The following is a 72,089-nucleotide window of genomic DNA, read 5'->3' on the forward strand; positions in this document are numbered from 1 at the left end:
CAAACCTACCTACCCACCCACCACACCTACATCTCACCTACCATCACCACACCTACCATCACCACACCTACCATCTCACCTACCATCACCACACCTACCATCTCACCTAACATAACCACACCTACCATCACCACACCTACCATCACCACACCTACCATCACCACACCTACCATCACCACACCTACATCTCACCTACCATCACCACACCTACCATCACCACACCTACCATCACCACACCTACCATCTCACCTACCATCACCACACCTACCATCTCACCTACCATCACCACACCTACATCACACCTACCATCACCACACCTACCATCACCACACCTACCATCACCACACCTACCATCTCACCTACCATCACCACACCTACCATCTCACCTACCATCACCACACCTACCATCACCACACCTACCATCACCACACCTACCATCTCACCTACCATCACCACACCTACCATCTCACCTACCATCACCACACCTACCATCTCACCTACCATCACCACACCTACCATCTCACCTACCATCACCACACCTACCATCTCACCTACCATCACCACACCTACCATCTCACCTACCATCACCACACCTACCATCACCACACCTACCATCACCACACCTACCATCTCACCTACCATCTCACCTACCATCACCACACCTACCATCACCACACCTACATCTCACCTACCATCACCACTTCTACCATCTCACCTACCATCTCACCTACCATCACCACACCTACCATCTCACCTACCATCACCACACCTACATCTCACCTACCATCACCACACCTACCATCACCACACCTACCATCACCACACCTACCATCTCACCTACCATCACCACACCTACCATCTCACCTACCATCACCACACCTACATCACACCTAACATCACCACACCTACCATCACCACACCTACCATCTCACCTACCATCACCACACCTACCATCACCACACCTACCATCACCACACCTACCATCTCACCTACCATCACCACACCTACCATCTCACCTACCATCACCACACCTACCATCACCACACCTACATCTCACCTACCATCACCACACCTACCATCTCACCTAACATAACCACACCTACCATCACCACACCTACCATCACCACACCTACCATCTCACCTACCATCACCACACCTACATCACACCTACCATCACCACACCTACCATCACCACACCTACCATCTCACCTAACATCACCACACCTACCATCACCACACCTACCATCTCACCTACCATCACCACACCTACCATCTCACCTAACATAACCACACCTACCATCTCACCTAACATAACCACACCTACATCTCACCTACCATCACCACACCTACATCTCACCTACCATCACCACACCTACATCTCACCTACCATCACCACACCTACCATCACCACACCTACCATCTCACCTACCATCACCACACCTACCATCTCACCTACCATCACCACACCTACCATCTCACCTACCATCACCACACCTACCATCTCACCTACCATCACCACACCTACCATCTCACCTACCATCACCACACCTACCATCTCACCTACCATCACCACACCTACCATCTCACCTACCATCACCACACCTACCATCTCACCTACCATCACCACACCTACCATCTCACCTACCATCACCACACCTACCATCACCACACCTACCATCTCACCTACCATCACCACACCTACCATCTCACCTACCATCACCACACCTACCATCACCACACCTACCATCTCACCTACCATCACCACACCTACCATCTCACCTACCATCACCACACCTACCATCTCACCTACCATCACCACACCTACCATCACCACACCTACCATCTCACCTACCATCACCACACCTACCATCTCACCTACCATCACCACACCTACATCTCACCTACCATCACCACACCTACCATCTCACCTACCATCACCACACCTACATCTCACCTAACATAACCACACCTACCATCACCACACCTACCATCACCACACCTACATCTCACCTAACATAACCACACCTACCATCACCACACCTACCATCACCACACCTACCATCTCACCTACCATCACCACACCTACATCTCACCTAACATAACCACACCTACCATCACCACACCTACCATCACCACACCTACCATCTCACCTACCATCACCACACCTACATCACACCTAACATCACCACACCTACCATCACCACACCTACCATCTCACCTAACATCACCACACCTAACATAACCACACCTACCATCACCACACCTACCATCACCACACCTACCATCACCACACCTACCATCACCACACCTACATCACACCTACGATCACCACACCTACCATCACCACACCTACCATCACCACACCTACCATCTCACCTAACATCACCACACCTACCATCACCACACCTACCATCTCACCTACCATCACCACACCTACATCTCACCTACCATCACCACACCTACATCTCACCTACCATCACCACACCTACCATCTCACCTAACATCACCACACCTACCATCACCACACCTACCATCTCACCTACGATCACCACACCTACCATCTCACCTACCATAACCACACCTACCATCTCACCTACCATCACCACACCTACCATCTCACCTACCATCACCACACCTACATCTCACCTACCATCACCACACCTACATCTCACCTACCATCACCACACCTACATCTCACCTACCATCACCACACCTACCATCTCACCTAACATAACCACACCTACCATCACCACACCTACCATCACCACACCTACCATCTCACCTACCATCACCACACCTACCATCTCACCTACCATCACCACACCTACCATCACCACACCTACCATCTCACCTACCATCACCACACCTACCATCTCACCTACCATCACCACACCTACCATCTCACCTACCATCACCACACCTACCATCTCACCTACCATCACCACACCTACCATCTCACCTACCATCACCACACCTACCATCTCACCTACCATCACCACACCTACATCTCACCTACCATCACCACACCTACCATCTCACCTACCATCACCACACCTACATCTCACCTACATCTCACCTACCATCACCACACCTACCATCACCACACCTACCATCACCACACCTACGATCACCACACCTACCATCTCACCTAACATAACCACACCTACCATCACCACACCTACCATCACCACACCTACCATCACCACACCTACCATCTCACCTACCATCACCACACCTACCATCTCACCTACCATCTCACCTACCATCACCACACCTACCATCTCACCTAACATAATCACACCTACCATCACCACACCTACCATCTCACCTACCATCACCACACCTACCATCTCACCTACCATCACCACACCTACCATCTCACCTACCATCACCACACCTACCATCACCACACCTACCATCACCACACCTACCATCTCACCTACCATCACCACACCTACCATCTCACCTACCATCACCACACCTACCATCTCACCTACCATCACCACACCTACCATCTCACCTAACATAATCACACCTACCATCACCACACCTACCATCTCACCTACCATCACCACACCTACCATCTCACCTACCATCACCACACCTACCATCTCACCTACCATCACCACACCTACCATCTCACCTACCATCACCACACCTACCATCTCACCTACCATCACCACACCTACCATCTCACCTACCATAACCACACCTACCATCACCACACCTACCATCACCACACCTACCATCTCACCTACCATCACCACACCTACCATCACCACACCTACCATCACCACACCTACCATCTCACCTAACATCACCACACCTACCATCACCACACCTACCATCACCACACCTACCATCACCACACCTACCATCACCACACCTACCATCACCACACCTACCATCACCACACCTACCATCACCACACCTACCATCACCACACCTACGATCATTACACCTACAACACATACCATTGTAAATGTAGATGGGCATGCGGCTTCATTCAATGAACGGTATTGTTAGAAGGTAGATACAGGAGTAGCCTCTAGTCTACAATAATATCGTCATTGAATGTGCTATAGTATCATTTATTTAAATCATGAATGAAATTGTAACTAGGCTACTTCATTCAGTGAATACTGGATGTCTTTCTATCTCTGGGAGTATGTTAATGAAGGCTTTTCAGCTGTTGAACTACGGCAATGGCAAACTAATTTCTAAATCTTACTTTCATTTTATTCAACAAGTGATGAGCCAGAGCAACCAATCAACGTCCCTGCAGCTGTTCTACCCCCCACAATGCTCTCCCTCCACAAGCAACCTCATCCTCTTCTCCTGTTCAACTCATTTTCCGCCACACTAGAAAGGACTGTACATACAGTTGAAGTCGGAAGTTTACATACACTTAGGTTGGAGTTATTAAAACTCGTTTTTCAACCACTCCACAAATGTCTTGTTAACAAACTAGTTTTGGTAAGTCGGTTAGGACATTTACTTTGTGTATGACAAGTCATTTCTCCAACAATTGTTTATAGACAGATTATTTCACTTATAATTGACTGTATCACAATTCCAATTTGTCAGAAGTTTACATACACTAATCTGAATGTGTCTGTAAACAGCTTGGAAAATTCCAGAAAATTATGTCATGGTTTTAGAAGCTTCTGATCGGCTAATTTACATAATTTGAGTCAATTGGAGGTGTACCTATGGATGTATTTCAAGGCCTACCTTAATCACATAAATCAGTCTCAAAAAACAATATTCACTAAAGTTTATTTCAAACCAACAGATACACATGCTCTACTCCATAAACACAGTTACCATCCCAAACATACATTTAGAGGCATTGTTAAATCACAAACTATACAGTTTCATAGGATATCCTCCTGCAAACAGGATCTGGTAAAAGCAATTCAAACACTATTTCATGCACTCAGACAGAGGTTACTCCAAACGATATGTCAGAACTATAAAAAACAGCACCTTGGGGGCCCTCTCTCCCATTCAACCTACACACTCACATAACACCAGTCTGTCCATCACTCTTTCTGACCCCAACCTTCATCTTAGAGGTTCCGGAGACATTTCCAAATCCCCCCATTCCCCTGACCCTAACCTTAACCCTTACCCTAATCCGGGTTCGTATCCTGCTCCTGCCCCTAACCCCACCACTAACCCTAACGCCAACCCTAACCCTAACCCCACCATTAACCCTAATCCTAACCCCACCCCTAACCCTAACCTCACCCCTCCTAGAACAACAGATTTGGAAATTGACCCCCCTCGGAACCACAATCGTTTTCCCTCCTCTTATTCCCCTTCCGAGCAGCAGACAATTCTCATCCCCCTAGTTACTACATTCTCACATAGGATCAGACCATTACATCAGGCGTTCAAACACAATTTTTCCATCACCCAACAGGCACACACACCCCTCCAGCCGTATAGAATAAATTTAGCATTTAGGAGGAATAAGAGTCTGAAAGACATCCTCATCCAAGCTAAATACAGTACCAAGCCCCTACAACCACCCAAACCCTACACGGCCCACTTCAGACCAAGAAAATTCATTTCAAACTCGTACAGCAAGACCTCCACTCCAGTTTTAGACTCCATTTCACTTTACACTCCAAATGTCATATATATAATCACCTGCACATTTTTCAAAAAACACTACATTGGGGAAACCCAGTATACAATAGATAGACTTAAACAACATCTATACAATATCAAACGAGCCCATCTACACAGAACTAGTTACTCATTTCCAGGATCACCCCATCACTTACCTCAATATATCAGGATTACAGTCGTGTTCTGGGTGGACCAGTGGGCGGCGAAAAGCAGTGGAACATAGGTGGATAAGAGACCTAAAAACAATTACACCCAGCGGTCTGAATGAGCGGTTTTAACCGGCCAGATAGGATCCATTGAAAGGGATAGCACTTGTTTACAGGGTTCTCAAGGAGTTGGAAGTAGGATGCACCATAAAACTAAAACACAATAAATCAAGTTTGTGTGGTTTTTATTATATTTACTAGATGCATGCGTATTCATAATAGTTGTATTCTTTTAGTTATGCATTTCAATTTGGTTTTACAACTCAGCACTTGATCTTATAGCACTTGTATAGATATGAGGTTAGAACTGTGTGTATATGTATTAATAAAGCATCTATCCCTTGACCCCTTGTATATTTTAACATCTTAGTCCCTTCATGGTCCTAGATAACCACCCAGATGATCCATTTAGAAGCAATAATAACCTACTTACATTTTTTAAAAGTTTTTTTAGGAGTCAATCTAGTTGATTATAACAGTAGAATTTATTCAGATTGGAGGGGTACACAACAATAGGCCTGCGCACCACAAGACAAATCAGTCTCTTTTTAACCCTACTCAAATTCAAAACCTAACCCCTAACCTAACCCTACCCCTTTGCCTGAACCTACATCGAGTTGACAGACCTACCTAACCATTCTAAAACCTATACCTTACCCTAACCTCAACCCTAAACCCTAACCCTAACCATACGGACAAACAGTCTTTAACCCAACCAACGGGTTAATCTACAAGTGGGCAACCATGGGGTCTACAACTTTGGCCGGTTACGCCCGGACCCCTCCGGCCTACGCGCATATGATGTGGAGTGCACCCCCTCCCTTCCCCCCTCCGGTTTCCACGTGTCAGAGATGAAAGTGGATCAACTGACTCAAAACTAGAAACCTAACCCTAACCCTAAACCCCCTAACCCTAAACCCCTAACCCTAAACCCCTAACCCTAAACCCAACAGTAAATTATTTAAAGTGGGTCATTTTGACTCATTGCTGCCCTCTAGTGTCCGGATGCAGACCATGTGTACTGACATTTCAACAACAAAAATATTTCATTTAAAATCATTGGACTGAAAGTTTTTTTATTTAATAACTTTCTTTCCAAACATGTACACATAATGCATTTTAAATGATACAGTATATATATATACACACACACATACACTTCAGTGTATAGAATGATCTAAAAAGTTGAAGGCCCACGGCAGATGGGCGCTTGGTGTCTGGACGTCGGAGTCATACATCTGCAAATGGGCAAAGTCACTGGTAGACTAACAGTGGAGCAGGTTGGAGCATCACACCAGTGCTTGGCCTTGTAGCAAAGCAGGTCGGGAGAGAAGAGGGGTTGTACAGGAGCTACCAGGAGACTGACTGGCTGAAGTGTTACCATGGTGAGCAGGTAGTGTAAAGGTGCAGGAGCTACCAGGAGACTGACTGGCTGAAGTGTTACCATGGTGAGCAGGTAGGGTAAAGGTGCAGGAGCTACCAGGAGACTGACTGGCTGAAGTGTTACCATGGAGAGCAGGTAGGGTAAAGGTGCAGGAGCTACCAGGAGACTGACTGGCTGAAGTGTTACCATGGAGAGCAGGTAGGGAAAAGGTGCAGGAGCTACCAGGAGACTGACTGGCTGAAGTGTTACCATGGAGAGCAGGTAGGGAAAAGGTGCAGGAGCTACCAGGAGACTGACTGGCTGAAGTGTTACCATGGAGAGCAGGTAGGGAAAAGGTGCAGGAGCTACCAGGAGACTGACTGGCTGAAGTGTTACCATGGAGAGCAGGTAGGGAAAAGGTGCAGGAGCTACCAGGAGACTGACTGGCTGAAGTGTTACCATGGTGAGCAGGTAGGGTAAAGGTGCAGGAGCTACCAGGAGACTGAAGTGTTACCATGGAGAGCAGGTAGGGAAAAGGTGCAGGAGCTACCAGGAGACTGAAGTGTTACCATGGAGAGCAGGTAGGGAAAAGGTGCAGGAGCTACCAGGAGACTGACTGGCTGAAGTGTTACCATGGTGAGCAGGTAGGGTAAAGGTGCAGGAGCTACCAGGAGACTGAAGTGTTACCATGGAGAGCAGGTAGGGAAAAGGTGCAGGAGCTACCAGGAGACTGAAGTGTTACCATGGAGAGCAGGTAGGGAAAAGGTGCAGGAGATACCAGGAGACTGAAGTGTTACCATGGTGAGCAGGTAGGGTAAAGGTGCAGGAGCTACCAGGAGACTGAAGTGTTACCATGGAGAGCAGGTAGGGAAAAGGTGCAGGAGCTACCAGGAGACTGACTGGCTGAAGTGTTACCATGGAGAGCAGGTAGGGAAAAGGTGCAGGAGCTACCAGGAGACTGACTGGCTGAAGTGTTACCATGGAGAGCAGGTAGGGAAAAGGTGCAGGAGCTACCAGGAGACTGACTGGCTGAAGTGTTACCATGGAGAGCAGGTAGGGAAAAGGTGCAGGAGCTACCAGGAGACTGACTGGCTGAAGTGTTACCATGGAGAGCAGGTAGGGTAAAGGTGCAGGAGCTACCAGGAGACTGACTGGCTGAAGTGTTACCATGGTGAGCAGGTAGGGTAAAGGTGCAGGAGCTACCAGGAGACTGACTGGCTGAAGTGTTACCATGGTGAGCAGGTAGGGTAAAGGTGCAGGAGCTACCAGGAGACTGACTGGCTGAAGTGTTACCATGGTGAGCAGGTAGGGTAAAGGTGCAGGAGCTACCAGGAGACTGAAGTGTTACCATGGAGAGCAGGTAGGGAAAAGGTGCAGGAGCTACCAGGAGACTGAAGTGTTACCATGGTGAGCAGGTAGGGTAAAGGTGCAGGAGCTACCAGGAGACTGACTGGCTGAAGTGTTACCATGGTGAGCAGGTAGGGAAAAGGTGCAGGAGCTACCAGGAGACTGACTGGCTGAAGTGCTACCATGGAGAGCAGGTAGGGAAAAGGTGCAGGAGCTACCAGGAGACTGACTGGCTGAAGTGTTACCATGGTGAGCAGGTAGGGAAAAGGTGCAGGAGCTACCAGGAGACTGACTGGCTGAAGTGTTACCATGGAGAGCAGGTAGAGAAAAGGTGCAGGAGCTACCAGGAGACTGACTGGCTGAAGTGTTACCATGGTGAGCAGGTAGGGAAAAGGTGCAGGAGCTACCAGGAGACTGACTGGCTGAAGTGCTACCATGGAGAGCAGGTAGGGAAAAGGTGCAGGAGCTACCAGGAGACTGAAGTGTTACCATGGAGAGCAGGTAGGGAAAAGGTGCAGGAGCTACCAGGAGACTGACTGGCTGAAGTGTTACCATGGAGAGCAGGTAGGGTAAAGGTGCAGGAGCTACCAGGAGACTGACTGGCTGAAGTGTTACCATGGAGAGCAGGTAGGGAAAAGGTGCAGGAGCTACCAGGAGACTGACTGGCTGAAGTGTTACCATGGTGAGCAGGTAGGGTAAAGGTGCAGGAGCTACCAGGAGACTGACTGGCTGAAGTGTTACCATGGTGAGCAGGTAGGGAAAAGGTGCAGGAGCTACCAGGAGACTGACTGGCTGAAGTGTTACCATGGTGAGCAGGTAGGGTAAAGGTGCAGGAGCTACCAGGAGACTGACTGGCTGAAGTGTTACCATGGTGAGCAGGTAGGGTAAAGGTGCAGGAGCTACCAGGAGACTGACTGGCTGAAGTGTTACCATGGTGAGCAGGTAGGGTAAAGGTGCAGGAGCTACCAGGAGACTGAAGTGTTACCATGGAGAGCAGGTAGGGAAAAGGTGCAGGAGCTACCAGGAGACTGAAGTGTTACCATGGTGAGCAGGTAGGGTAAAGGTGCAGGAGCTACCAGGAGACTGACTGGCTGAAGTGTTACCATGGTGAGCAGGTAGGGTAAAGGTGCAGGAGCTACCAGGAGACTGAAGTGTTACCATGGTGAGCAGGTAGGGTAAAGGTGCAGGAGCTACCAGGAGACTGACTGGCTGAAGTGTTACCATGGTGAGCAGGTAGGGAAAAGGTGCAGGAGCTACCAGGAGACTGACTGGCTGAAGTGCTACCATGGAGAGCAGGTAGGGCAAAGGTGCAGGAGCTACCAGGAGACTGAAGTGTTACCATGGAGAGCAGGTAGGGAAAAGGTGCAGGAGCTACCAGGAGACTGACTGGCTGAAGTGTTACCATGGTGAGCAGGTAGGGTAAAGGTGCAGGAGCTACCAGGAGACTGACTGGCTGAAGTGTTACCATGGTGAGCAGGTAGGGAAAAGGTGCAGGAGCTACCAGGAGACTGACTGGCTGAAGTGTTACCATGGTGAGCAGGTAGGGTAAAGGTGCAGGAGCTACCAGGAGACTGACTGGCTGAAGTGTTACCATGGTGAGCAGGTAGGGAAAAGGTGCAGGAGCTACCAGGAGACTGACTGGCTGAAGTGTTACCATGGAGAGCAGGTAGGGAAAAGGTGCAGGAGCTACCAGGAGACTGAATGGCTGAAGTGTTACCATGGAGAGCAGGTAGGGTAAAGGTGCAGGAGCTACCAGGAGACTGACTGGCTGAAGTGTTACCATGGAGAGCAGGTAGGGAAAAGGTGCAGGAGCTACCAGGAGACTGACTGGCTGAAGTGTTACCATGGAGAGCAGGTAGGGTAAAGGTGCAGGAGCTACCAGGAGACTGACTGGCTGAAGTGTTACCATGGTGAGCAGGTAGGGTAAAGGTGCAGGAGCTACCAGGAGACTGACTGGCTGAAGTGTTACCATGGTGAGCAGGTAGGGAAAAGGTGCAGGAGCTACCAGGAGACTGACTGGCTGAAGTGTTACCATGGAGAGCAGGTAGGGAAAAGGTGCAGGAGCTACCAGGAGACTGACTGGCTGAAGTGTTACCATGGTGAGCAGGTAGGGTAAAGGTGCAGGAGCTACCAGGAGACTGAAGTGTTACCATGGAGAGCAGGTAGGGAAAAGGTGCAGGAGCTACCAGGAGACTGAAGTGTTACCATGGAGAGCAGGTAGGGTAAAGGTGCAGGAGCTACCAGGAGACTGACGTGTTACCATGGAGAGCAGGTAGGGAAAAGGTGCAGGAGCTACCAGGAGACTGACTGGCTGAAGTGTTACCATGGAGAGCAGGTAGGGTAAAGGTGCAGGAGCTACCAGGAGACTGACTGGCTGAAGTGTTACCATGGTGAGCAGGTAGTGTAAAGGTGCAGGAGCTACCAGGAGACTGACTGGCTGAAGTGTTACCATGGTGAGCAGGTAGTGTAAAGGTGCAGGAGCTACCAGGAGACTGACTGGCTGAAGTGTTACCATGGAGAGCAGGTAGGGAAAAGGTGCAGGAGCTACCAGGAGACTGACTGGCTGAAGTGTTACCATGGAGAGCAGGTAGGGTAAAGGTGCAGGAGCTACCAGGAGACTGACTGGCTGAAGTGTTACCATGGAGAGCAGGTAGGGTAAAGGTGCAGGAGCTACCAGGAGACTGACTGGCTGAAGTGTTACCATGGAGAGCAGGTAGGGTAAAGGTGCAGGAGCTACCAGGAGACTGACTGGCTGAAGTGTTACCATGGAGAGCAGGTAGGGAAAAGGTGCAGGAGCTACCAGGAGACTGAAGTGTTACCATGGAGAGCAGGTAGGGAAAAGGTGCAGGAGCTACCAGGAGACTGACTGGCTGAAGTGTTACCATGGAGAGCAGGTAGGGTAAAGGTGCAGGAGCTACCAGGAGACTGACTGGCTGAAGTGTTACCATGGTGAGCAGGTAGGGAAAAGGTGCAGGAGCTACCAGGAGACTGACTGGCTGAAGTGTTACCATGGAGAGCAGGTAGGGAAAAGGTGCAGGAGCTACCAGGAGACTGACTGGCTGAAGTGTTACCATGGTGAGCAGGTAGGGTAAATGTGCAGGAGCTACCAGGAGACTGACTGGCTGAAGTGTTACCATGGTGAGCAGGTAGGGTAAAGGTGCAGGAGCTACCAGGAGACTGACTGGCTGAAGTGTTACCATGGTGAGCAGGTAGGGAAAAGGTGCAGGAGCTACCAGGAGACTGACTGGCTGAAGTGTTACCATGGAGAGCAGGTAGGGAAAAGGTGCAGGAGCTACCAGGAGACTGACTGGCTGAAGTGTTACCATGGTGAGCAGGTAGGGTAAAGGTGCAGGAGCTACCAGGAGACTGAAGTGTTACCATGGAGAGCAGGTAGGGAAAAGGTGCAGGAGCTACCAGGAGACTGACTGGCTGAAGTGTTACCATGGTGAGCAGGTAGGGTAAAGGTGCAGGAGCTACCAGGAGACTGACTGGCTGAAGTGTTACCATGGTGAGCAGGTAGGGAAAAGGTGCAGGAGCTACCAGGAGACTGACTGGCTGAAGTGTTACCATGGTGAGCAGGTAGGGTAAAGGTGCAGGAGCTACCAGGAGACTGACTGGCTGAAGTGTTACCATGGAGAGCAGGTAGGGTAAAGGTGCAGGAGCTACCAGGAGACTGACTGGCTGAAGTGTTACCATGGAGAGCAGGTAGGGAAAAGGTGCAGGAGCTACCAGGAGACTGACTGGCTGAAGTGTTACCATGGAGAGCAGGTAGGGAAAAGGTGCAGGAGCTACCAGGAGACTGACTGGCTGAAGTGTTACCATGGAGAGCAGGTAGGGAAAAGGTGCAGGAGCTACCAGGAGACTGACTGGCTGAAGTGTTACCATGGAGAGCAGGTAGGGTAAAGGTGCAGGAGCTACCAGGAGACTGACTGGCTGAAGTGTTACCATGGTGAGCAGGTAGGGTAAAGGTGCAGGAGCTACCAGGAGACTGACTGGCTGAAGTGTTACCATGGTGAGCAGGTAGGGTAAAGGTGCAGGAGCTACCAGGAGACTGAAGTGTTACCATGGAGAGCAGGTAGGGTAAAGGTGCAGGAGCTACCAGGAGACTGACTGGCTGAAGTGTTACCATGGAGAGCAGGTAGGGAAAAGGTGCAGGAGCTACCAGGAGACTGACTGGCTGAAGTGTTACCATGGTGAGCAGGTAGGGTAAAGGTGCAGGAGCTACCAGGAGACTGACTGGCTGAAGTGTTACCATGGTGAGCAGGTAGGGTAAAGGTGCAGGAGCTACCAGGAGACTGACTGGCTGAAGTGTTACCATGGAGAGCAGGTAGGGAAAAGGTGCAGGAGCTACCAGGAGACTGACTGGCTGAAGTGTTACCATGGAGAGCAGGTAGGGAAAAGGTGCAGGAGCTACCAGGAGACTGACTGGCTGAAGTGTTACCATGGAGAGCAGGTAGGGTAAAGGTGCAGGAGCTACCAGGAGACTGACTGGCTGAAGTGTTACCATGGTGAGCAGGTAGGGTAAAGGTGCAGGAGCTACCAGGAGACTGACTGGCTGAAGTGTTACCATGGTGAGCAGGTAGGGTAAAGGTGCAGGAGCTACCAGGAGACTGAAGTGTTACCATGGAGAGCAGGTAGGGTAAAGGTGCAGGAGCTACCAGGAGACTGACTGGCTGAAGTGTTACCATGGAGAGCAGGTAGGGAAAAGGTGCAGGAGCTACCAGGAGACTGACTGGCTGAAGTGTTACCATGGTGAGCAGGTAGGGTAAAGGTGCAGGAGCTACCAGGAGACTGACTGGCTGAAGTGTTACCATGGAGAGCAGGTAGGGAAAAGGTGCAGGAGCTACCAGGAGACTGAAGTGTTACCATGGAGAGCAGGTAGGGTAAAGGTGCAGGAGCTACCAGGAGACTGACTGGCTGAAGTGTTACCATGGTGAGCAGGTAGGGAAAAGGTGCAGGAGCTACCAGGAGACTGAAGTGTTACCATGGAGAGCAGGTAGGGAAAAGGTGCAGGAGTGCAAAATAACAACGAGGATCAGATTTGTTGAGAAGAACAACATACAGCATGTGTCTAAACCATCCGACTAGCAGGAATAAACCGCACCGTGACACTGGAGACAAATAACCAGGTTCATCTCCTGAAGATGGAATCATAGCGACATGGTCTACTGTAAAAGACTTTAACAAAACGGTGTACCAATACTGTAGGACAACCTGCTCTCACTCCCCGACCGGAGACACTATAACCCCAACAGTAGGTTCTACAGTAGCAGAACAGTTCTACTGCTGTGACAGAGCGGATCATTCCAGATCTTTGGTACAAACCAGCTCCATACAGTATCACAACTGTACCACGGAGGCTGCTGAGGGGCGAACGGCTCATAATATCCAACACGTGTTTGGTACCATTCCATTGACTCCATTCCAGCCATTCTGATACAGTAGGATTCGGGTCAGAGCCAGTACTGAGCAATCCTCCCCACATACAGTATGGTTAAGGTTAGGTACAGTATGGTTAAGGTTAGGTACAGTATGGTTAAGGTTAGGTACAGTATGGTTAAGGTTAGGTACAGTATGGTTAAGGTTAGGTACAGTATGGTTAAGGTTAGGTACAGTATGGTTAAGGTTAGGTACAGTATGGTTAAGGTTAGGTACAGTATGGTTAAGGTTAGGTACAGTATGGTTAAGGTTAGGTACAGTATGATTAACCAGTCTAATCACTACAAACCCAGCAACTCCAAAATGGATGCTTCAACAGCAAACTGGCAGGGGTGGCTGGTTATCAATAACCAGGAGTGGCTATTGGCCATTACCCTTAAATACCATTACCCTACCATGTAGTCTCTTCCTGCCTTAAATACCATGTAGTCTCTTCCTGCCTTAAATACCATGTAGTCTCCTCCTGTCTTAAATACCATTACCCTACCATGTAGTCTCTTCCTGCCTTAAATACCATGTAGTCTCTTCCTGCCTTAATTACCCTACCATGTAGTCTCTTCCTGCCTTAAATACCATGTAGTCTCTTCCTGCCTTAATTACCCTACCATGTAGTCTCTTCCTGCCTTAATTACCCTACCATGTAGTCTCTTCCTGCCTTAAATACCCTACCATGTAGTCTCTTCCTGCCTTAAATACCCTACCATGTAGTCTCTTCCTGTCTTAAATACCATGTAGTCTCTTCCTGCCTTAAATACCCTACCATGTTGTCTCTTCCTGCCTTAAATACCCTACCATGTAGTCTCTTCCTGTCTTAAATACCATTACCCTACCATGTAGTCTCCTCCTGTCTTAAATACCATTACCCTACCATGTAGTCTCCTCCTGTCTTAAATACCATTACCCTACCATGTAGTCTCCTCGTGTCTTAAATACCATTACCCTACCATGTAGTCTCCTCCTGTCTTAAATACCATTACCCTACCATGTAGTCTCCTCCTGTCTTAAATACCATTACCCTACCATGTAGTCTCCTCCTGTCTTAAATACCATTACCCTACCATGTAGTCTCCTCCTGTCTTAAATACCATTACCCTACCATGTAGTCTCCTCCTGTCTTAAATACCATTACCCTACCATGTAGTCTCCTCCTGTCTTAAATACCATTACCCTACCATGTAGTCTCCTCCTGTCTTAAATACCATTACCCTACCATGTAGTCTCCTCCTGTCTTAAATACCATTACCCTACCATGTAGTCTCCTCCTGTCTTAAATACCATTACCCTACCATGTAGTCTCCTCCTGTCTTAAATACCATTACCCTACCATGTAGTCTCCTCCTGTCTTAAATACCATTACCCTACCATGTAGTCTCCTCCTGTCTTAAATACCATTACCCTACCATGTAGTCTCCTCCTGTCTTAAATACCATTACCCTACCATGTAGTCTCTTCCTGCCTTAAATACCATGAAGTCTCTTCCTGCCTTAATTACCATGTAGTCTCTTCCTGCCTTAAATACCCTACCATGTAGTCTCTTCCTGCCTTAAATACCATGTAGTCTCTTCCTGCCTTAAATACCATGTAGTCTCCTCCTGTCTTAAATACCATTACCCTACCATGTAGTCTCTTCCTGCCTTAAATACCCTACCATGTAGTCTCTTCCTGCCTTAAATACCATGTAGTCTCTTCCTGCCTTAATTACCCTACCATGTAGTCTCTTCCTGCCTTAATTACCCTACCATGTAGTCTCTTCCTGCCTTAAATACCCTACCATGTAGTCTCTTCCTGCCTTAATTACCCTACCATGTAGTCTCTTCCTGCCTTAATTACCCTACCATGTAGTCTCTTCCTGCCTTAAATACCCTACCATGTTGTCTCTTCCTGCCTTAAATACCCTACCATGTAGTCTCTTCCTGCCTTAATTACCCTACCATGTAGTCTCTTCCTGCCTTAAATACCCTACCATGTAGTCTCTTCCTGCCTTAAATACCATGTAGTCTCTTCCTGCCTTAAATACCCTACCATGTAGTCTCTTCCTGCCTTAATTACCCTACCATGTAGTGTCTTCCTGCCTTAATTACCCTACCATGTAGTCTCTTCCTGCCTTAATTACCCTACCATGTAGTCTCTTCCTGCCTTAAATACCCTACCATGTAGTCTCTTCCTGCCTTAAATACCCTACCATGTAGTCTCTTCCTGCCTTAAATACCCTACCATGTAGTCTCTTCCTGCCTTAAATACCATGTAGTCTCTTCCTGCCTTAAATACCCTACCATGAAGTCTCTTCCTGCCTTAAATACCAATACCCTACCATGTAGTCTCTTCCAGCCTTAATTACCATGTAGTCTCTTCCTGCCTTAATTACCCTACCATGTTGTCTCTTGCTGCCTTAATAACCCTACCATGTAGTCTCTTCCTGCCTTAAATACCATGAAGTCTCTTCCTGCCTTAAATACCCTACCATGTAGTCTCTTCCTGCCTTAAATACCATGAAGTCTCTTCCTGCCTTAAATACCCTACCATGTAGTCTCTTCCTGCCTTAAATACCATGAAGTCTATTCCTGCCTTAAATACCCTACCATGAAGTCTCTTCCTGCCTTAAATACCCTACCATGTAGTGTCTTCCTGCCTTAATTACCCTACCATGTTGTCGCTTCCTGCCTTAATTACCCTACCATGTAGTCTCTTCCTGCCTTAAATACCCTACCATGTTGTCTCTTCCTGCCTTAAATACCCTACCATGTAGTCTCTTCCTACCTTAATTACCATGAAGTCTCTTCCTGCCTTAAATACCCTACCATGTTGTCTCTTCCTGCCTTAAATACCCTACCATGTTGTCTCTTCCTACCTTAAATACCATTACCCTACCATGTAGTCTCTTCCTGCCTTAAATACCCTACCATGTTGTCTCTTCCTGCCTTAAATACCCTACCATGTAGTCTCTTCCTGCCTTAAATACCATGTAGTCTCTTCCTGCCTTAAATACCCTACCATGTAGTCTCTTCCTGCCTTAAATACCATGTAGTCTCTTCCTGCCTTAAATACCCTACCATGAAGTCTCTTCCTGCCTTAATAACCCTACCATGTAGTCTCTTCCTGCCTTAAATACCATGTAGTCTCTTCCTGCCTTAATAACCCTACCATGTAGTCTCTTCCTGCCTTAAATACCATGTAGTCTCTTCCTGCCTTAAATACCCTACCATGTAGTCTCTTCCTGCCTTAATTACCCTACCATGTAGTGTCTTCCTGCCTTAAATACCCTACCATGTAGTCTCTTCCTGCCTTAAATACCCTACCATGTAGTCTCTTCCTGCCTTAATTACCCTACCATGTAGTCTCTTCCTGCCTTAAATACCCTACCATGTAGTCTCTTCCTGCCTTAATTACCCTACCATGTAGTGTCTTCCTGCCTTAATTACCCTACCATGTAGTGTCTTCCTGCCTTAAATACCCTACCATGTAGTCTCTTCCTGCCTTAAATACCCTACCATGTAGTCTCTTCCTGCCTTAATTACCCTACCATGTAGTCTCTTCCTGCCTTAATTACCCTACCATGTAGTCTCTTCCTGCCTTAATTACAATGTAGTCTCTTCCTGCCTTAAATACCCTACCATGTAGTCTCTTCCTGCCTTAATTACCCTACCATGTAGTGTCTTCCTGCCTTAATTACCCTACCATGTAGTCTCTTCCTGCCTTAACCTGTTTGGGGTGCAAGCCCGACCTCGGACCAAAAATGACAACAGCTGCAGAGCGCGAAATTCAAAATCTATTTTTTAAAAATATTTAACTTTTACACATTAACAAGTCCAATACAGCATTTGAAAGATAAACATCTTGTCAATCCAGCCAACATGTCCGATTTTTTAAATGTTTTACAGAGAAAACACCACATATATTTATGTTAGCTCACCACCAAATACAAAAGTGGACAGACACGTATGAATTATGATTATGAAGTATGAATTATGATTGAAGTAGCATGCACAACCAACCGAAATAAACTAAAACCAACCTAAAGAGCCCAGAAAAAACGACCTCAGATGACAGTCATATAACATGTTACACAATAAATCTATGTTTTGTTCATAAAAAGTGCATATTTTAGCTATAAATCTGTTTTACATTGATGCTACCCAAAAATGCTAACACATAGCTAGAGTCTGAATCCAGCCGGGAGTAGCCAGAGAAAATACATACACCAACGTCGGCTACTAATTACACCTCATAAAACATTTCAGAAAAACATATGGTGGATAACTAATGAAAGACAGATATCTTGTGAATACAGACAACATTTCCGATTTTTGAAGTGTTTTACAGCGAAAACACAATATATCGTTATATTAGCTAACATCATAAGCTAGCATAAGGCAGCATTGATTCTAGTCAAGCGCTAGCCTAGCATAGTTAGCAGCGTTAGCATTCAACAGTTCGACATATATATGAAAAAGCATCCCAAATTGGGTCTTATCTTTCTTGGTACTCCATCAGAATGTTGTAACGGGGTCCAATGTCCAGTAGAGTCTTTAGTTGGGTTCCAGAACGAAGGATTCCCCTCTTTGGTTAGCTAGCACGGTAGCATTGCTGCGCCAGAAAGCGTTTCTTCAAAAAATTCTTCCGTCGTTTCACATCTAAAGTCCAGAATAAATTGCAATAATATAATTAAAGTATATTGAAAAAACAACCTTTAGGATGATTTTGTGACATGTAGCAAATAATATCGTAGTCAGGCATCATATTCAAAGTTACCTACCTTGTTCCAGAAGCCGAGATCAAATTATCCTTCGCGCCCGGATTTTTATTTTAACTGCGCATGTCTCACAAGAAGTTCTGTTATTCAGTCCAGGGACGAGATATTCGACCCCTTTCAATTCTCACTTCCGCATTACAGTCTAAGGTACGCCTCTGACGTGTCCCTATGGTCCTAAGTCAAATGGCCTTTTATAGAGAAGGTCTTAAAGAGACACATCGCATTTTGGGAAACTCAATTCGGCTGGGAAAATGGCTGTAAAAATATTTCTGTTCGACTTAGAGAAACAATTCAAACCTTTTTAGAAACTACAGACTGTTATCTATCCAACAGTAGTAAATATATGCATATTGGAAAATAAAAAGTTTCTTAGGAGGCCGTTTGAAAATGTGCACACATTTTCCAGTTTTTTCAATATTCAGCGTGCAGCCATAACAGGTTAATTACCCTACCATGTAGTCTCTTCCTGCCTTAAATACCCTACCATGTAGTCTCTTCCTGCCTTAAATACCCTACCATGTAGTCTCTTCCTGCCTTAAATACCATGTAGTCTCTTCCTGCCTTAATTACCCTACCATGAAGTCTCTTCCTGCCTTAAATACCAATACCCTACCATGTAGTCTCTTCCTGCCTTAAATACCATGAAGTCTATTCCTGCCTTAAATACCCTACCATGTAGTCTCTTCCTGCCTTAAATACCCTACCATGTAGTCTCTTCCTGCCTTAATTACCCTACCATGTAGTGTCTTCCTGCCTTAATTACCCTACCATGTAGTCTCTTCCTGCCTTAAATACCAATACCCTACCATGTAGTCTCTTCCTGCCTTAAATACCATGAAGTCTATTCCTGCCTTAAATACCCTACCATGAAGTCTCTTCCTGCCTTAAATACCAATACCCTACCATGTAGTCTCTTCCTGCCTTAAATACCATGAAGTCTATTCCTGCCTTAAATACCCTACCATGTAGTCTCTTCCTGCCTTAAATACCCTACCATGTAGTCTCTTCCTGCCTTAATTACCCTACCATGTAGTGTCTTCCTGCCTTAATTACCCTACCATGTAGTCTCTTCCTGCCTTAAATACCCTACCATGTAGTCTCTTCCTGCCTTAAATACCATGTAGTCTCTTCCTGCCTTAAATACCCTACCATGTAGTCTCTTCCTGCCTTAATTACCCTACCATGTAGTGTCTTCCTGCCTTAATTACCCTACCATGTAGTCTCTTCCTGCCTTAATTACCCTACCATGTAGTCTCTTCCTGCCTTAAATACCCTACCATGTAGTCTCTTCCTGCCTTAAATACCCTACCATGTAGTCTCTTCCTGCCTTAAATACCATGTAGTCTCTTCCTGCCTTAATTACCCTACCATGAAGTCTCTTCCTGCCTTAAATACCAATACCCTACCATGTAGTCTCTTCCTGCCTTAAATACCATGAAGTCTATTCCTGCCTTAAATACCCTACCATGAAGTCTCTTCCTGCCTTAAATACCAATACCCTACCATGTAGTCTCTTCCTGCCTTAAATACCATGAAGTCTATTCCTGCCTTAAATACCCTACCATGTAGTCTCTTCCTGCCTTAAATACCCTACCATGTAGTCTCTTCCTGCCTTAAATACCCTACCATGTAGTCTCTTCCTGCCTTAATTACCCTACCATGTAGTGTCTTCCTGCCTTAATTACCCTACCATGTAGTCTCTTCCTGCCTTAAATACCCTACCATGTAGTCTCTTCCTGCCTTAATTACCCTACCATGTAGTCTCTTCCTGCCTTAAATACCATGAAGTCTCTTCCTGCCTTAAATACCCTACCATGAAGTCTCTTCCTGCCTTAAATACCCTACCATGTAGTCTCTTCCTGTCTTAAATACCATGTAGTCTCTTCCTGCCTTAAATACCATGTAGTCTCTTCCTGCCTTAAATACCCTACCATGAAGTCTCTTCCTGCCTTAAATACCCTACCATGTAGTGTCTTCCTGCCTTAATTACCGTACCATGTTGTCTCTTCCTACCTTAAATACCATGAAGTCTCTTCCTGCCTTAAATACCATGAAGTCTCTTCCTGCCTTAAATACCATGTAGTGTCTTCCTGCCTTAAATACCCTACCATGTAGTCTCTTCCTGCCTTAAATACCCTACCATGTAGTCTCTTCCTGCCTTAATTACCCTACCATGTAGTCTCTTCCTGCCTTAAATACCCTACCATGTAGTCTCTTCCTGCCTTAATTACCCTACCATGTAGTGTCTTCCTGCCTTAATTACCCTACCATGTAGTGTCTTCCTGCCTTAAATACCCTACCATGTAGTCTCTTCCTGCCTTAAATACCCTACCATGTAGTCTCTTCCTGCCTTAATTACCCTACCATGTAGTCTCTTCCTGCCTTAATTACCCTACCATGTAGTCTCTTCCTGCCTTAATTACAATGTAGTCTCTTCCTGCCTTAAATACCCTACCATGTAGTCTCTTCCTGCCTTAATTACCCTACCATGTAGTGTCTTCCTGCCTTAATTACCCTACCATGTAGTCTCTTCCTGCCTTAATTACCCTACCATGTAGTCTCTTCCTGCCTTAAATACCCTACCATGTAGTCTCTTCCTGCCTTAAATACCCTACCATGTAGTCTCTTCCTGCCTTAAATACCATGTAGTCTCTTCCTGCCTTAATTACCCTACCATGAAGTCTCTTCCTGCCTTAAATACCAATACCCTACCATGTAGTCTCTTCCTGCCTTAAATACCATGAAGTCTATTCCTGCCTTAAATACCCTACCATGTAGTCTCTTCCTGCCTTAAATACCCTACCATGTAGTCTCTTCCTGCCTTAATTACCCTACCATGTAGTGTCTTCCTGCCTTAATTACCCTACCATGTAGTCTCTTCCTGCCTTAAATACCAATACCCTACCATGTAGTCTCTTCCTGCCTTAAATACCATGAAGTCTATTCCTGCCTTAAATACCCTACCATGAAGTCTCTTCCTGCCTTAAATACCAATACCCTACCATGTAGTCTCTTCCTGCCTTAAATACCATGAAGTCTATTCCTGCCTTAAATACCCTACCATGTAGTCTCTTCCTGCCTTAAATACCCTACCATGTAGTCTCTTCCTGCCTTAATTACCCTACCATGTAGTGTCTTCCTGCCTTAATTACCCTACCATGTAGTCTCTTCCTGCCTTAAATACCCTACCATGTAGTCTCTTCCTGCCTTAAATACCATGTAGTCTCTTCCTGCCTTAAATACCCTACCATGTAGTCTCTTCCTGCCTTAATTACCCTACCATGTAGTGTCTTCCTGCCTTAATTACCCTACCATGTAGTCTCTTCCTGCCTTAATTACCCTACCATGTAGTCTCTTCCTGCCTTAAATACCCTACCATGTAGTCTCTTCCTGCCTTAAATACCCTACCATGTAGTCTCTTCCTGCCTTAAATACCATGTAGTCTCTTCCTGCCTTAATTACCCTACCATGAAGTCTCTTCCTGCCTTAAATACCAATACCCTACCATGTAGTCTCTTCCTGCCTTAAATACCATGAAGTCTATTCCTGCCTTAAATACCCTACCATGAAGTCTCTTCCTGCCTTAAATACCAATACCCTACCATGTAGTCTCTTCCTGCCTTAAATACCATGAAGTCTATTCCTGCCTTAAATACCCTACCATGTAGTCTCTTCCTGCCTTAAATACCCTACCATGTAGTCTCTTCCTGCCTTAAATACCCTACCATGTAGTCTCTTCCTGCCTTAATTACCCTACCATGTAGTGTCTTCCTGCCTTAATTACCCTACCATGTAGTCTCTTCCTGCCTTAAATACCCTACCATGTAGTCTCTTCCTGCCTTAATTACCCTACCATGTAGTCTCTTCCTGCCTTAAATACCATGAAGTCTCTTCCTGCCTTAAATACCCTACCATGAAGTCTCTTCCTGCCTTAAATACCCTACCATGTAGTCTCTTCCTGTCTTAAATACCATGTAGTCTCTTCCTGCCTTAAATACCATGTAGTCTCTTCCTGCCTTAAATACCCTACCATGAAGTCTCTTCCTGCCTTAAATACCCTACCATGTAGTGTCTTCCTGCCTTAATTACCGTACCATGTTGTCTCTTCCTACCTTAAATACCATGAAGTCTCTTCCTGCCTTAAATACCATGAAGTCTCTTCCTGCCTTAAATACCATGTAGTCTCTTCCTGCCTTAAATACCATGTAGTCTCTTCCTGCCTTAAATACCCTACCATGTAGTCTCTTCCTGCCTTAATTACCCTACCATGTAGTCTCTTCCTGCCTTAAATACCATGTAGTCTCTTCCTGCCTTAATTACCATGTAGTCTCTTCCTGCCTTAAATACCATGAAGTCTCTTCCTGCCTTAAATACCCTACCATGTAGTCTCTTCCTGCCTTAAATACCCTACCATGTAGTCTCTTCCTGCCTTAATTACCCTACCATGTAGTCTCTTCCTGCCTTAAATACCATGTAGTCTCTTCCTGCCTTAAATACCATGTAGTCTCTTCCTGCCTTAAATACCATGAAGTCTCTTCCTGCCTTAAATACCCTCCATGTAGTCTCTTCCTGCCTTAACTACCATGTAGTCTCTTCCTGCCTTAAATACCCTCCATGTAGTCTCTTCCTGCCTTAAATACCCTACCATGTAGTCTCTTCCTGCCTTAAATACCATGTAGTCTCTTCCTGCCTTAAATACCCTACCATGAAGTCTCTTCCTGCCTTAAATACCATGTAGTCTCTTCCTGCCTTAAATACCATGAAGTCTCTTCCTGCCTTAAATACCATTACCCTACCATGTAGTGTCTTCCTGCCTTAATTACCCTACCATGTTGTCTCTTCCTGTCTTAAATACCCTACCATGTAGTCTCTTCCTGCCTTAATTACCCTACCATGTAGTGTCTTCCTGCCTTAATTACCCTACCATGTAGTCTCTTCCTGCCTTAAATACGATTACCCTACCATGTTGTCTCTTCCTACCTTAAATACCATTACCCTACCATGTTGTCTCATCCTGCCTTAAATACCCTACCATGTAGTCTCTTCCTGCCTTAATTACCCTACCATGTAGTGTCTTCCTGCCTTAAATACCATGTAGTCTCTTCCTGCCTTAAATACCCTACCATGTAGTCTCTTCCTGCCTTAATTACCCTACCATGTAGTGTCTTCCTGCCTTAAATACCATGTAGTCTCTTCCTGCCTTAAATACCCTCCATGTAGTCTCTTCCTGCCTTAATTACCCTCCATGTTGGATACTCTGAAAGAAACAGGAGGGATTATCGGAACTGGACACAATTCCCATTTCTTCCCCTTAACAATAACCCTTTGATTTCTGCAGAGCAGTAAGATGACAGCCATATGGTGAAAGCTCCATCACTACAGAGATCAACGAGTCTTGGGGAAGGGAGCTCCTCAGGCCTGGCGACAGAGATCCCATGGAGCACAGTACCAGTAGACATGTGGTTGGCCAGGGTCAGACTGAGTGACTTGGCCTCTACATCATCCCCATCTGCATCAGGGAGTTGGCGTACGCCATGGGCTTCACATTCGGATGAGGCTGCGGAGGGGAGAGAGGCCGAGAAACAGACAGAGACAGACAGAGAGAGCGAGACAGAGGTTCATGAGAGTAAGTAGATGTACTGACCACAACAGTGAACTGGGTTAGTATGGACTGGCTCACAGTAAGGTCATATTTAATAGATGTACTGACCACAACAGTGAACTGGGTTAGTATGGACTGGCTCACAGTAAGGTCATATTTAATAGATGTACTGACCACAACAGTGAACTGGGTTAGTATGGACTGGCTCACAGTAAGGTCATATTTAATAGATGTACTGACCACAACAGTGAACTGGGTTAGTATGGACTGGCTCACAGTAAGGTCATATTTAATAGATGTACTGACCACAACAGTGAACTGGGTCAGTATGGACTGGCTCACAGTAAGGACAGGTCATATTTAATAGATGTACTGACCACAGCAGTGAACTGGGTCAGTATGGACTGGCTCACAGTAAGGACAGGTCATATTTAATAGATGTACTGACCACAGCAGTGAACTGGGTCAGTATGGACTGGCTCACAGTAAGGACAGGTCATATTTAATAGATGTACTGACCACAACAGTGAACTGGGTCAGTATGGACTGGCTCACAGTAAGGTCATATTTAATAGATGTACTGACCACAGCAGTGAACTGGGTCAGTATGGACTGGCTCACAGTAAGGTCATATTTAATAGATGTACTGACCACAACAGTGAACTGGGTCAGTATGGACTGGCTCACAGTAAGGTCATATTTAATAGATGTACTGACCACAACAGTGAACTGGGTTAGTATGGACTGGCTCACAGTAAGGTCATATTTAATAGATGTACTGACCACAACAGTGAACTGGGTCAGTATGGACTGGCTCACAGTAAGGTCATATTTAATAGATGTACTGACCACAACAGTGAACTGGGTCAGTATGGACTGGCTCACAGTAAGGTCATATTTAATAGATGTACTGACCACAGCAGTGAACTGGGTCAGTATGGACTGGCTCACAGTAAGGTCATATTTAATAGATGTACTGACCACAACAGTGAACTGGGTCAGTATGGACTGGCTCACAGTAAGGTCATATTTAATAGATGTACTGACCACAGCAGTGAACTGGTGAAACTGTGGTTTGAGGTCTGAGCCACTGAGATGGATGTACGCTCCTTTGTTACACATCTGATCACTGTGGTGGGGGGGGGGGGGGGGGGGGGGGGGGAGAGATGAGGAAGAGAGGGGAAGGAGGAAGAGAATAGTGTTACTGTCATCTTAAACTAAGGCTTTAGAGGGGGGTGGACATTTGAAAGTCTTACAATATAAGTTATTTTAACTATGGCAATGCAGACGGAATCACTAAAGTTGGATTGAATAGTGAGTACGTTGCCATAGTTACCAGTAGTTGGGCGCCGAGAAGACTGTGATGCACTTCCCCGAGTGTGTGACCTCATAACCCTCTGCCTTGACCTCGTGACTGCGGACGATGTAATCCAGATTGTTCTGGTCTAGGAACCGCTGGGTGACGTCAGGCCCAAACTGACAGCTCACACCTCGCTTAGAGACACACCGGCCATTCTGAGACAGATGGAGGGGAGGATTTAACTAGATAACTGTACTGGATGATTTCATCTATTTGAAGCAGATTATTGTTGATGACTGAGTGTATTTCGAGGGTGGTGCTGGACACCAAACCTGTGGCTGTGGATCTGACCAGAGAAGATCACACATAGGACCTGAAGAAAACAACAAAACAAACTTATTCCTTGGTCCGAAACAGGACAATAAAGATATTGATAAAGATATGGATTAATTGATTGATTTTACCAGAGTCTGGGGGCTGTCTGTTCCTGTCGATCTTCCTCAGATCATCCAGCGTCACTCCGTCCTCACTGAAGAGCCCCCCGTGCATCACCTGGCACAGACAACACAACAGTCTTCACATGTCCAGTTGAACAACCGGAAGCCTAACGGGGGAACCTACCACGTCCAGTTGAACAACCGGAAGCCTAACGGGGGAACCTACCACGTCCAGTTGAACAACCGGAAGCCTAACGGGGGAACCTACCACGTCCAGTTGAACAACCGGAAGCCTAACGGGGGAACCTACCACGTCCAGTTGAACAACCGGAAGCCTAATGGGGGAACCTACCACGTCCAGTTGAACAACCGGAAGCCTAACGGGGGAACCTACCACGTCCAGTTGAACAACCGGAAGCCTAATGGGGGAACCTACCACGTCCAGTTGAACAACCGGAAGCCTAACGGGGGAACCTACCACGTCCAGTTGAACAACCGGAAGCCTAACGGGGGAACCTACCACGTCCAGTTGAACAACCGGAAGCCTAACGGGGGAACCTACCACGTCCAGTTGAACACCTGGAAGCCTAATGGGGAACCTACCACGTCCAGTTGAACAACCGGAAGCCTAACGGGGGAACCTACCACGTCCAGTTGAACAACCGGAAGCCTAACGGGGGAACCTACCACGCCCAGTTGAACAACCGCAAGCCTAACGGGGGAACCTACCACGTCCAGTTGAACACCTGGATGCCTAACGGGGGAACCTACCACGTCCAGTTGAACACCTGGATGCCTAACGGGGGAACCTACCACGCCCAGTTGAACAACCGCAAGCCTAACGGGGGAACCTACCACGTCCAGTTGAACACCTGGATGCCTAACGGGGGAACCTACCACGTCCAGTTGAACACCTGGATGCCTAACGGGGGAACCTACCACGCCCAGTTGAACAACCGGAAGCCTAACGGGGGAACCTACCACGTCCAGTTGAACACCTGGAAGTTTAACGGGATTCTTCCCAGGACTTTGCAGTTGATACGGTATGTCAGAAAACAACTGCTTCAAAGGGGGTGTGACAGTTATCAAAACTTCTGTGAAGGACTCCTATCCTCGATGAGGGGAGAAATCTGCCCTTCGCCTACTAACAAATTGACACTCTTCTTGACTATTGGACTACTATCTGTTTCCGGGTCACGGAGGAGAGAGGACGGACCTTTGCCGAAATGAGAAAAGGCCCAGGACTTTGCCGTTGATGCATTGTGCCAAAGGTTAGGGGTCAGAGGTTAAAGGTCAGGGTAATGCTGTGTTCACAACATCTCGTAAATAACAGCATACGACTGGGAAAAATTCACTTGAACGGCCCTCCAACTGGTGATTACTAGTGAGAAACTCCTCTATCATCCAACAAGTTGACCACTTGCAGCTCTCCGATGTCATTTGCATTTCACTACACTCGCATTAACATCTGCTAACCATGTGTATGTGACTAATAAAATTTGATTTGATTTGTCAACAAAAAAGACATCAAGCATGGTGGCATCTTCAGCAGTTGTTTATGGTAAGAACAAAATACAAATGGTTGATACATTTATTGTATCAAGAGAAAGCAGCTTGAGATATACTTATGGTTAATGCTAAATTGTAATTATTTTGCCTCTATGGCCTATTTATTGCCTTACCTCCTTACTCTTCTACATTTACACACACTGTACATAGATTGTTATATAGTGTTATTGACTGTACGTTTGTTTATGTGTAACTCTGTGTTGATGTTTTTGTCGCACTGCTTTCCTTTATCTTGGCCAGGTCGCAGTTGTAAATGAGAACTTGTTCTCAACTGGCCACCTGGTTAAATAAAGGTGAAATTAATGAATTTCACCGTTATGGTAAAAGAGCAAAACAAGCCTCCATGTTTGATAGTATATCCCCGTGCTCCCGAGTGGCGCAGCGGTCTAATGCACTTCATCTCAGTGCAAGAGGCGTCACTACAGTCCCAGATTCGAATCCAGGCTGTATCACATCCGCCCGTGATTGGGAGTCCCATAGGGCGGCTAAAAAGGAGACCGCTAAAAAGGAGACCGCCAAAAAGGAGACCGCCAAAAAGGAGACCGCCAAAAAGGAGACCGCCAAAAAGGAGACCGCCAAAAAGGAGACCGCCAAAAAGGAGACCGCCAAAAAGGAGACCGCCAAAAGGAGACAGCCAAAAGGAGACAGCTAAAAGGAGACAGCCAAAAAGGAGACCGCCAAAAAGGAGACCGCCTAAAAGGAGACCGCCTAAAAGGAGACCGCCTAAAAGGAGACCGCCTAAAAGGAGACCGCCTAAAAGGAGACCGCCTAAAAGGAGACCGCCTAAAAGGAGACCGCCTAAAAGGAGACCGCCTAAAAGGAGACAGCTCAAAAGGAGACAGCTCAAAAGGAGACAGCTCAAAAGGAGACAGCTAAAAGGAGACAGCTCAAAAGGAGACAGCTCAAAAGGAGACAGCTCAAAAGGAGACAGCTCAAAAGGAGACAGCTCAAAAGGAGACAGCTCAAAAGGAGACAGCTAAAAGGAGAGCTTATCGTAAGCTTGCCTGCTATGGGAGGGAATCATGACAAAATATATTTTGGAGACAAATCTGTTTATCTGCGCAAGTGGCCTCACTGGCTGTGCGTTGTGTGATGGGGTGATGGGTTGTAAATCATCAAGGGCCCGGCTGCAGAGCACACAACTCTGTCCCCAGAACTGGATCATTATTCAATGATATGCATTTTTACCTTATCTTCCTCTCTTATTAGGCCTAAGCATCTGTATGTTGTTGGTAGGTTGTAGCCTACATTGTTAATAAATGGAAATAGGCTACTATACATGTTGTTCCTTCATTAGCTTTGCTCAGCTTTAAGTTCTTCGGACAAATCATTCCAGATGTCTTCATATTCTTTGCTCAATTTCACTTCTCGTTGCCTGTAATATTTGTAAATCAAAATAAAGCTGTGAGAGAGACTTGCCAAAAGACTGCCTTTCAGAATTGTTCCTATTTGAAAAGTGTAACTTTAGGACAATACCTTTAACTTGTCTTAAAGCTTTTGATAGGCCATTTAAAATTAGCATGATTTGGCTTTTGGCCGTTTGGTTCGCAAGGCGAGGAGGAGGGATGCATGATGAACTGTGAGGTTTGTTCAAACTACTCGTTAGATTCTCTATCTTGCTGCTGTTTGTTCTACCCCTCATTATTACCTTAGGCCTATCATGTTATTCAAAAACAACTTCAACTAAAGAGCCCAAAAGTCTATTAGATCAATTGTTTGCCGGCATGCATAAAAACTTAACTCATATCAAATGGAGAGAAAATACAAAATGTAGCGTTTAAAATAATTACACATCAGCTAAAACAAAAAGGTGTATATGTCTGAGATCATCCGACATCATAATAGAAAAACCTAAGACTTCTGGGCATTTTGCTCAGCTTTAGTGAACATTTTAGCTCTGCCTACTAAGTTCTCCTGAATTCTGTAAAAGATTTATGCCATATTTATTAAAATAGGTTATGCAGGCTATAGCAAAGGAATAAGCCACTTGACATGGCCCTGCTGTGGGCTGCCTGGCCAGCTCTTTAATGCGCGGTGCCAGACAAGTTGAAATACGCTATACACCGTCTGTCACATCACGATGTCGGACAATCATCTTCGATATCCGATATCGCTATATGGCCCAAACCTATTTCCCAGTTCAAAACGTGTATGTACCCAACTCGTATTTACGACCATCCCACTTGGTTATGAACGCAGCATCACCTACCAGGACTTTGCCATTGATGCACTGGGCTAGAGATTAGGGGTCACAGGTCAGGGTTACCTACCAGGACTTTGCCATTGATGCACTGGGCTAGAGATTAGGGGTCACAGGTCAGGGTTACCTACCAGGACTTGCCATTGATGCACTGGGCTAGAGATTAGGGGTCACAGGTCAGGGTTACCTACCAGGACTTGCCATTGATGCACTGGGCTAGAGATTAGGGGTCACAGGTCAGGGTTACCTACCAGGACTTTGCCATTGATGCACTGGGCTAGAGATTAGGGGTCACAGGTCAGGGTTACCTACCAGGACTTTGCCATTGATGCACTGGGCTAGAGATTAGGGGTCACAGGTCAGGATTACCTACCAGGACTTTGCCATTGATGCACTGGGCTAGAGATTAGGGGTCACAGGTCAGGGTTACCTACCAGGACTTTGCCATTGATGCACTGGGCTAGAGATTAGGGGTCACAGGTCAGGGTTACCTACCAGGGCTTGCCGTTGATGCACTGGGCTAGAGATTAGGGGTCACAGGTCAGGGTTACCTACCAGGACTTGCCATTGATGCACTGGGCTAGAGATTAGGGGTCACAGGTCAGGGTTACCTACCAGGACTTTCCCGTTGATGCACTGGGCTAGAGATTAGGGGTCACAGGTCAGGGTTACCTACCAGGACTTTGCCATTGATGCACTGGACTAGAGATTAGGGGTCACAGGTCAGGATTACCTACCAGGACTTTGCCATTGATGCACTGGGCTAGAGATTAGGGGTCACAGGTCAGGGTTACCTACCAGGACTTTGCCATTGATGCACTGGGCTAGAGATTAGGGGTCACAGGTCAGGGTTACCTACCAGGACTTTGCCATTGATGCACTGGGCTAGAGATTAGGGGTCACAGGTCAGGGTTACCTACCAGGACTTTGCCGTTGATGCACTGGGCTAGAGATTAGGGGTCACAGGTCAGGGTTACCTACCAGGACTTTGCCATTGATGCACTGGGCTAGATTAGGGGTCACAGGTCAGGGTTACCTACCAGGACTTTGCCGTTGATGCACTGGGCTAGAGATTAGGGGTCACAGGTCAGGGTTACCTACCAGGACTTTGCCATTGATGCACTGGGCTAGAGATTAGGGGTCACAGGTCAGGGTTACCTACCAGGACTTTGCCATTGATGCACTGGGCTAGAGATTAGGGGTCACAGGTCAGGGTTACCTACCAGGACTTTGCCATTGATGCACTGGGCTAGAGATTAGGGGTCACAGGTCAGGGTTACCTACCAGGACTTTGCCATTGATGCACTGGGCTAGAGATTAGGGGTCACAGGTCAGGGTTACCTACCAGGACTTTGCCATTGATGCACTGGACTAGAGATTAGGGGTCACAGGTCAGGGTTACCTACCAGGACTTTGCCATTGATGCACTGGGCTAGAGATTAGGGGTCACAGGTCAGGGTTACCTACCAGGACTTTGCCATTGATGCACTGGACTAGAGATTAGGGGTCACAGGTCAGGGTTACCTACCAGGACTTTTCCATTGATGCACTGGGCTAGAGATTAGGGGTCACAGGTCAGGGTTACCTACCAGGACTTTCCCGTTGATGCACTGGGCTAGAGATTAGGGGTCACAGGTCAGGGTTACCTACCAGGACTTTCCCGTTGATGCACTGGGCTAGAGATTAGGGGTCACAGGTCAGGGTTACCTACCAGGACTTTGCCGTTGATGCACTGGGCTAGTGATTAGGGGTCACAGGTCAGGGTTACCTATCAGGACTTTGCCGTTGATGCACTGGGCTAGAGATTAGGGGTCACAGGTCAGGGTTACCTACCAGGACTTTGCTGTTGATGCACTGGGCTAGAGATTAGGGGTCACAGGTCAGGGTTACCTACCAGGACTTTCCCGTTGATGCACTGGGCTAGAGATTAGGGGTCACAGGTCAGGGTTACCTACCAGGACTTTGCCGTTGATGCACTGGGCTAGTGATTAGGGGTCACAGGTCAGGTTACCTACCAGGACTTTGCCGTTGATGAACTGGGCTAGTGATTAGGGGTCACAGGTCAGGGTTACCTACCAGGACTTTGCCGTTGATGCACTGGGCCAGAGGCAGCCACTGGAAGACCTCACTGAAGAGCGTGAACATCTGAGCGGTGTACTTGGCCTTCACCTCCCCCTCAAAACCATACATCTGGTTCATGTTGTCAGTCTCGTGGTTACCTAGTTACACAGGGACATATGGACATTAGTTACCAACACAATAAACCCTTCTCTAAGCCCCACCCCAGAATTTGGGGCAAAATTAAAAATGTCAATGCTCTGACGGATACCAACTGTCGTCGAGTCCGACACCTCAGACAAGCTCACATTTCAAACCCTTGGAAGCCCAGGAGGGCAAAAACAGAGTTTATCCCAAAATAAATTGTTTCAAATTTGGCTAAATAATTGAACAGTGCATATATTTAGATAGATAAAATACATAGCCTGTTGAAGTGTTATAACAGTTGAATTGTTTGTTAGCTAGCTGGTCAGTTAGTTCTCATTGAAAACAATGCCAGTAGCTAGTAGCTAGCTAGTCATAGTAAATATAACTCGTTTTTCTCCAAATGCATGTTAGCGAGCTAAATTGGCTTTATTAGGAATATAACTTTCATCTGCTGTCGACATGCACAAACAATTTAAGAGAAGCTCCAAAATGAGTTAGCAGTTTGACTGCAGTGAGCCATCCACTGGCTAGCCACACTACACACTTAATTTTACATTTACATTTAAGTAATTTAGCAGATGCTATTATCCAGAGCGACTTACAAATTGGAAAGTTCATACATATTCATCCTGATCCCCCCGTGGGAATTGAACCCACAACCCTGGCGTTGCAAGCGCCATGCTCTACCAACTGAGCCACACGGGACCATAATTTGACCAGGTTCCTGTGAAGCAAGTGTAATGACAGTCCACCACCCTAACCCTAACCACAACATACCCAAGAGTCTCCTGATTGGCAAGAGGTGATCCGTGTTTCATTTCATTGTGCATTAAAAACACCATTGGAGATCATTGTGAGGGGTTTCCTCCGGTGGTTTGAAAGGGGAATTGGGCTTCCTGGGAAAATGTTGACCAAGGTTGCAACAGTAACCAAGGGGGGGCGGGGCTTAGGGAAGGGTCAATTACACATGGGAATAGGAGTCAGGGAGCAGCCTACTGACCACTGAGGAGGTAGAAGGAGTCAGGGAGCAGCCTACTGACCACTGAGGAGGTAGAAGGAGTCAGGGAGCAGCCTACTGACCACTGAGGAGGTAGAAGGAGTCAGGGAGCAGCCTACTGACCACTGAGGAGGTAGAAGGAGTCAGGGAGCAGCCTACTGACCACTGAGGAGGTAGAAGGAGTCAGGGAGCAGCCTACTGACCACTGAGGAGGTAGAAGGAGTCAGGGAGCAGCCTACTGACCACTGAGGAGGTAGAAGGAGTCAGGGAGCAGCCTACTGACCACTGAGGAGGTAGAAGGAGTCAGGGAGCAGCATACTGACCACTGAGGAGGAGGTAGAAGGAGTCAGGGAGCAGCCTACTGACCACTGAGGAGGAGGTAGAAGGAGTCAGGGAGCAGCCTACTGACCACTGAGGAGGAGGTAGAAGGAGTCAGGGAGCAGCATACTGACCACTGAGGAGGAGGTAGTCGGAGTCAGGGAGCAGCATACTGACCACTGAGGAGGTAGAAGGAGTCAGGGAGCAGCCTACTGACCACAGAGGAGGTAGAAGGAGTCAGGGAGGAGCATACTGACCACTGAGGAGGTAGAAGGAGTCAGGGAGCAGCATACTGACCACTGAGGAGGCAGAAGGAGTCAGGGAGCAGCCTACTGACCACTGAGGAGGTAGGAGGAGTCAGGGAGCAGCATACTGACCACTGAGGAGGAGGAGGTAGAAGGAGTCAGGGAGCAGCATACTGACCACTGAGGAGGAGGTAGAAGGAGTCAGGGAGCAGCATACTGACCACTGAGGAGGAGGTAGAAGGAGTCAGGGAGTAGCATACTGACCACTGAGGAGGAGGTAGAAGGAGTCAGGGAGCAGCATACTGACCACTGAGGAGGTAGAAGGAGTCAGGGAGCAGCATACTGACCACTGAGGAGGTAGAAGGAGTCAGGGAGCAGCCCACTGAGGAGGTAGAAGGAGTCAGGGAGCAGCCTACTGACCACTGAGGTAGAAGGAGTCAGGGAGCAGCATACTGACCACCGAGGAGGAGGTAGAAGGAGTCAGGGAGCAGCATACTGACCACCGAGGAGGAGGTAGAAGGAGTCAGGGAGCAGCATACTGACCACCGAGGAGGAGGTAGAAGGAGTCAGGGAGCAGCATACTGACCACTGAGGAGGAGGTAGAAGGAGTCAGGGAGCAGCATACTGACCACTGAGGAGGAGGTAGAAGGAGTCAGGGAGCAGCCTACTGACCACTGAGGAGGAGGAGGAGTCAGGGAGCAGCATACTGACCACTGAGGAGGAGGAGGAGTCAGGGAGGAGCCTACTGACCACTGAGGAGGTAGAAGGAGTCAGGGAGCAGCCTACTGACCACTGAGGTAGAAGGAGTCAGGGAGCAGCATACTGACCACCGAGGAGGAGGTAGAAGGAGTCAGGGAGGAGCATACTGACCACTGAGGAGGAGGTAGAATGAGTCAGGGAGGAGCATACTGACCACTGAGGAGGAGGTAGAAGGAGTCAGGGAGTAGCCTACTGACCACTGAGGAGGTAGGAGGAGTCAGGGAGCAGCATACTGACCACTGAGGAGGTAGAAGGAGTCAGGGAGCAGCATACTGACCACTGAGGAGGAGGAGGTAGAAGGAGTCAGGGAGCAGCATACTGACCACTGAGGAGGTAGAAGGAGTCAGGGAGCAGCATACTGACCACTGAGGAGGAGGAGGTAGAAGGAGTCAGGGAGCAGCATACTGACCACTGAGGAGGAGGTAGAAGGAGTCAGGGAGCAGCATACTGACCACTGAGGAGGAGGTAGAAGGAGTCAGGGAGCAGCATACTGACCACTGAGGAGGTAGAATGAGTCAGGGAGGAGCATACTGACCACTGAGGAGGTAGAAGGAGTCAGGGCGCAGCATACTGACCACTGAGGAGGTAGGAGGAGTCAGGGAGCAGCATACTGACCACTGAGGAGGAGGAGGTAGAAGGAGTCAGGGAGCAGCATACTGACCACTGAGGAGCAGGTAGAAGGAGTCAGGGAGCAGCATACTGACCACTGAGGAGGAGGTAGAAGGAGTCAGGGAGTAGCATACTGACCACTGAGGAGGTAGAAGGAGTCAGGGAGCAGCATACTGACCACTGAGGAGGTAGAAGGAGTCAGGGAGGAGAATACTGACCACTGAGGAGGTAGAAGGAGTCAGGGAGGAGCCTACTGACCACTGAGGAGGTAGAAGGAGTCAGGGAGCAGCATACTGACCACTGAGGTAGAAGGAGTCAGGGAGCAGCATACTGACCACTGAGGAGGAGGTAGAAGGAGTCAGGGAGGAGCATACTGACCACTGAGGAGGAGGTAGAAGGAGTCAGGGAGGAGCATACTGACCACTGAGGAGGAGGTAGAAGGAGTCAGGGAGGAGTATACTGACCACTGAGGAGGAGGTAGAAGGAGTCAGGGAGCAGCATACTGACCACTGAGGAGGAGGAGGTAGAAGGAGTCAGGGAGCAGCATACTGACCACTGAGGAGGAGGAGGTAGAAGGAGTCAGGGACCAGCATACTGACCACTGAGGAGGAGGAGGTAGAAGGAGTCAGGGAGCAGCCTACTGACCACTGAGGAGGTAGAAGGAGTCAGGGAGCAGCATACTGACCACTGAGGAGGAGGAGGTAGAAGGAGTCAGGGAGCAGCATACTGACCACTGAGGAGGAGGTAGAAGGAGTCAGGGAGCAGCATACTGACCACTGAGGAGGAGGTAGAAGGAGTCAGGGAGCAGCATACTGACCACTGAGGAGGAGGTAGAAGGAGTCAGGGAGCAGCATACTGACCACTGAGGAGGAGGTAGAAGGAGTCAGGGAGCAGCATACTGACCACTGAGGAGGAGGTAGAAGGAGTCAGGGAGCAGCATACTGACCACTGAGGAGGAGGTAGAAGGAGTCAGGGAGCAGCATACTGACCACTGAGGAGGAGGTAGAAGGAGTCAGGGAGGAGCATACTGACCACTGAGGAGGTAGGAGGAGTCAGGGAGGAGCACCCTTTAAATGGTTCAAACAGCCGACCAATCAGCCTGTTACAATTGCTTAGCAAACTTTTGGAAATAATTGTGTTTGATCAAATAAAAAAAGTTATTTTACAGAAAACAAAATAATAACAGTTTCAGCATGCTTCTAGGGAAGGGCACTCCACGTGCTCGGCACTGACACAAATGACTGATGATTGGCTGAAAGAGATGTATAGAAGATTGGGGAGCTGTTCTGTTAGACTTCAGTGCAGTTTGAGGTCATTGATCATAAGCTATTGCTGATTTTTTTTTTTTAGGTGTTATGGATTGCGAGTTACTCATCTAATAGAACACTGGGGGTTTTCTTTAATGGAAACCTCTCTCATGGAAATTCTGTTGAGTGCGGTGTACCGCAGGGCAGCTGGTTAGGGCCGTTATTGTTTTCTATTTTCATTAACGACCTTCCACTGACCTTAAATAAAGCCTGTGTGTTTATGTACGCTGACGACTCAACAGTATACACGTTGGCTGCAACAGTCAAATAAACAACAGAGACTTAACATAGAGCTCCAGTCTGTTTTAGAATGGGTACCTAGCAATAGGCTGGGGAGTTTTTTAATACTTCATCTCTCGACACATTGATGAAAATAGTCATGGCCTCTAAACTGCATACTGGACCCTATTTCAAAACTAAACTACTGAAAAAGCTGCTTCCTGTGCTTGGCCCTCCTATGTGGAACATAATAAACGGCTCCCTATCCACCAGATGTGCACCAAACTCAATAAAAGTGGCATTAACTTATTTGGGATAGGTTGCAGCATTTTCACTTTTGGATGAATAGCGTGCCCAGAGTGAACTGCCTCTTACTCAGTCCCAGATGCTAATATATGCATATTATTATTGTTATTGGATAGAAAACACTGAAGTTTCTAAAACTGTTTGAATGATGTCTGTGTATAACAGAACTCATATGGCAGGCAAAAACCTGAGAGAAAATCCATACAGGAAGTGGGAAATCTGACGTTTGTAGTTTTTGAACTCAGCCCCTATCAAATTCACAGTGGGATATGGGTTATGTTGCACTTCCTAAGGCTTCCACTAGATGTCAACCGTCTTTAGAACGTTGTTTCAGGCTTCTACCGTGAAGGGGGAACGGATGGGAGCTGTTTGACTAAGGGGTCTGGCAGCAGCCTCGTTCTCGGTCACGCGCATTTCACATGAGGTATCTCTCGTTCCATTTGCTTTTCTACAGACAATGTAATTCTCCGGTTGGAACATTATTGAACATTTATGATAAAAACATCTTAAAGATTGATTCTATATTTAGTTTGACAAGTTTCTACGACCTGTAATATAACTTTTTGAACTTTTCGTCTGACTGGATCTGAACACGCGTTTGGATTTGTATACCAAACGCCCTAACAAAATAAGCTATTTGGACATAAATGGACATTATCGAACAAAACAAAACATTTATTGTGGAACTGCGATTCCTGGGAGTGCATTCTGATGAAGTTCATCAAAGGTAAGTGAATATTTATGACTAATGTTGACTGCGCAACACGGCGGATATTTATTTTGGCTGGTTTGGGCTCTGAGATCCATACTCAGATTATGCTTTTTCCGCAAAGTTTTTTTGAAATCTGACACAGCGGTTGCATTAAGGAGAAGTGTATCTAAAGTTCCATGCATAACACTTGAATTTATCAACATTTCTAATGAGTATTTCTGTGAATTGATGTGGCTCTCTGCACAATCACAGCATGTTTTGGAACTACTGAACATAACACACCAATGTAAAATGAGATTTTTGGATATAAATATACACTTTATCGAACAAAACATACATGTATTGTGTAACATGAAGTCCTATGAGTGTCATCTGATGAAGATCATCAAAGGTTAGTGATTAATTTTATCTCTATTAGTGCTTTTTGTGACTCCTCTTTGGTGGGTTTTTCAGTGACTTGGTGGTGACCTAACAATCGTTTGTGGAACTTTCGCTGTAAAGCATTTTTGAAATCAGACACTGTGGCTGGATTAACGAGAATTGTATCTTTAAAATGGTGCCTAATACTTGTATGTTTGGGAAATTTGATTTATGAGATTTCTGTTGATTTGTATTTGGTGCCCTGCAATTTCATTGGCTGTTGGCGAGGGGTTCTGCTAGCGGAACGGGGTTAATAAAGCCTCACTCAAAAGCCAAACCTTGACACAAAAAATATTTTTAAAATAATAAATCCGCTTCGGCCTATATCGAATCTCCCATTCCTCTGATCTTCTTTCTGAAAAAGCTGTTGTGCAGAAACTCACTGCCTTCCTGAAGACAAACAATGTATATGAAACGCTTCAGTCTGGTTTTAGACCCCATCATAGCACTGAGACTGCACTCGTGAAGGTGGTAAATTACCTTTTAATGGCATCAGATCAAAGCTCTGCATCTGTCCTTGTGCTCCTAGACCTTAGTGCTGCTTTTGATACCATCGATCACCACATTCTTTTGGAGAGATTGGAAACCCAAATTGGTCTACACGGACAAGATCTGGCCTGGTTTAGATCTTATCTATCGGAAGGTCGCAGTTGTAAAGGAGAACTTGTTCTCAACTGTCCTACCTGGTTAAATAATGGTAAAAAAAAAAGAAAAGAAAAAAAGACCCTTGCCTCTGAGGATCCTCTGACAAATCAACTGTAAATTTCGGTGTTCCTCAAGGTTCCGTTTTAGGACCACTATTGTTTTCACTATATATTTTACCTCTTGCTGATGTCATTCGGAAACATAATGTTAACTTTCACTGCTGTGCGGACGATACACAGCTATACATTTCGATGAAACATGGTGAAGCCCCAAAATTGCCCTCCCTGGAAGCCTGTGTTTCAGACATAAGGAAGTAGATGGCGGTAAATGTTTTACTTTTAAACTTGGACAAAACAGAGATGCTAGATCTACGTCCCAAAAAACAAAGATATCTTCTGTTGGATCTGACAATTAATTTTGATGGTTGTACAGTCGTCTCAAATAAAACGATGGACCTCGGCGTTACCCTGGACCCTGATCTCTCTTTAGACGAACATATCAAGTCTACTTCAAGGACAGCTTTTTTCCATGTATGTAACATCGCAAAAATCAGAAACCTTCTGTCCAATGCTGGCCTTCTAGGCAGAGTTCCTCTGTCCAGTGTCTGTGTTCTTTTGCCCATCTTAATCTTTTCTTTTTATTGGCCAGTCTGAGATCTGGCTTTTTCTTTGCAACTCTGCCTAGAAGGCCAGCATCCCAGAGTCGCCTCTTCATTGTTGACGTTGAGATTGGTGTTTTGTGGGTACTATTTAATGAAGCTGCCAATCGAATTTACTTGTCTTTCAAAAACAAGTGAACCCAAATGTTCAAACGGTAGTGTATATTGTATTGTAATTTTCACTGTACCATGTATTAGACCTAGATATTGTGTATATACTGACATGTAGGCTGTGTGACATTTTAAATGTATTTCAGTCCTTGACTACCGGTTATAGTGTTCTGTACTATGTATGATGTCACGTTTCATGTGGACCCCTGGTAGAGTAGCTGATGCTTTGGCAGCGGCTAATGGGGATTCTAATGAATACCAATAATCCAAATACTGACCTCTGAGGAGGTAGAAAGAGTCCGGGAGGAGCAGCTTGAAGCCAAACAGAGTCAGGATGACCTCTAGGGAGAACGAACCACGGTCCACAAAGTCTCCATTAAATAGCTGTGTTCTATTGTTAAGTGTTATAATGTACATTTCAATGAATACTAACAAACAGTTTTACTGCACATGTCACTGTGGCTGAACAGGATACATAGGGGTTGGTCTCAGAGGGTAAGCCGTTCAGCTCAAAGATGTTTAGAAGATCGTAGAACTGTCCATGTGTGTCGCCACAAATGGTTATCTTTTCTGTCTGTTGGGGAGAAAACAGAGGACAGGTTTAGGCACAGGGACAGTTCATCTGCTGAAGGGGAGAATCATCTTGACAATTGGGAGGACAGGAAGAGCAATACCAGGAAGTCAACATACATCATGGATGTCTCACCTCTTTTAATGTGATCTCAATTAGACTGGGTAGTTTGGATAAGAGTTCTTTGACTTGGATCAGAATCTGAAAGGATACATTTTATTGGTTAACACAAATACAGGACTACATGTTTTATATAAGGGTTTATATTTCATAAGGTCATAAGGGCAATGCGTAAGTTTAGTAAAATAGGGGCCTCCCGAGTGGCGCAGTGGTCGGCATCGACAGTGCTTGAGGTGTCACTACAGACCCGGGTTTGATCCCAGACTGTCACAGCCAACTGTCACCGGGAGACCCATGAGGCGGCGCACAATTGGCCTCAGTCTACACACAATACCTCATAAAGACAAAGCAAAAACATTTAAGAATTTTAGAAAATGTATACAAAAAGAAAACTGCAGAAATATCACATTTTAATAAATATTCAGTACTTTGTTGAAGCACCTTTGGCAGCGATTACAGCCTTGAGTCTTCTTGGTTATGATGCTACAAACTTGGCACATGTATTTGGGGAGTTCTTCCCATTCTTTGCAGATCCTCTTAAGCTCTGGCAGGTTGGAAGGGGAGTGTTGCTGCACAGCTATTTTCAGGTCTCTCCAGAGACGTTCGATCGGGTTCAAGTCCGGGCTCTGGCTGGGCCATTGAGACTTTTCCGAAGCCAAACCTGTTTTCTCATGGCTGTGTGCTTAGGGCCATTGTCCTGTTGGAAGGTGAACCTTGGCCCCAGTCTGAGGTCCAGAGCGGTATGGAGCAGGTTTTCATCAAGGATCTCTCCGTACTTTGCTCTGTTCATCTTTCCCTCGATCCTGACTAGTCTCCACGTCCCTGCCGCTGAAAAACATCCCCACAGCATGATGCTGCCACCACCATGCTTCACCGTAGAGATAGTGTCAGGTTTCCTCCAGAAGCGACGCTTGGCATTCAGGCTAAAGAGTTCAATCTTGGTTTCAACAGACCAGAGAATCTTGTTTCTCATGATCTGAGAGTCCTTTAGGTGCCTTTTGGAAAACTCCAAGTGGGTTGTCGTGCCTTTCACTGTGGAGTGGCTTCCATCTGGCCACTCTACCATAAGGCCTGATTGGTGGAGTGCTGCAGAGATGGGAGAACCTTCCAGAAGGACAACCATCTCTAGAGCTCTGTCAAAGTGACCAGCGGGTCCTTGGTCACCTCTCTGAACAAAGTCCTTCTCCCTCGATTGCTCAGTTAGGACGGGCGGCCAGCTCTAGGAAGAGTATTTGGTGGTTCCAAACTTCATCCATTTAAGAATTATGTAGGCCACTGTGTTCTTGGGGACCTTCAATCCTGCAGAAATGTTTTGGTATCCTTGTTAACTCGAAATGACACAACGACAAGGTTCCAGTTTAACTCTCTCATCATCATTATTCCCTGAACTGCTGAGTAACTTCTGAAGTCTGTCAACTGTATCATGTCCAAACTGTTTGTGAAGCTTTAATACTTTGTGTTTTTCCTTTTGTGTTCATGTGTGACTGTCAGAATCTCCATGTGCTCTGTGTCAGTCAGAATCTCATTTTTGCATGGACTCTGTGTGATGTCTTTGTCTAAAATGTTTACACAATAGTGGCCTGAGGTAGTAAGTTCAAGAGTCACTGGTTGTTTAAACATCACTGCCTTGTCATTTTTTATGTCCAGTACAGCCCCTGCCTTCTTGAGGGAAGCTTTGCTTAATAGTAAGGGAATATCTGCAGGGACCACCTCTGTTTCAATGTGACACTTAGTCTGACCAATTTTTGCTGGTATCTTAACTCTTGGTAGAATGGACAATTCTCCCATCTCCAAATTTGAAAGCTCTGTTGCTTGGTGTGTCAATCATATTTTGTACACTGACATAGCTATCAAGCCATTTTGCACCACACACTGTCCGTGTACATGCATTATCAATCACAGCAGATCCTAAGGATTCAACTATAAACATCTCAGTATCAAAAGCAGATTCATTTGAAAACATTGTAATGTTACACTGCTCTATCTCTGTGTTTACATTTTCCTCTGTTAGTTTAACTTGTTCATTTTTATGAGGACAGTCTTTAACTTCTTTGGGGTAGGAGGTAGTATTTTCACATCCGGATGAAAAGCGTGCCCAGATTAAACTGCCTGCTACTCAGGCCCAGATCCTAGGATATGCATATAATTAGTAGATTTGGATAGAAAACTCTAAAGTTTCCAAAACTGTTAAAATAATGTCTGTGAGTATAACAGAACTCATATGGCAGGCGAAAACCTGAGACAAATCCAACCAGGAAGTGGGAAATCTGATGTTTGTAGCTTCATTTAAGTGATTGCCTATCCAATATGCTGTGTCTATGGGGCCAGGTTGCACTTCCCAAGGCTTCCAGCAGATGTCAACAGTCTTTAGAAAGTTGTTTGAGGCTTCTATTGTGGAAGGGGGTCGAATAATAGCTGTTTCAACAAGTGGACTAAGCTGTGGCCAATGAGTTGTTAACTGCGCGGTCACACCGTTCCTTCTTTTTCCTAATGAATTGTTGTCCGGTTGGAAAATTAATGAAGATTTATTATAAAAAGACCCCAAGGATTGATTGTAAACATCGTTTGACATGTTTCTACAAACTGTAATGGAACTCTTTTGACTTTGTCTGGAATTTGCGCTCGCGCATTGTGCCTTTGGAATAGTGAACTACACGTGCTAACGAAAGGGAGGTATTTGGACATAAATATGGACGTAACCGAACAAAACAAACATTTCTTGTGGAAGTGGGAGTCCATTCCAACGAAGATCAGCAAAGTAAGTGAAGATTTATAATGCTATTTCTGACTTTTGTTGACTCCACAATTTGGCGGGTAACTGTATGGTTTGCTATGGTGGCTGAACGCTGTACTCAGATTATTGAATATTGTGCTTTGCTGTAAAGCTTTTTTGAAATCTGACACAGCGGTTGCATTAAGAACAAGTGTATCTTTAATCAAAGTTTATGATGAGTATTTCTGTTATTTGATGTGGCTCTGCAATTTCTCCGGATGTTTTGGAGGCATTTCTGAACATGGCGCCAATGTAAACTGTGGTTTTTGGATATAAATATGAACTTTATCAAACAAAATATATATGTATTGTGTAACATGAAGTCCTATGAGTGTCATCTGATGAAGATCATCAAAGGCTAGTGATTAATTTTATCTCTATTTCTGCTTTTTGTGACTCCACTCTTTGGCTGGAAAAATGGCTGTTTTTTGTGATTTGACGGTGACCTAACACAATCGTTTGTGGTGCTTTTGCTGTAAAGCCTTTTTGAAATCGGACACTTTGGTGGGATTAACAACAAGATTACCTTTAAAATGATAAGATACTCGTATGTTTGAGGAATTTTAATTATGAGATTTCTGTTGTTTTGAATTTGGCGCCTTGCAATTTCACTGGCTGTTGGTGAGGTGAGACGCTACCGTTTTACCGCTACCGCTTTGACAAATAGCACATTTTGATCTCCTTCCATATTTGTCCAGTGTGCCGGGAAATGGCACCCTCTTCTGGTTGTCTTGAGAACGTGACTTGTTGGCGCCTTTTCTGTGCTGCTCAGTGTAATATGCTGTGTCACTCACTTGCATTCAATCTGTTATTGGCGCAACAGACGTCTTTTCACCAAAAATGATTTTTAGTGCCGACTTCATTGATGCAAAAGTCAGCACAGTACAAGCAGACAAAGCCAACTGTTTCTCCCTACCATCTAGACAGACAGTATCTAGCAACTTGAAAGCTAACACTGCATCCGGGAGAACCATGTCGTACTTGCGGATCCTATTGTACCTCTGTTCGAAATCAATGATGTAGTCCGCCATTGCAACCGAAATATCTCTCACAACATTGTCAAAGTTTGAATATGCCTCGTAGGCACGGTCTTTCTCTTCTTTAAGAAATACAGAATCCAGTGCTCTGATCAAATTCACCATACCGTCATCCTTGTTCAAATCTTCAACGGATATTCCCAGTGCTGTATCTCTCGCTCTTCCCTCGAGCGATAATACCACCGCAAAGTGCTTGCTTTTTCGCGTCCAGATTAGTAACCCATGTCCAGATGCCAAGTTAATTTTTCCAACTTTTGTACGACCTCTTCTCCTCGAAGCGAGGTGGCACGTTGTAGTTAGAAGCCATCCTCTGCTACCAATGTTAACTCGAAATGACACAACGACAAGGTTCCAGTTTAACAAAGTTTACTATATGAACACACTACAAGGTAGCCATTCCACTCAAGGCTAGGTCCATCAAAAACTAGAATCCCTGCGCAGGCGCACTCTTAACTGAGTGATAGCCCCATAATAACAGAAATATAGGGATACATAAACATGAACTTAACTTCTTATGACTGCAAGGGGCAGTATTGAGTAGCCAGTTAAATCGTGCCCATTTCAAACGGCCTCGTACTCAATTCTTGCTCGTACAATATGCATATTATTATTACTATTGGATAGAAAACACTCTCTAGTTTCTAAAACCGTTTGAATTATTTCTCTGAGTGAAACAGAACTCATTCTGCAGGACATTTCCTGACCAGGAAGTGGAATGTCAGAAATCGATGCTCTGTTCAACTTCATGCCTATACATGGGCAATGAACATAAGAGTCTACGTATACTTCATACACCTTCCCCTGGTTGTCAAGAGGCGGATGAGAGAAGAAATTGTGTCTATCTTGGTCTGAGGTGGAATTAAAGCTCTTTGTATGACGTGACCGTCCATTTCCTGTTTCTGGAGCGCTCGAAAGAGGACATGGATTTGCCTTCTGTTTAGCTGTCGTTATGGACGACTAACATCTCCGGTTTAGATTTTATTTGATACATGTGACCATATCATCGTAACGTATGTTTTTTCAATATAGTTTAATCAGATTATTGAACATTTTTCGGGAGTTTTGCCGTGTTCCGTTCTCTAACTTTGTTGACGTTGGAGTGATCCGTGCCACTTGGCAAGTGCCCATGCTAAATGAAGAGGGATATTTGCCGTTCCAGATCAAAACAACGACTGTTCTGGACAAAGGACACCTTATCCAACATTCTGACGGAAGATCACCAAAAGTAAGAAACATTTTATGATGCTATTTCTAATATCTGTCGTGCATGTGAACTGGTCGTCGGCGCCCAAGTGTTTCTGGCTATTGTGGCTACGCTAATATAACGCTACATTTTGTTTTCGCTGTAAAACACTTGATAAATCGGAAATATTGTCTGGAATCACAAGATGCCTGTCTTTTTTAATTGCTGTACACTATGTATTTTTCAGAAATGTTTTATGATGAGTATTTAGTCATTTGGCGTTGGTGTCTGTAATTTTTCTGTCTGCTTTCGGTGCAATTTCTGAATGTAGCTGCAATGTAAACTATGATTTATACCTGAAATACGCACATTTTTCGAAAAAAACATATGCTATACAATAAATATGTTATCAGACTGTCATCTGATGAGGTTGTTTCTTGGTTAGTGGCTATTTATATCTTTATTTGGCCGAATTTGTGATAGCTACTGATGGAGTCAAAAACTGATGGAGTGATAAAAGTGGAGTCTTTTGCTAACGTGGTTAGCTAATAGATTTACATATTTTGTCTTACCTGTAAAACATTTTAAAAATCGGAATGTTGGCTGGATTCACGAGATGTGTACCTTTCATATGCTGTATTGGACTTGTTAATGTGTGAAAGTTAAATATTTAAAAAACTATATAATTTGAATTTCGCGCCCTGCACTTGAAGTGGCTGTTGTCATAAATGTACCGACGTCGGGCTTGCACGCCAAACAGGTTAACACCCTTCCCCAGATCTGTGCCTAGACACAATCCTGTCTCGAAGCTCTACGGACAATTCCTTCGACCTCATGGCTTGGTTTTTACTCTGACATGCACATGTATTTAAATTTGCAAACACTTTTTTTTTAATGTTTTCTCCTTGTCATTATGGGGTATTGTGTGTAGATTGATGAGGGAAAACATTTATTTAATACATTTTAGAATATGGCTGTAACGTAACAAAATGTGGAAAAAGGGAAGGTCTCTGAAAAGAATTCAAATGCATTCTTCTTAAACAAATGTAAAGACAACATTAAAATGAACAATAGTCTGACAATATTAGCCCATCACTTGTGACTGACGTAATGCTGTCTTATCTGGTGTCCTGTGATCTTAACTGTATATCACTCTCATTTTTTTATTAATTTGCAAACATTTCTAAAAACATAATTCCGCTTTGACATTACGGGGTCTTGTGTGTTGGTCAGTGACACAAAATCTCAATTGAATCAATTTTAAATTCAGGCTGTAACACAACAAACTGTGGAAAAGGTCAAGGGGTGAGAATAGTTTCTGAAGGTAATGTATGTGTACCTGATAAACACACTTTCTATGCAGTTTCTTCTGGTCTTTGAAGCACTCCATCATCTCTTTCATGAACCTCATTGTCACCTTCCCTTCTTCCAGCTTCGGTCCTGTGTACTGGTCCTCGATCACTGCATGGTGGCACAATCAATCAACCAACCAAACCATCAAATGTATATCGGCCATTTTACAGCGACATTTGTCACTAAGAGCTTTACAGTTGTTTAGCCTCGAAGGGTGGATTAAGCACCATGTATACAGGCAGGAGCCCATTATTTATAGATATTAAAATGATGACTGCTGAATATAGTTTCAGTTATGACAACAAATATTTTATAAAAGTAATTCATCATAAAATATGATGAGAAACCACTCACTCATGTTTTCGATGTCTAGGGAGTCTACGACTGATCTCTTAATCTCGTCGCTAGCAATGGCTCTCTCGAAGGCTTTCCGTTTCACGATCTTGTTGCACTCCTGGTACTTCATCTTAGCGTCCTTATCGTTAGGTCGCACGCGCACTACCTAACCCCACAACAACAGGCAAACACACAGGGGGGAGAAGCAGAACTACAGTCTCACACAGCAGCACACCACCTTGCATCCCACTGCTGGCTTGGTCCTGGATGGGAAACCAGATGCTGCTGGAAGTGGTGCTGGAGGGCCAGTAGGAGGCACACATTCCTCTGGTCTAAAAAAATATCCCAATGCCCCAGGGCAGCGATTGGGGACATTGCCCTGTGTAGAGTGCCGTCTTTCGGGTGGGACATTAAACAGGTGGCCTGACTCTGATCACTAAAGATCCCATGGCACATTTCAAAGAGTAGGGGTGTTAACCCCGGTGTTCTGGCTAAACTCCTAATCTGACCCTCATACCATCATTGTCACCTAATTATCCCCAGCTTACAATTGGGTCATTCATTCGCCCCTCTCCCCGTAAGTCTTCCCCACATCGTTGCTATCAATGAAAATGTGTTCTCAGTCAACTGACCTGGTAAAAATAAGGGTAAAAACAGTATTACATAAAGGTCAGTCTCATACAGACAGTATTACATAAAGGTTAGTCTCATTAACACTATGGCAGTATTACATAAAGGCCAGTCTCATTAACACTATGGCAGTATTACATAAAGGTTAGTCTCATTAACACTATGGCAGTATTACATAAAGGTCAGTCTCATTAACACTATGGCAGTATTACATAAAGGTCAGTCTCATACAGACAGTATTACATAAAGGTTAGTCTCATTAACACTATGACAGTATTACATAAAGGTTAGTCTCATACAGACAGTATTACATAAAGGTCAGTCTCATACAGACAGTATTACATAAAGGTTAGTCTCATTAACACTATGGCAGTATAACATAAAGGTTAGTCTCATTAACACTATGACAGTATTACATAAAGGTTAGTCTCATTAACACTATGACAGTATTACATAAAGGTTAGTCTCATACAAACAGTATTACATAAAGGTTAGTCTCATTAACACTATGGCAGTATTACATAAAGGTTAGTCTCATACAGACAGTATTACATAAAGGTCAGTCTCATTAACACTATGGCAGTATTACATAAAGGTTAGTCTCATACAAACAGTATTACATAAAGGTTAGTCTCATACAGACAGTATTACATAAAGGTCAGTCTCATTAACACTATGGCAGTATTACATAAAGGTTAGTCTCATTAACACTATGGCAGTATTACATAAAGGTCAGTCTCATTAACACTATGACAGTATTACATAAAGGTCAGTCTCGTATAGACAGTATTACATAAAGGTCAGTCTCGTATAGACAGTATTACATAAAGGTCAGTCTCGTATAGACAGTATTACATAAAGGTCAGTCTCGTATAGACAGTATTACATAAAGGTCAGTCTCATACAGACAGTATTACATAAAGGTCAGTCTCATACAGACAGTATTACATAAAGGTCAGTCTCGTACAGACAGTATTACATAAAGGTCAGTCTCGTACAGACAGTATTACATAAAGGTCAGTCTCATACAGACAGTATTACATAAAGGTCAGTCTCATTAACACTATGGCAGTATTACATAAAGGTCAGTCTCATACAGACAGTATTACATAAAGGTTAGTCTCATACAGACAGTATTACATAAAGGTCAGTCTCATTAACACTATGACAGTATTACATAAAGGTCAGTCTCATACAGACAGTATTACATAAAGGTCAGTCTCATTAACACTATGACAGTATTACATAAAGGTCAGTCTCATTAACACTATGACAGTATTACATAAAGGTCAGTCTCATACAGACAGTATTACATAAAGGTCAGTCTCATACAGACAGTATTACATAAAGGTCAGTCTCGTATAGACAGTATTACATAAAGGTCAGTCTCATTAACACTATGACAGTATTACATAAAGGTTAGTCTCATTAACACTATGACAGTATTACATAAAGGTTAGTCTCATTAACACTATGACAGTATTACATAAAGGTTAGTCTCATTAACACTATGACAGTATTACATAAAGGTTAGTCTCATTAACACTGACAGTATTACATAAAGGTTAGTCTCATTAACACTATGACAGTATTACATAAAGGTCAGTCTCGTATAGACAGTATTACATAAAGGTCAGTCTCGTATAGACAGTATTACATAAAGGTCAGTCTCGTATAGACAGTATTACATAAAGGTCAGTCTCATACAGACAGTATTACATAAAGGTCAGTCTCATACAGACAGTATTACATAAAGGTCAGTCTCATACAGACAGTATTACATAAAGGTCAGTCTCGTACAGACAGTATTACATAAAGGTCAGTCTCGTATAGACAGTATTACATAAAGGTCAGTCTCATACAGACAGTATTACATAAAGGTCAGTCTCATTAACACTATGACAGTATTACATAAAGGTCAGTCTCGTATAGACAGTATTACATAAAGGTCAGTCTCATATAGACAGTATTACATAAAGGTCAGTCTCGTATAGACAGTATTACATAAAGGTCAGTCTCATACAGACAGTATTACATAAAGGTCAGTCTCGTATAGACAGTATTACATAAAGGTCAGTCTCGTATAGACAGTATTACATAAAGGTCAGTCTCGTATAGACAGTATTACATAAAGGTCAGTCTCGTACAGACAGTATTACATAAAGGTCAGTCTCGTACAGACAGTATTACATAAAGGTCAGTCTCGTATAGACAGTATTACATAAAGGTCAGTCTCGTATAGACAGTATTACATAAAGGTCAGTCTCGTATAGACAGTATTACATAAAGGTCAGTCTCGTATAGACAGTATTACATAAAGGTCAGTCTCGTATAGACAGTATTACATAAAGGTCAGTCTCGTATAGACAGTATTACATAAAGGTCAGTCTCGTATAGACAGTATTACATAAAGGTCAGTCTCGTATAGACAGTATTACATAAAGGTCAGTCTCGTATAGACAGTATTACATAAAGGTCAGTCTCAAATAAACAATATGACAGTATTACATAAATTCTCAAATACTAAATCAGTACGCTGCTCGTCATAGCACACGCAGATCAAAACACTGCTATAACTCTGATTACTGTGTTTACATGTCCTAATAATTCAGTTTAATATCTCATGATTACTGTGCAGGTAAACGTACTCAATAATGTCATCTTGCTGACTGTACCTTTAAGCCTCCTCTCCTGTCATCTTGCGGAATCTAACTAACTTTCCTGTCTCGACTAACCCTGTCCTGTCTTACCGTCTCGTAGTCTTTGAGTGCAGCCTTGAACTTGCCCAGGGCCATGTTGGACGTGGCTCGGCGGTAGTAACCCTTGATGTAATTCTGGTCGATCTCCAGACACTTGGTGGCGTCGGCCAAAGCGTAGCCATAGCACTCTGTCCGCAGGTACGCCAGGCTGCGGTTGGAGAAGTAGACGGCGCTGGACGGGTTGAGCTCCAACGCCTCCGTGTAGTATTTGATCGCATTCTCGTAGTCTCTCTCTAGAAAACAACATCACAATTATTCTCATACTCTTTCTCCAGAAAAGGGTTCAAAGGTTGCATTGTAATGTATACCACTGTCAGATACATACACACAGTAGGAAGTAGGGATGCACGATATATGGCTAAACATATCGGAAATCAGGCGAAATTAGCTAAAAATGCCAACATCGGTATCGGCCTGATGTCTAGTTTAACGCCGATGTGAAAACCCAATGTCAAAGCTGACATGCATGCTTAAACTCAGCAAAAACACAAACGTCCTTTTTTCTGGACCCTGTCCTTCAAAGATAATTTGTAAAAATCCCAATAACTTCACAGATCTTCATTGTAAAGGGTTTAAACACTGTTTCCTATGCTTGTTCAATGAACCATAAACAACTAATGAACATGCACCTGTGGAACGTTCGTTAAGACTAACAGCTTACAGACGGTAGGCAATTAAGGTCACAGTTATGAAAACTTAGGACACTAATGAGGCCTTTCTACTGACTCTGAAAAACACCAAAAGAAAGATGCCCAGGGTCCCTGCTCATCTGCGTGAACATGCCTTAGGCATGCTGCAAGGAGGCATGAGGACTGCAGATATGGCCAGGGCAATAAATTGCAATGTCCGTACTGTGAGACGCCCAAGACAGCGCTACATGGAGAAAGGACAGACAGCTGATCGTTCTCGCAGTGGCAGACCACGTGTAATAACACCTGCACATCCAAACATCACACCTGCGGGACAGGTACAGGATGGCAACAACAACTACCCGAGTTACACCAGGAACGCACAATCCCTCCATCAGTGCTCAGACTGTCCGCCATAGGCTGAGAGAGTCTGGACTGAGGGCTTGTAGGCCTGTTGTAAGGCAGGTCCTCACCAGACATCACCGGCAACAAGGTAGCCTATGTGCACAAACCCACCGTCGCTGGACCAGACAGGACTGGCAAAAAGTGCTCTTCACTGACGAGTAGCGGTTTAGTCTCACCAGGGGTGATGTGTGGATTCGCATTTATCGTTGAAGGAATGAGCGTTACACCGAGGCCTGTACTCTGGAGCGGGATCGATTTGGAGGTGGAGGGTCTGTCATGGTCTGGGGCAGTGTGTCACAGCATCATCGGACTGAGCTTATTGTCATTGCAGGCAATCTCAACGCTGTGCGTTACAGGGAAGACATCCTCCTCCCTCATGTGGTACCCTTCTTGCAGGCTCATCCTGACATGACCCTCCAGCATGGCAATGCCACCAGCCATACTGCTCGATGTGTGCGTAATTTCCTGCAAGACAGGAATGTCAGTGTTCTGCCGTGGCCAGCAAAGAGCCCGGATCTCAATCCCATTGAGCACATCTGGGACCTGTTGGATCGGAGGGTGAGGGCTAGGGCCATTCCCCCCAGAAATGTCCGGGAATTTGCAGGTGCCTTAGTTGAAGAGTGGGGTAACATCTCACAGCAAGAACTGTCAAATCTGGTGCCGTCCATGAGGAGGAGATGCACTGCAGTACTTAATGCAGCTGGTGGCCACACCAGATACTGACTGTTACTTTTGATTTACTTTTGACATTATTCCACTTCTGTTAGTCACATGTCTGTGGAACTTGTTCAGTTTATGTCTCAGTTGTTGAATCTTGTTATGTTCATACAAATATTTACACGTTAAGTTTGCTGAAACGCAGTTGACAGTGAGAGGACGTTTTGTGGTTGATGAGTTTAAATAACGTAGGTACATGACGTAACGGCGCCACGTAAAATTGTGCAACACAGCATTCCTAACCTAGCCCACAATGTCTGCTGTGTGGATCGAGCGGTCAACAAATCGAGCAGTCATTTGAAAGAGTAAGAACATTTCAGCAAGACAACTCAAAAGGCGAAATCCATTAACGCCAAGATAATGGAATTCATTGCACTTAACAATCAACTAGAGGTCGACCGATTAAAAAACGGAATGTCCGATTAATTAGGGCCGATTTCATGTTTTCATAAGAATTGATAAATCTGCATTTTTGGACACCGATTGTGGCCGATTACATTGCACTCCACGAGGAGACTGCGTGGCAGGCTGACTACCTGTTACGCGAGTGCAGCAAGAAGCCAAGGTAAGTTGCTAGCTAGCATTAAACTTATCTTATAAAAAAACAATCAATCTTAACATAATCACTAGTTAAACTAATAATATCATCAACCACGCGTGTCCTGCGTTGCATATAATTGATGCGGTGCCTGTTAATTTCTCAGCGAATCACAGCCTACTTCGCCAAACGGGTGATGATTTAACGAGCGCATTCGTGAAAAAAGCACTGTCATTGCACCAATGTACCTAACCATAAACATCAACGCCTTTCTTTAAAATCAATACACAAGTATATATTTTTAAACCTGCATATTTAGTTAACAGTGCCTGCTAACATGAATTTCTTTTAACTAGGGAAATTGTGTGACTTCTCTTGAGTTCTGTGCAAGCAGTCAGGGTAAATGCAGCAGTTTGGGCCGCCTGGCTCGTTGCGAACTGTGTGAAGACCTTTATTCCTAACAAAGACCGTAATTAATTTGCCAGAAATGTACATAATTATGACATAACATTGAAGGTTGTGCAATGTAACAGCAATATTTAGACTTATGGATGCCACCCGTTAGATAAAATACGGAACGGTTCTGTATTTCACTGAAAGAATAAACGTTTTGTTTTCGAAATGATAGTTTCCGGATTTGATCATATTAATGATCAAAGGCTCGTATTTCTGTGTGTTATGTTATAATTAAGTATGATTTGATTTGATAGAGCAGTCTGAGTGGTGGTAGGCAGCAGCAGGCTAGTACGCATTCATTCAAACAGCACTTTCCTGCGTTTGCCAGCAGCTCTTCGCTGTGCTTCAAGCATTGAGCTGTTTATGACTTCAAGCCTATCAACTCCCGAGATTAAACTGGTGTAAACGATGTGAAATGGCTAGCTAGTTAGCAGGGTACGCGCTAATAGCGTTTCAATCGGTGACCTCACTCGCTCTGAGACCTCGAAGTAGTTGTTCCCCTTGCTCTGCAAGGGCCGCGGCTTTTGTGGAGCGATGGGTTAATGATGCTTCGAAGGCGGCTGTTGTTGATGTGTCCCTGGTTCGAGCGCAGGTAGGGGCGAGGAGAGGGACGGAAGCTATATTGTTACACTGGCAATACTAAAGTGCCTATAAGAACATCCAATAGTCAAAGGTATATGAAATACAAATGGTATAGAGAGAAATAGTCCTATAATTCCTATAATAACTACAACCTAAAACTTCTTACCTGGGAATATTGAAGACCCAAGTTAAAAGGAACCACCCGCTTTCATATGTTCTGAGCAAGGATCTTAAACGTTACTTGGCACATATTGCACTTTTACTTTCTTCTCCAACACATTGTTTATGCATTATGTAAACCAAATTGAACATGTTTCATTATTTATTTGAGGATACATTTATTTTATTGATGTATTATATTAAGTTTAAATAAAAGTGTTGATTCAGTATTGTTCTAATTGTCATTATTACAAACAAAAAAAACAAAAAATGTAAAAATATATTTAAAAGAAAACTTCTGCCGATTAATCGGTATGGGCTTTTTATTGGGTCCTCTAATAAATCGGTATCGGCGTTGAAAACTCATAATCGGTCGATCTCTACAATCAACCGTTCTGTCGTGGGTGATGTTGGCTTTCGCGATTGGTCGAGCACCGGTATACACTAACGTTACCAAGTGCGCTATTGTTCAGATGTTGGCCTACCGGAGTTATACAGTAATAGCGTCACTATGGGTCTTTGCGTGTCAAAAAACAACGTGTTTGACATGTTAAATAAGCCGTCAATTTGACACGTCAAATAACACAGTTCTATTATAGAATATTGTGTGTTCCGAATTAGCACGTGCAAGCCAGGCACTGTCAAAGCCTGCAAACAAGCAAACACCGGCCATGAACAATGTGTTTACAATACCCCGTTGGTAATAAAGCATTATTTTGTCGACCGCAACTTCTGGGGTAGCTAGCTTTAGCTTGGTACCTAGCTAGACCCAATACAACCAGCCTGAAAACAATGCCCAGTAGAAACTGCAGTCCTTTTCACTATTCTGAGCAATGATTTAGGAATCCTTGTAAGTATTAACTAGGTAGCCACTAGTTGTTCGGCTATTGAAATTAAACTTCAGTACATGAAAATAAATAGCTAGCCAGCTACTTAACCCTGTTGACAAAGGCTAACATTATTAGCAGCCAGCTAGCTTCATCTGGCTAGTGAGGCTCGACTGGACCGGGTTGTGTTTTGAAGCTAGCCACAATAAGGATTAAGCACAAGTGGAATTTGCGTTTTGCCTTCAAAATAAAAGTGTGTTATTGACAGTGATGCAAAGGAATACAAATAATAGAACTATGCCATACTTTTATTTTGAAGGCTAACAGCAAATTTCACGATTGTGGCTAATCCTTATTGTGGCTAGCTTCACATGGATGGGTCCGACCACCATTAATCAAATAAGAACTGCCTTATAAATTAGGGTTATTTTAGATGACACCTAGCTATATAGCTAGCTAGCTAACTATAGCAACTGAAACAGTGTCAAATGGTGTTACTTGACGTGTATCTTTTTTGACACGCAAGAACCAAACAGCGTTTCATAGAAATTCTGGTTGAGAATGAAACGACTGAACAAATGAACAACGAAACAGCACAGCAAGTAAGTGAAAGAAATAGGTTTTGATTATGTTTACTGGTAATGGGGACATAAGTAAATGCCAACAAAATAACTTTTTGGTCAGTGTGTGTAACCTTTATTTAACTAAGCAAGTCTGTAAATAAGAATTTGTTAACTATGAAGGCCTAGACGATGCTGGGCCAATTGTGCACTGCCCTTTGGGACTCCCAATCACAGCCGGATGTGATACAGCCTGGATTCGAACCAGGGACTGTAGTGACGCCTCTTGCACCTCTTGCACCATTGCAAAACAACACTTTTTAGCCTCTTCACTGATGGAAATACTCAATGTAAATACATATGACTGTTCACGCTCATCTGTCTATAGGTTCATTTGCATATTTTTATGGAATTAAATTGGCATGTGTATAGGCTACAGTATATTCGTTACGTATCTTCTTTATCACACCCGTACATACAGATACAGAGCCATCGAGTGGGAAACCTGTCATACAGAGTGGGAGCTGTTTACTGCAGCATTTAAAACAGCAACAGAAGACAAGCTTCAACAGCGCGTCACACACCACTTTGCAAAGAGCTGGAGGCTATACATTTTGAAAACAGATACTTAAATTGTTTGAAACCTGAACAATTAAATACATACGGAGGCATGTCTCACATTGATACAAAGTCATCTATTAGATCTCTTTCTACATTTCTAACGGATATTTTACTCTGTCATGAAACCGCTCGCATGTGCAGGGCCTTTTTGACAACAGTGTTATCCGCTAATTGCAATATGAAACGAACATTCGCGCATAGCCTAATGCCTTGTGCGCATAACTGCGCTTATAATGTGAAGAGATAATAGTTTATCAACATTTTAAGAGAAACGTTTAGATCTGTTGCATCAGCCTCATTGCTTTTTAACGTTTTTTTTTATGTAACCTAGGCCTACTGGTTGTATGAACTTGAGATATATCGTCCCACAACTGTCCCAGAGTCTGTTTGGAAATGGATATTTCTCAACACGCTGACCAAAACAACAGGTAAACTTGTCTACTATGGGGGATAGTAGATTGACATGTGTTTGTTACTGATCATCTTGTTGGCTGTAAGTAAATGTGGACAGTTATTCTAACATCTTCAAAGTGCACATCAAATTTGGTAAAGACCTCACATCATTGCATCCTTGCATGAACTTGCATGTTCTGTTACTATGAATTACCATCATCTAATTGTGATTTCTGTTATTTGAGCAACGTGTGTGGACGCCCTAATCAGGTTTTGGACCCAATGCATATGGGACTGGCAGATTTATCAAATGTCTGGAAAATTTTAAATGTTGCTGGTCAAATGTCTAGTGCCACATTTTCCTAATGTAAACCCTGCTAGGGTAACTCGCTACCCCATAGAACTCATTCCCCTACAGTAACTCGCTACCCCATAGAACTCATTCCCCTACAGTAAGTCGCTACCCCATAGAAACTCATTCCCCTACAGTAACTCGCTACCCCATAGAACTCATTCCCCTACAGTAACTGGCTACCCCATAGAAACTCATTCCACTACAGTAACTGGCTACCCCATAGAAACTCATTCCACTACAGTAACTCGCTACCCCATAGAAACTCATTCCCCTACAGTAACTGGCTACCCCATAGAAACTCATTCCACTACAGTAACTCGCTACCCCATAGAAACTCATTCCCCTACAGTAACTCGCTACCCCATAGAAACTCATTCCCCTACAGTAACTCACTACCCCATAGAAACTCATTCCCCTACAGTAACTCGCTACCCCATAGAAACTCATTCCACTACAGTAACTCACTACCCCATAGAAACTCATTCCCCTACAGTAACTCGCTACCCCATAGAAACTCATTCCACTACAGTAACTCGCTACCCCATAGAAACTCATTCCACTACAGTAACTCGCTACCCCATAGAAACTCATTCCCCTACAGTAACTCGCTACCCCATAGAAACTCATTCCCCTACAGTAACTCACTACCCCATAGAAACTCATTCCCCTACAGTAACTCGCTACCCCATAGAAACTCATTCCCCTACAGTAACTCGCTACCCCATAGAAACTCATTCCACTACAGTAACTCGCTACCCCATAGAAACTCATTCCCCTACAGTAACTCGCTACCCCATAGAAACTCATTCCACTACAGTAACTCACTACCCCATAGAAACTCATTCCCCTACAGTAACTGGCTACCCCATAGAAACTCATTCCCCTACAGTAACTGGCTACCCCATAGAAACTCATTCCCCTACAGTAACTCCCTACCCCATAGAAACTCATTCCCCTACAGTAACTCCCTACCCCATAGAAACTCATTCCCCTACAGTAACTCGCTACCCCATAGAAACTCATTCCCCTACAGTAACTCGCTACCCCATAGAAACTCATTCCCCTACAGTAACTCACTACCCCATAGAAACTCATTCCCCTACAGTAACTCGCTACCCCATAGAAACTCATTCCCCTACAGTAACTCGCTACCCCATAGAAACTCATTCCACTACAGTAACTCGCTACCCCATAGAAACTCATTCCCCTACAGTAACTCACTACCCCATAGAAACTCATTCCCCTACAGTAACTCGCTACCCCATAGAAACTCATTCCACTACAGTAACTCACTACCCCATAGAAACTCATTCCACTACAGTAACTCGCTACCCCATAGAAACTCATTCCCCTACAGTAACTCACTACCCCATAGAAACTCATTCCCCTACAGTAACTCACTACCCCATAGAAACTCATTCCCCTACAGTAACTCGCTACCCCATAGAAACTCATTCCACTACAGTAACTGGCTACCCCATAGAAACTCTCCCAATCCCTTGTATCTCTGACATAATGCATCCTCTCCCATCTGTCGCTCCTCACCACCCTGACAGTTTTCAGAGGTGATGTGTAGTAGTGTAAAGCTGAGCAGCAGGAAGCTCAATTAGATGACTAAGGCCAGAGTACTGTAGTGTAGCAGGGGACTGTAGCAGGGTAATGTAGTGTATCAGTGTAGTATAGCAGGGTACTGTAGTGTAGCAGGGTACTGTAGCAGGGTAATGTAGTGTATCAGTGTAGTATAGCAGGGTACTGTAGTGTAGCAGGGTACTGTAGCAGGGTAATGTAGTGTATCGGGGAACTGTAACAGGGTACTGAACAGGGTACTGTACTGTAATATAGCAGGGTACTGTAGCGTACCAGTGTAGTATAGCAGGGTACTGTAGTGTAACAGTGTAGTGTAGCAGGGTACTGTAGTGTAGCAGGGTACTGTAGCAGGGTAATGTAGTGTATTGGGGAACTGTAACAGGGTACTGAACAGGGTACTGTACTGTAATATAGCAGGGTACTGTAGCGTACCAGTGCAGTATAGCAGGGTACTGTAGTGTAACAGTGTAGTGTAGCAGGGTACTGTAGTGTAGCAGGGTACTGTAGCAGGGTAATGTAGTGTACCAGTGTAATATAGCAGGGTACTGTAGCGTACCAGTGTAGTATAGCAGGGTACTGTAGCGTAACAGTGTAGTGTAGCAGGGTACTGTAGTGTAGCAGGGTACTGTAGCAGGGTAATGTAGTGTAACAGTGTAGTGTAGCAGGGTACTGTAGTGTAGCAGGGTACTGTAGCAGGGTAATGTAGTGTATCGGGGAACTGTAACAGGGTACTGAACAGGGTACTGTACTGTAATATAGCAGGGTACTGTAGCGTACCAGTGCAGTATAGCAGGGTACTGTAGTGTAACAGTGTAGTAGGGTACTGTAGTGTAGCAGGGTACTGTAGTGTAACAGTGTAGTGTAGCAGGGTACTGTAGTGTAGCAGGGTACTGTAGCAGGGTAATGTAGTGTACCAGTGTAATATAGCAGGGTACTGTAGCGTACCAGTGTAGTATAGCAGGGTACTGTAGTGTAACAGTGTAGTGTAGCAGGGTACTGTAGTGTAGCAGGGTACTGTAGCAGGGTACTGTAGTGTAACAGTGTAGTGTAGCAGGGCACTGTAGTGGACCAGTGTAATATAGCAGGGTACTGTAGCGTACCAGTGTAGTATAGCAGGGTACTGTAGTGTACCAGTGTAATATAGCAGGGTACTGTAGCGTACCAGTGTAGTATAGCAGGGTACTGTAGTGTAACAGTGTAGTGTAGCAGGGTACTGTAGTGTAACAGTGTAGTGTAGCAGGGTACTGTAGTGTAGCAGGGTACTGTAGCAGGGTACTGTAGTGTAACAGTGTAGTGTAGCAGGGCACTGTAGTGGACCAGTGTACTGTAGTGGACCAGCTTGTCTAGTTTTACATATTTTCTCATCTATTTACCAATAAACTTAGATGGTTGATAGGACAATGTGCAAACACTTGCAAATCAAGTTATGGCCATGTAGCTAGTTAGCTATTTCAATCAGTGCACTTTAATGTTTTGGAAACTCTGATTTGCCTTGAACATAAACCATGATCTAGCCATTAACTTCAACCTATTGACGTGGTATCCCAAGTTACTCTAAACACTGCAAGAGAACGGCGTTACCTGTATTACTTAGTTTGCTAGATAAATACCAGAGTTGAACCTCCTGTTAGCTACAGAAGTAAATGCAGCGAGCTAGCCAACGTTAGCTTATCTCTGGTCGGCGACGTGCCAAGCTACCACTAGTAACCATTTGTTGTGATTTAGGCTACTATGTGCAAAGTTAATGATATCTCGGGTGAGACAGGTTTTGTTTCCAAACGGCAAAGATATTTTGACGGGTGTCAAATTACAAAACCAAAACAGTACTAGCTACGGTAGCTAACGTTAGGAATGAATGACTTGATGTGTGTGTGCACCCGTCAGTGTTTTAAAAGTTTGACACAAAATATAATGTTAGCTAGAAAATTCTGGTTGGTGTCATAAAGATAAACTACGACATACTGGATGATCGTATCATTTCACACAATTGTAAATATTACATGGAATATGAATGGATCGTGTTTTTTTTTACAAGACCCGAGCTGACGACAACGCCACCACACAACTCTGAGGTACCTTTTTCACAAGTGTTGGCTAGCATAGCATAGCGCAACTGTTCATTAAAAAGCAATGCGCCGTTCAGCTAGTTAGCTACCTAACGTTAGCATAGCAACCGTCTCATGTGGGCTAGAAAAAAATACACTGTTATCCATATGAAGGGCACTGGATTTTGATCATTACAGACTTTGTCCATATTGAAAGATAACGTTGATAGACAACGTTATATGGTTGAAATCCTACCTTTAAAGTAATTATTCGCCTTCTCCTTGAATTTCTCTGCATGTGTATCTTCCTCCGCCATCTTCGCCTTGCTACCGCTTGCCGACGTTGCCGTATCGTTCGCCATTGACAGTATAGTTGCAAAGGGCGTCCGCTGCAGTCCTATGGTCTCAAACTGTACTCACAGAGTTTCTAAACCCAGAGGTGCTACATCACGACACTTCCGGGAACGCTAACGAAACACACCTAACAGACCAGGCCGGGGTTTGACAAGTAAAAATGATTCCTTGGTTGTTCATTTTCTCAAAATCTTAAGGCACAACCTAGATTCGAGTCAATGTAGCCAAGTAGTTGAACATGTTATTATTACCTCATCGCGAGTGACAAACTGACACGTTTTCATTTTCGTCAAAAACAACTATCGAACGAGTGCCTTTGATTTTTAGACGGTTTGCACATGCGCAGTTTGGTGCGAGACGACCGTTAGACCGGGCGACGTATCAACCCATGAATTTAGCTAGCCAACGTCACCGTAAAATCGCCTACAAGTGTGATCAGGGGATTCTATTGGAGAAGCAGTTTAAGTTTATCTTCATACTGTACTGTCTTTTTTTGCTATACTTTTCCAATGAGACCAGATCCAGTTTTCAATCGCTTCCCTAAAGTGTGAACTGACTGGGGTACCAGAGTTGTCCTAATTTAAAAAAGAAAATAACAATAATTATCTCAATTATTGAGACTAGGTTTCCCAGAAATAAGCAGATTTTTTGGGATGTTATTTTTTAAAGAAGTGGAACTGAAAGAATGTGTAGTCTACAATGACGTAACAGATTGTAATTTGTCAAATGTTACATCCACTGTAGCTGCCTGTCATTTCATGATAATTCAGAATAAAACAGCCTTTACTGTTTTGTATATATTACCTATGCTGGGTCATTATTAGACCATACAGAATTATCACAGAGGCTGCAAGTAACAGGGGGAACCTGTGTGAATCAACCTCCAGGGGGCAGAGATCTGCAGAAGATAAACCTGGACAGATTGTAACGTGTGGAGGGGGGGGGGTGTATCTATAGGTTTAGAGAGGGTGGAGCAGGTAAAGGAGATAAACCTGACCAGATTGCAGTGTGTGTGTGTGTGTGTGTATGCCCCTTACCCCATGTCCTACACCTTACCCCCTCCACCCACTGCCCCATGGCCTGACCACTCTACACATTGCCCCATCCATGACCCCTCTACCCCCTTCCCCCATGACTTACCCCCTCCACCCCCTACCCCACCCATGACCCCTCTACCTCCTGCCCCTTACCACATGTTCTACCCCCTACCCCCTCTACCCCTGCCTATTACCCCCTCCACCCCCAGATATGTCCTGACCATTACCCCTTCTACCTCCTGCCATATGTCCTGACTCCTCTACCCCATGTCCCTTACCCCCCTACACCCTGTCCCTTACCCCCTGCCCCATCCATGACCCCTCTACCTCCTGCCCCCATGTCCTACCCCTTACCCCTCTACCCCCTGCCCCATCCATGACCCCTCTACCTCCTGCCCCTGCGTCCTACCCCTCTACCCCCTTCCCCCATGTCCTACCCCTTCCCCCATCCATGACCCCTCTACCCCCTTCCCCCATGTCCTACCCCTTCCCCCATCCATGACCCCTCTACCCCCTTCCCCCATGTCCTACCCCTTCCCCCATCCATGACCCCTCTACCCCCTTCCCCCATGTCCTACCCCTTACCCCCTCTACCCCCTTCCCCCATGTCCTACCCCTTACCCCCTCTACCCCCTTCCCCCATCCATGACCCCTCTACCCCCTTCCCCCATGTCCTACCCCTTCCCCCATCCATGACCCCTCTACCCCCTTCCCCCATGTCCTACCCCTTACCCCCTCTACCCCATGTCCTACCCCTTACCCCTCTACCTCCTGCCCCTTACCCCATGTCCTGACCCCTCTACCCCCTTCCCCCATGTCCTACCCCTCTACCCCCTTCCCCCATGTCCTACCCCTCTACCCCCTTCCCCATCCATGACCCCTCTACCTCCTGCCCCCCTGTCCTACCCCTTACCCCCTCTACCTCCTGCAAAATGTCCTGACCCCTCTACCCCCTGTCCTACCCATGACCCCTCTACCTCCTGCCCCTTACCCCATGTCCTACCACTTACCCCCTTCTAGCCCCTGACCTGCCCGTTACCCCCCTCTACCCCATGTCTCTTACCAGATTGTAGTGTGTGGTATACACCCCCCTCTACCCCGTGCCCCATAACCTGACCTCTCTGCCCTTCGTGCCTGGTCCATCTGTGCTGACTGAGGTATGAGGATGTTGTGTGTTTCCTGCCAACTGGACTCAGCATGTGGACCATGATGCTGTGAGAGGGAGTGGACAGAACTACACAGGGGTCTCTCTCCATACCCTGAGTCACCTGACACACCCTCGCCACAAACAACGCGCATCCTTTAACAGAAACACACTACAAGTCCTTGTCATGGCCAAAGCCATGACCCCTGTTAACAAACGTGTTGTTGAACAGATAAACCATTCAATGGCTAATTAGCTCACTGCACATTTTAAGAATTACTTATTTGTACAGAAAATGCAATGTTTACTTGCTTTTTGCCATTTCAAAATAGAAGGTAAAATATAGTCAAATTACAGAGATGATTATTTAAAAATAATTACAACAATTGTGTGTGCTTGTATATTGTACCAGTGTCTATTTATATGCATGTGTGAAAACAGATATACCCAAATTTGAATACAAGTATATGTTATAAAAATGTGAATTTACGATTGGCACACAAGAAGCACGTCATGCCTAAACTAAAATTTACAGAAAGTACATGATTGCGGCCATTAAAATGTTCACTTAGCAAGCAGATTTGATAAACAAACATTCTTTAGATTTTTTTACTCAAACTACAAAATATTGTCAAACTAACTTTTGGTACTTCTTAGTTTTTGTTATCCACACCCTACAAATGTGAATATTAGTTATTAGCCAATTTAGCTATATCGCTAATAACAGTAGCTAGCTATTTATTTTACCTTTATTTAACCAGGTAGGCCAGTTGAGAACAAGTTCTCATTTACAACTGCGACCTGGCCAAGATAAAGCAAAGCAGTGCGACAAAAACAACAACACAGAGTTACACATAAACAAACGTACAGTCAATAATACAATAGGAAAATCTATAGAAAAATCTTTGTACAGTGTGTGCAAATTTTTATTTTATTTTTTTATTTTTATTTTACCAGGTAAGTTGACTGAGAACACGTTCTCATTTGCAGCAACGACCTGGGGAATAGTTACAGGGGAGAGGAGGGGGATGAATGAGCCAATTGTAAACTGGGGATTATTAGGTGACCATGATGGTTTGAGGGTCAGATTGGGAATTTAGCCAGGACACCGGGGTTAACACCCCTACTCTTACGATAAGTGCCATGGGATCTTTAATGACCTCAGAGAGTCAGGACACCCGTTTAACGTCCCATCCGAAAGACGGCACCCTACACAGGGCAGTGTCCCCAATCACTGCCCTGGGGCATTGGGATATTTTTTAGACCAGAGGAAAGAGTGCCTCCTACTGGCCCTCCAACACCAACGGAACATTAGTGGTGGTTCAAAGCTCCAATGGCCATTTGATTTTGGCACCATAGAACCTATTTTATGTTTTATTAATTCTTTACACAAGTGCAATTTACAATAAGCAAAATTGTATTATCACAATTATTTCACATAAAAAAAGGCCTGATCAGGACTTACACACAAAATATGCAAATGCCTGAGCAGGACTTACATAGAAAATAAACAAAGGCCTGGGCAGGACTTACATAGTGTAACAATCATCATTGCATGAAGAAGTGGACCAAAGCACAGCGTAGCAAGTGTTCATGATTCATTAATAAAACTGAACACGAAATAACAAAACAACAAAGAGAACGAACGAAACCGAAACAGTTCTGTCAGGAGCAGAAACACAAAACAGAAAACAACTACCCACAAAACACCAGGTGGGAAAAGGCTACCTAAGTATGATTGAGAACCAGAGACAACGATAGACAGCTGCCTCTGATTGAGAACCACACCCGGCCAAACACACAGAAATAGAAAACATAGAACACCAGACATAGAATGCCCACCCCAACTCACACCCTGACCAAACCAAAATAGAGACATAAAAAGGATCTCTAAGGTCAGGGCGTGACACATAGAAAATAAATCAAATAAAAGTAGGGCAACAGTGCATTACTGTAAAATCAAACAAAATAGAACAGTGCATTACTGTAAAATACAACAAAATACAACAGTGCATTACAGTATATCACAACATGAACAAAGGTTACCAAAAAAAAAAAATACATCATTTTAGGAACAGCAACGCTTTGCAGCCATACTTGCGAACTTTTGCTTAAAACATGGTTAATACCCTGTGGTCTAAAATAGCTAAAGCTGATAGCTTTTCCCATAGGCCAACCTGAAATATTTATCCACGATGCTGGGGCCAACCAGCTGAGCAGATAATTATATCCAGTAACAAAATGCTGTCTATCCAACACTTTTCCACTAAAGCACCCTAACCAGAAGTCCACTGGCATGTTCTTAAACTTTAATTAACTGCATCACTAACCCTTACCAGAAGTCCAACAGCATGTTCTGAAACTTTAATGAACTGCATCACATGCACAAATGTGTCTTGACAATTAGCTTACAGTGTTAGATGCCTAGTTCCTGAAAATGTTCCCAACTTGTGGCATAAGTTTGAATCCCCCATGGAGGGATCCTTTTTCCTTGGACATGTGGACTATCCTTCTCAACACGTCTCATCATCCCCTTCAAACAATCAAATGTATTTATAAAGTCCTTCTTACATCAGCTGATGTCACAAAGTGCTGTACAGAAACCCAGCCTAAAACCCCAACAGCAAGCAATGCAGGTGTAGAAGCACGGTGGCTAGGGGGAAAAAAATATTATAACAGAACATGGCCAAGATGTTCAAATGTTCATAGATGACCAGCAGGGTCAAACAATAATAACCACAGTGGTTGTAGAGGGTGCAACAGGTCAGCACCTCATGAGTAAATGTCAGTTGGCTTTTCATAACCGATCATTCAGAGTATCTCTACCGCTCCTGCTGTCTCTAGATGGTTGAAAACAGCAGGTCTGGGACAAGTTAGTACGTCCGGTGAACAGGTCAGGGTTCCATAGCCACAGGCAGAACAGTTGAAACTAGAGCAGCAGCACGACCGGGTGGACTGGGGACAGCAAGGAGTCATCAGGCCAGGTAGTCATTGTCACGTTCCTGACCTTATTTCCTTTGTTTAGTCTTTGTTTAGTTGGTCAGGACGTGAGCTGGGTGGGTATATTCTATGTTTTGTGTTTCATTGGTTTAGGTGTGTCTTATTGGCCTGATATGGTTCTCAATCAGAGGCAGGTGTTTTACGTTGTCTCTGATTGGGAACCATATTAAGGTAGGCTGTTTTCACTGTTTGTTTGTGGGTGATTGTTCCTGTTCGTGCGTTCATTGTTTTTTTCTATGTTCTCTAGTTCAGGACTGTAGCGTCGTTGGTTTCGTTCTGTTTATTGTTTTGTTCGTTTTGAAGAGTATTCAAATATATATGGATACACACCACGCTGAGCTTTGGTCCTCCTCTCTTCCACATTACGACGATCGCTACAGAATCACCCACCAAACTCGGACCAAGCAGCGTGGTAAGCGGCAAGCAGCAGCAGCAGCAGGAGCAGCGATGTCAGGAGGAATGGACTTGGGAAGACGAACTGGACGGTAAGGGACCCTGGGTTCAAGCTGGAGAGTATCGCCGCCCTCGTGAAGAGCTGGAGGCAGCTAAAGCCGAGAGGCGGTGGTATGAGGAGGCAGCACGGAAGCGAGGATGGAAGCCTGAGAGTAAGCCCCAAACATTTCTTGGGGGGTGGGGCTAAAGGGGAGTGTGGCGAAGTCAGGTAGGAGACCTGCGGCAACTCCCCGTGCTTACCGTGGAGAGCGAGAGCCATGAATAAGTGGGACTCTCTGCCAACACAGGTAACTCAAGCTAGCAACCCCCCAACCCCCCCCCCCCCCAAAAAAATGACAATAACACCTTACTGCACAAAGGGGACTGAAGGGACAAAGCCATTTCATATATATTGTATTGTAATTTACACTGGACCATGTATTAGACCTAGATATTGTGTATATACTGACATGTAGGCTGTGTGACATTTTAAATGCATTTCAGTCCTTGACTACCGGTTATAGTGTTCTGTACTATGTATGATGTCATGTTTCATGTGGACCCCTGGTAGAGTAGCTGATGCTTTTGCAGCGGCTAATGGGGATTCTAATGAATACCAAATACATGGACACATCTGAAATCAAGTTTCCTGATGGGACTGATAAATGCAGAAAATTGAAAATCAAAAGAAGCGCTCTACCACAGCTACAGTACCATCTTAAATAAGAATATTTGATTCTGAGTTCGGACATATACAGTTTACATGTTAAAAATATTTCTACAATGCATACTTTCAGTTTTTCCGAACTCACTTGCGCAAAAGAAGGACGCTATCGCTACTTGTGCTACCACATGCGCAGATCACATACACCGCTAGTACTCTGATGAAGGTACTAATCATTTGAAAGATTGCTCAGAAAATCTGGTGTTTTAATCGGTGTATGCTTACTTCGATTATGACCTTACGCCTACACAGGAAGATAAGTAGAGTAATGCCATAATCAGAATCTAGTTATTAGTGTGCATGTAACCATACTGATATAGTTACTGTAGCACAGCTTTGCTGCAGCTTTTCAACTGTAATTTTTTGTAAACATTTATTTAACTAGGCAAGTCAGTTAAGAACAGCTTATTATTTTCAATGACGGCCTTGGAACAGTGTGTTAACTGCCTTGTTCAGGGGCAGAATGACAGATTTTTTATCTTGTTAGCTCAGGGATTTGATCTTGCAACCGTTTAGCTACAAGTCCAACACTCTAACCACTAGGCTACCTGCCGCCCCAGTATTTCACTAGTCTATACACCCTTTTTATTTAATCTTTAATCTTTATTAAGAACAAATTCTTATTTTACAGTGACGGCCTACCCCTAACCCGGACGGAGCTGGGCCAATTGTGCGCCGCCCTATGGGGCCCTTATATTATATAGGGAAATTGTGTTTCCATAGCTAGGGCTGACACTGAGGACTTGTGAATAGCAGAATCAACAACCAAACAGTTGCTCTGTGAGAAGGTGTTTAACGTTCAGTTAGCCATTGTTACGGTACCTCCATCTGCCGGGCCTTTGGGCTATTGTTATGTAAACGCAGGCTGAAAATACCAGCGGTCTGGCTTTGGCCCAGTGAGAGCAGGTCTGCCGGAGCCATGGCCCAGTGAGAGCAGGTCTGCCGGAGCCATGGTCCAGTGAGAGCAGGTCTGCGGGAACCATGGCCCAGTGAGAGCAGGTCTGCCGGAGCCATGGCCCAGTGAGAGCAGGTCTGCCGGAGCCATGGCCCAGTGAGACATGGCCCAGTGAGACATGGCCCAGTGAGACATGGCCCAGTGAGACATGGCCCAGTGAGAGCAGGTCTGCCGGAACCATGGCCCAGTGAGAGCAGGTCTGCCGGAGCCATGGCCCAGTGAGACATGGCCCAGTGAGACATGGCCCAGTGAGACATGAATGTTGGCCGGCGTAAACTGAAACAGAAAATTCTGAGGCTTTTAGTTTTGGATAAAACACTGGGGTAAATCCTGTATGGAAATAAATCAAAACATGTACTTGGTGCTGAAATCGATCCGTCTGCGCCCTCTAGTGGAGAATGCTTGTAAAATAGAGGCGCAGAAGAGCTGAGTACATCTTTGACCATGTTTTATGCAATACCGAAAGTCTCTAAATGCATGGTTAAACATGCATAGATATCAAGGAAATATCTCGCAAAATACCTTTGCTAGTCATAGCATGCTGAGTGATGTGACCTTTGTCCGAGTTTGCCACAGGTCAGATATTCTACATTTCCTCTAAATGCATGCTTCATTCAACTACATAGGAATATTATTTTTATGAAAAGGCCAATGTGTGTTAATTTTTATATACTATATGATTTGACTCTAGCGTCAAAATGAACTAGAACCTTCTGTAACTACACACAACTTGGCCAATGAATTATAGTCCCCATTCAAATTCAACCAATCACTGAGTGTAAACAACAAAACAAACCACATCCCCAGGGAAAGTATATATGTAAAGTGCCTAAACTTTCCCTGTATATGTAACAGTATAACTTTAAACCGTCCCCTCGCCCCGACACGGGCGCGAACCAGGGACCCTCTGCACACATCAACGACGGTCGCCCACGAAGCAACGTTACCCATCGCTCCACAAAGGCCACGGCCTCTTGCAAAGCAAGGGGCAACACTACTTAAGTCTCAGAGCAAGTGACGTAACTGATTGAAATGCTACTAGCGCGCACCCGCTAACTAGCTAGCCATTTCACATCCGTTACACTACTATGTTGATAACATGCTAGGCTAGCCTATTAACCTGCCCATGTGCTACTATGTTGTTAACATGCTAGGCTAGCCATTTCACATCCGTTACATATACTAATTTACCTTAGTCATGAGTCGTAATTTACCTTAGTCATGAGTTAAATGATCACCGCCTTTTTATTTGCTAGATATCTAGCTTTCGGCCAATCACATAACAAGCTAAATTTAATGACAAATAAAATAGCTTTCTCACGAAAGCAGCTCTGACTGAGGCAAAGGAGGATAGCCGTGTATTTGCCTGTATAGGGGGTATAGGTATAAGGGGGTATTTAAATCATGGTTACCCCAATACCCTGGTTATTACCACAATCTCACACATAACATGCCAATAGCATCATCTCAACCCAGTTCAATTAAGTGATAATGTTTCCATTAGTTTCTAACAGTGTATATAAGCTTATAAAGCTATAACAACAAAAATGCATTACAAAACTGCACAATGTTTCAATATACTTCTGTATGACAGAGCATTACTTTCTATGTGTACGGTATAAACTGGATCATTGCCTGTTGCACGGGGATAAACGAGTTACTATGACGGATAAACTGGCGCTCAAGGTTCACGGAAGGTTGAGGGCTTTTTGGTTTGAATGAATTTGAACAGGCGAAGTGAACAGTCGTCTGTTTCCTGTCTGTAGCTGGGTCCTGTATGGAAGCCCGTGCGAGGCTGTCCCGGAGACCCCGCGCTGCCTGCACCTCTCGTCTTGGGTGAGTTTGTGACAATGTAGCAATTTCTCAATTAATCTGAATAACTAGAATAAAGCTACAACATTTGCTGACTGCAAACCTCGATCAAAAGTCCGTCGTCCTTGCATGGCAAGGCGTTTCATTTTCCAACAAATTCCCAAGCACACCCCCTGGTCCAAGAGTATTCCAACATCAACTCATATTTTGCTTACAAGGAGCTAGCTACGCAATTGCATTTAAGGCAAACAAGATAATGCGTCATGCAAGCTGGAGTGCAGCGCTGCCGTGCGTTATAAACGTGTTAATACTAAACCCGCTTGTCATGTTTGAAATGTCAAATGTAGACGACGTCGGAATCTGGTAACACGAATGTTGATAGTCAGTTAGCTACCTAGCAGCTAATGCTAACGAAAAGGAAACTGCACCAAAAGATTCAAATAGTTAGCAAATTCAGACAATTAGCTACATGCATCAAACGAACATGCGAATTATTTTAGAGGACACTGTAGTTAGAGGGAAAAACGACTATCATGTAAATACATGAGATGCATTGAACAGTAGTTAACGTCTCGCAGTGTCCCTCCTTTCATATGCTGTGCACCGCTCATCTCTGCTGGCTGTGCAATGGCTCCGACCGCTTCAGCTCGCTACCGACATTCTGGACAGCGGCAAATGGACCTTTTCTCCCCTTTATATAGGAACCCGGTGTTATCGGCGTCAATCCGCTGCTCCGGTGTCCGCCTACCTAAACTCACAATCTGATCTACCGGTAGCTTGCTACGACTCAGCTTGTTTCTGTCGAACTCGATAAGATCATAGTAGAGAGATTTAAAGCATAGCTGCTTTCAACCACATCTTTGCACAGCTTGCATCAATATTTGGCAACTCTGAATTGAGCTTCTATTCTTTGCTTCTATTAAACACATCTATAAAAAGATGACGGAGTGAGTGTGAACCGCACACTTTTACCTCGAGTGTATTTGACGTTCATCTATAATCTGTTGTTGAGAACCTATTTGTTATGGCTTTTCAACATCTGCCATATTGTATTTGGTACAAATCATTGGCTAAATTATAGACTTCTAGAATCTGGTAAGATTATGTGGCTGTTGAACAAGTTGAGATAACTAAATTAGTTTTTACCTTAAGATTGGAAACTCATGATCAAAACATATAGAGCCAATGGTTGTAAAGATCGGGAGAGGTCTGTCCATAATAAAGAGATGCTTTGCTTTTTTGACCCCACACTCAACAAAGCAAGTCCTGCAGGCTCTAGTTTTATATTGATTGTTGTCCAGTCATATGGTAAAATGCTGCAAAGAAAGACCTAGTTAAACTGCAGCTGGCCCAGAACAGAGAAACATGTCTTGCTCTTTATTATAATCAGAGGGCTAATTCTAATACTATGCATGCCAGTCTCTCTTGGCTAAGAGTAGAGGAAAGACACTTATTGTTTTTGCTAGAAATATTAATATGTTGTTCCAAATGGTTTGTATAGTCAATTTACACACAGCACTGAAACACACACTTACCCCACCAGACATGCCACCAGGGGTCTTTTCACAGTCCCCAGCTCCAGAACAAATTCAAGAAAACGTACAGTATTCTACAGAGCTATGAGTGCATGAAACTCCCATCTTATATAGCGCAAGTGAACAGCAAACCTGGTTTCAGAAAACCAATAAAGCAACACCTCTTGGTACCACGTGACCAACTTGTTTTGTGTATGAACTGACACGTGTGTGTAACTGATAGATACACACCACATGTTGCCTTGGTGTTTTTAAATGTACACTACCAGTCAAAAGTTTGGACACACCTACTCATTCCAGGGTTTATCTTTATTTTTACTATTTTCTACATTGTAGAATAATAGTGAAGACATCAAAACTATGAAATAACACATATGGAATCATGTAGTAACCAAAAAAGTGTTAAACAAATCAACGTATATTTTATATTCTTCAAAGTAGGCACCCTTTGCCTTGATGACAACTTTGCAGACTCTTGGCATTCTGTCAACCAGCTTCATGAGGTAGTCACCTGGAATGCATTTCAATTAACAGGTGTGCCTTTTTAAAAGTTCATTTGTGCAATTTCTTTCCTTCTTAATGCGTTTGAGCCAATCAGTTGTGTTGTGACAAGGTAGGGTTGGTATACAGAAGATAGCCCTATTTGGTACAAGACCAAGTCCATATTATGGCAAGAACAGCTCAAATAAGCAAAGAGAAACGACAGTCTATCATTACTTTAAGACATGAAGGTCAGTCAATACGGAACATTTCAAGAACTTTGAAAGTTTCTTCACGTGCAGTCGCAAAAACCATCAAGCGCTATGATGAAACTGGCTCTCATGAGGACCGCCACAGGAAAGGAAGACCCAGAGTTACCTCTGCTGCAGAGGATACGTTCATTAGAGTTACCAGCCTCAGACATTGTAGCACAAATAAATGCTTCAGTAGCAGACACATGTCAACATCAACTGTTCAGAGGAGACTGCGTGAATCAGGCCTTCATGGTCCAATAAGAAGAAGAGACTTGCTTGTGCCAAGAAACACGAGCAATGGACATTAGACCAGTGGAAATCTGTCTTTTAGTCTGATGAATCCAAATTTGATATTTTTGGTT

At 44.7% G+C, this 72,089-nt stretch overlaps 2 protein-coding genes and 1 long non-coding RNA gene across 5 annotated transcripts in view; 2 read left to right on the forward strand and 1 right to left on the reverse strand.

The window, feature by feature from the left end:
• Positions 1 to 19,192: 19,192 nt before the first annotated feature.
• On the reverse strand, positions 19,193 to 60,706 carry LOC129842097 (serine/threonine-protein phosphatase 5-like). Of its 3 annotated transcripts, none has more exons than XR_008757460.1 (14): positions 60,257 to 60,706; positions 50,118 to 50,359; positions 46,756 to 46,903; positions 46,388 to 46,509; positions 40,071 to 40,136; positions 39,840 to 39,938; positions 39,643 to 39,748; positions 31,930 to 32,072; positions 26,112 to 26,199; positions 25,980 to 26,020; positions 25,684 to 25,862; positions 25,395 to 25,476; positions 22,858 to 24,302; positions 19,193 to 22,793 (listed from the first exon to the last, which is right to left on the reverse strand). XR_008757460.1 is itself a non-coding variant. In XM_055910493.1 (13 exons), exons 1-13 carry the CDS (start codon positions 60,360 to 60,362, stop codon positions 24,240 to 24,242), a joined length of 1,485 nt encoding a protein of 494 aa, XP_055766468.1. In that variant the 5' UTR covers positions 60,363 to 60,706; the 3' UTR covers positions 19,193 to 24,239. The 3 variants fall into 3 exon arrangements, 1 of the variants encoding a protein (XP_055766468.1); XR_008757459.1 differs by having other exon boundaries at positions 19,193 to 20,694; positions 20,759 to 24,302; XM_055910493.1 differs by having other exon boundaries at positions 19,193 to 24,302.
• Positions 47,925 to 48,328, forward strand: LOC129842099 (uncharacterized). The gene is made up of 3 exons (XR_008757461.1): positions 47,925 to 47,962; positions 47,994 to 48,098; positions 48,260 to 48,328. It is a non-coding gene; the product is annotated as an uncharacterized LOC129842099 (long non-coding RNA).
• An 8,672-nt stretch (positions 60,707 to 69,378) lies between the features above and the next one.
• LOC129842100 (BRD4-interacting chromatin-remodeling complex-associated protein-like) overlaps positions 69,379 to 72,089 on the forward strand; it is a 136,496-nt gene continuing 133,785 nt past the window's right edge. Inside the window, exon 1 of the mRNA XM_055910494.1 lies at positions 69,379 to 69,482. The gene's annotated coding sequence lies outside the window, so the exon portion shown is untranslated. The remainder of the gene's footprint in view (positions 69,483 to 72,089) is intronic.

Source organism: Salvelinus fontinalis, unplaced genomic scaffold, assembly GCF_029448725.1.
Source record: "Salvelinus fontinalis isolate EN_2023a unplaced genomic scaffold, ASM2944872v1 scaffold_0012, whole genome shotgun sequence".
Taxonomy (NCBI): Eukaryota; Metazoa; Chordata; class Actinopteri; order Salmoniformes; family Salmonidae; genus Salvelinus; species Salvelinus fontinalis.

What these genes read in the sequence shown, in the direction of transcription:
- LOC129842097 (XM_055910493.1), bottom strand. Translation starts at nt 60,362, where the DNA reads ATGGCGAACGATACGGCAACGTCGGCAAGCGGTAGCAAGGCGAAGATG. An exon ending in CCTAGACATCGAAAACATGA is followed by an intron (nt 46,510 to 46,755) that starts GTGAGTGGTTTC and finishes GCCACCATGCAG; the next exon opens with TGATCGAGGACCAGTACACA. An exon ending in GGTCAGATCCACAGCCACAG is followed by an intron (nt 25,863 to 25,979) that starts GTTTGGTGTCCA and finishes CATCTGTCTCAG; the next exon opens with AATGGCCGGTGTGTCTCTAA.